General features: G+C 36.2%; 2 protein-coding genes across 2 annotated transcripts; both read right to left on the minus strand.

Annotated features, from left to right (window-relative positions):
- Positions 1 to 13,565: 13,565 nt before the first annotated feature.
- LOC108986498 (sulfate transporter 3.1-like) lies at positions 13,566 to 22,019 on the minus strand. Its single transcript, XM_018959134.2, has 12 exons — positions 21,659 to 22,019; positions 21,352 to 21,559; positions 20,842 to 21,013; positions 20,282 to 20,347; positions 18,505 to 18,618; positions 17,012 to 17,128; positions 16,352 to 16,478; positions 15,822 to 16,108; positions 15,327 to 15,517; positions 14,317 to 14,402; positions 14,138 to 14,214; positions 13,566 to 14,006 (listed from the first exon to the last, which is right to left on the minus strand). Exons 1-12 carry the CDS (start codon positions 21,957 to 21,959, stop codon positions 13,824 to 13,826), a joined length of 1,929 nt encoding a protein of 642 aa, XP_018814679.1. The 5' UTR covers positions 21,960 to 22,019; the 3' UTR covers positions 13,566 to 13,823.
- Positions 22,020 to 33,998: 11,979 nt separating this feature from the next.
- Positions 33,999 to 36,932, minus strand: LOC108986508. Its single transcript, XM_035692783.1, has 4 exons — positions 36,903 to 36,932; positions 36,562 to 36,732; positions 36,365 to 36,452; positions 33,999 to 34,352 (listed from the first exon to the last, which is right to left on the minus strand). Exons 1-4 carry the CDS (start codon positions 36,930 to 36,932, stop codon positions 34,294 to 34,296), a joined length of 348 nt encoding a protein of 115 aa, XP_035548676.1. The 3' UTR covers positions 33,999 to 34,293.
- Positions 36,933 to 63,732: the final 26,800 nt, after the last annotated feature.

Raw genomic sequence — 63,732 nt, forward strand, 5'->3', positions numbered from 1 at the left:
AGCGCCTATCCCCTCACCACTAGCATCGGTGTATACCTCAAAAGGCTTCTCAAAGTTTGGCAATGCAAGCACGTGAGTGGTAGTCATAGTCCTCTTCAATTCATCAAAGGCCTCTCTTGCTTCTTGGGTCCATGCAAAATTGTCCTTCTTCAACAAGGATGTAAGTAGCTTAGCAATAAGCCCATAATTCTTTACAAACTTCCTATAGTAGCCGGTCAACCCCAAGAAACCCCTCAATGTCGAAATATTACTAGGTAGTGGTCAATCAACCATGGCCTCAATCTTTCTTTAATCCACTTTCACTCATTTTCCTGAAATAAAGTATCCCAAATACTCAAATTCTTTTTCCATGAAGGCACATTTAGAAGCCTTAATGAAAAAGTGGTGTTCTTCTAGTATCTTCATTACAACCTTCAAATGTAGTTTGTGTTCTTCCATGAACTTGGAGTAAATCAAAATATCATCAAAGAATACTAATTCAAACTTCCTCAACAATGGCTTGAAGATCGTATTCATGGCGGCTTGGAAAGTTGAATGAGCATTACACAACTCAAATGGCATCACAAGGTACTCAAAGTGGCCATTATGAGTTCTACAAGCCGTTTTATGCACATTCCCTTCTCTCATGCGGATTTGATGAAAACCTGCCCTCAAGTCAAGTTTTGAAAAGACACTAGCCCCATGTAATTCATTCAACATTTCATCAACTGTAGGTATGAGAAACCTATCCTTGATGGTAGCTTCATTCAATGCTCTATAGTCCATGCAAAATTGCCAAGTGCCATCCTTCTTTCTCACCAACAATACCGGTGAAGAAAAAGAACTAGTACTAGGCCTAATCAAACCCCCTTTCAACATCTCTTCTACTTGCCTCTCAATTTTCTCTTTTTGAAAGCCGGTATGGAGGAATATTAACCGGTTTACTCTCATCCACCAAGGCAATGAGATAATCAAAGGGCCTAGTAGGTGGCAAGGTAGTAGGCACCTCTAGGACCTCCCAATGGTCTTTGAAGACCTCTTGGACCTCCACGGGCAGCAAGGACAAGTCTTCCTTCTTGCTCCCCTCTTCACTCTTTTCAACCTAAAAAATAGCCTCTTGCTTAGCAAGAATGATGGCAAAGCAACTAGCTCCACCTTTGCACAATCTTTCAAACATCATAGCTTCACAAGACTTAATTTCTTTGGATGTCAAAGCTGTCTACAATTTCTTCTTGCACCCGATTCTAAATTCCATGGTCATTTTATCATAATCATTCACAACCTTTCCAATGCCTTGAAGCCAAGCATTGCCCAAAACAACATCTAGTCCCACAAGTGATAGTACATGTAAATCCGCAACAATCCTGACCCCTTGGACATTCATATTGACCTCTCTCACAAGCCCTTCACATCTTAACTTGTCTCCATTCACCTCAAATGGTTCAACAGTACTCGGCTTCATTCCAACTTTGGTGACAATATTGGAACTGATAAAATTGTGGGTTGAGCCACTATCAACCAATTAAGTAACCTCAAACTTGCCTATCCATGCCATGACCCTCATAGAAGTGGGCTTTTGAACACCCCAGACGTGGCATGAAATGTTGAAGTAGTAGTTCAAAGTCAAGTATGCCATGTAATAGTCAGATTACGCAAGCCATGTTCATGAAATGCTTAGGTTATATATGCCATGTTTGTGTAATACTTAAACCATGTATGCCATGTTCAAGTAGTACCTGGATCATGTATGCCTTGGAACGTCATAAAACATTCATAGCATGTTATGTAATATCACGATATACTATGCCATGCTAAATCATACAAGAATATGCCATGTACAAAGATATGCCATGTTAAATCATACAAGAATATGTCATGTACAAGAATATGCCCTGCCATGTCATATTACCATGTACAAGATTATGCCATGTTAGAGATGTTCATGAAGCCTAATCAAATCTCATGCATTAAGAAAGATAAGAAATGTAACGGTACCACGGACTCAAGCGTGGTTAACCACAAGTTAAATCAAGAAACAAGCGGGACTCAAGCGTGTTTCATTTTATGATATGCAAGTTTAGTGAAACACGGACTCAAGCGTGTTTCACTCCATGTTATGCAAGTTAAATGGAACACGGATTCAAGCGTGTTTCACTCCATGTTATGCAAGTTAAGTGAAACACGGACTCAAGCGTGTTTCACTCCATGTCATGCCAGATAAGTGGAAACACGGACACAAGCGTGTTTCACTTCATGTTAATACAAGATAACCAAGATGTTATGCATTCACAATGACATGTTTTGTTTATATATGCTTCCGCTTATGTTAATAATGAAAATGTGTGCCATGTAAATCTGTGATGATATATGTATGTAAAGTCTTTCAGAATATCATGTTACGTATTTGATTGTAATTCATGAAGTTGTATGTGCGTTCTGAAGGGTATCCTAGAAATGAATTGTATGTTAGGCAAGGACTATATTTTACGATACGATGTACTACTTACTGAGTATTCAACTCATTATGTTTGTGTGTTTCTTGTTTTCTTCCATGTCTGATTCTCGCAGATCATGTCTATGATGATGAAGAGCTGGATGGCCAGGAATAGATCTAGTACCAAGACTTAGGAATGAATAAGTGATTTTATCACCAGAGTTAGATTTCTTTTATGTCATGCATAGGATTAGTTTATGTTTCTTTATATTTCGTTCAGTTTCCAAAAACAATCATGTTCAATTCAGTTTCGCGTTTTGATGAATTTCAATAAATGAGGTAATTCAGGATATGAATCACTTTACCGGGCATTATGTTTTAAATGTTGGTAATATCTCTATCCTACGGGAAGGGGGTGTTACAATGACAGTTTATCAACCGGGAAAAGAGAACAAGGTAGCGGACGCTTTAAGTAGAAGTGAGGGGAGCTCTCTATTGTGGGAAGTACATGAAGATGATTCTAATTTGTTGGCCTTGAGTGGGGCCGAGTGGATGATATGGGACAAGATCTGGGAAGCTACCAAGCTAGATGCAAGAGCTATTGAGATTGTTGAGCTTTTAGAAGCTCAAGGGGATAGAGTTATTGGCTTCAAGGTTAGAGATGACCTTATTTATTACAAATAATATGTCTATGTTCCCATTGTGCCGAATTTGAGGAAAGAAATTCTTGATCACTTCCATAATAGCAAAGAGGGTGGACACTCGGGGTGGTTGAGAACTTACATTAGAGTAAAGCATTTTTTCTATTAGGAAGGTATTAAGAAGGCCGTGAAGAAGCTTGTTGCCTAGTGTGATGTTTGTCAAAAATCCAAGTATGAGACACGGCCTCCATCCGGGCTTCTACAGCCACTTCCAATTCCGAATTTGATTTGAGAGGATATGAGCATGGACTTTGTGGAAGGACTTCCTATTAGTAGTGGCTATGAGGTGATATTTGTTGTGGTAGATCGCCTTAGCAAGTATGGCCATTTCATTCCACTTACTTATCCTTGCATGACCAAGAGTGTGGCCAAAGTATTTGTGTACGTTATGAAGCTTCATGGATTCCCGAATTGCATTGTGACGGATAGAGATAGGGTGTTCATAAGCACCTTTTGAAAATAATTGTTTGAGCTCCAAGGGAGTAAATTGAAGGCAAGTGCATCGTATCACCCCCAAATTGATGGGGAAACCAAAGTTGTCAATAGAACACTTGAGCAATATTTGAGATGTTTTTGTCATGAAGAACAAAGAAGGTGGGATGACTATTTGACTTGGGCGGAGTATTGGTATAATACTACTTTTCATGCATCAATCCAAAGAATTCCTTTTGAAGTTATTTATGGAAGACCCCCACCAATCTTGGTGAACTATGAGAGAGGCATGGTCAAGAATGATGAGGTAGAGCAAGAGTTGCTTACTAGAGATGAGATCCTAGTGAAGGTGAAGAAAGAGCACAAGAGAGCTCAAAATAGAATGAAAAAATATTATGATGAGGGAAGGCGTATGGTTGCCTTTGAAGTTGGGGATTATGTGTACCTAAAGCTACAACCCTTTGGCCAAATGAAATTGAGAAGGAAGCTTAATTTGAAGCTGTCCAAGAAGTATTATGGGCCTTTTAAAGTGATTGAGAGGTTGGAAGATGTAGTGTATAGGTTGGAACTTCCTCCAATATCCAAACTACACCCGGTGTTTCATGTGACCGTGCTTAAGAAGAGAGTTGGTGACCCGAGGCTCATTGTGGAAGAGTTACCAAAGTTTGATGGAGAAGGGCATATGCTCTTGCAACCAAATGAAGCTCTTGATTATAGGGTTATCACAAGGGGAAGGAAGAGGAACAAGGTGTGGCAAGTTTTGATACAATGGAGTGGAGTGCCGAGAGAAGAGGCCACTTGGGAGGATTATGAGGATATAAGGGTGAAATTTTCCGAATTTATCCTTGAGGGTAAGGATATACTTGAAGAGAGGGGGATTGTCAGAACCCCTAGAAAAGTGCCATCGGGACAAGCCTCGACACTGCCCTTGAGAGGCAAGGACAGCACCATGGCCAGCCTACACGCATGCCTTGACCCGTGCCATGACACGCATTGGGTGCCCTTGTTAGACCCCCACGTCGAGTTGTCTCTAGAGGAGCCGCACATGCCCTAGTCATGGTGGGGACATGCACCTTGGCTAGCCCACAACCATGCCTTGGCTCATGGGGTGACACGCACGGGGCGCCCAGCATGCATGCATGCCTTGGCCCGCGCGATGGCACCCACGGGGCGCCCAGCATGCGGGCTAGCAAGGCTAGCATGCGCACGGCAGCACGCGCAGCACAGCCCCGCGTGCACATGCGTGCAGCACCACGCGCATCAACGGGCCGCACGCCCATGCGCGCAGCACCAGACCGCACGCACAGGCGCGCAGCACCAGGCGCCCCAACGGGCCGCACGCCCAGGCACTTCGCAGTGCGCAGGCCCGTGCGCACATCAGTGGGCGCGTGGCCCTGCGCGCACCATTGTGCCGCAAGGCCATGCTGGCAACCAAGCGCCGCACAGGCAGGCCAGCCCGCGCGCGCACGCCCAAACTGACCATGCCGCACACTCGCAAGGCCTTGGCTCCCCCTGCCGCACATCAGGTTAACCATGGCCCCCTGCCGCATGCCAGCACGCCCACGCCCATTCTGCAGCGCACCAGCGAGGCTAGTGGCACGCCCCATGGCGTGCCATCCAGCGCACGGCTCCAGCCCGTGCCATGCAGCCAATGCCCAAGCCACCAGCTTGGGCCATGCCAAACCAAACACTTAGCCATGTACCAACCAACATGCAACCACTTAGCCCACCATGGGCCCGTGCATGACACACCATGGTTTAGTCCATGGCTCTATCTTATTTACTTAGTCATTTATTTTATTGTTATTTACTTTGAAGGGACCTAGTGGGGGTTTCCAAGTTGTAACCTATAAATAGGACCCTTAGTCATTTCATTCATATCTTTTGGCAAAACTCGTAGAGAGAGCATTATTGTTTGAGAGGTCATTTTCGGTGCCTTAGCACTTGGGCTTGTTGGGTGATATTTGTTGATCCCAAGAAGAGGATTACACTTTGCAATTCTTTGAATAAGTGTGGTTCGATTATCTTGTTCATGCAACTTGATGCAATTCATGAATCCAAGTTGGTTTATCAATATATGAGGTTATTCAATACTTGTGCAACTCGTGAATCAAGGTTGGATTAACTTAGTGTTCTTTCTTTTATTTTATTCAAGACACAAGAGTTCTTACTTGTGTTCTTGAGTGTCTTCGAATTGTTCTTGGTGTTCTTCATTATATTCGGCTATTCAATCCATTTGATCCTAATTTTCGACCAACTAAAGTGTTATTCAACTTTCCATAAGTTGATTTAACTCTTGTGTTGCCCTAGCCGAATATCATTAGTTGGTAAGGCAAGTCCCATTCGGCCATCAATTGCCATATTGGGAATTGCCTAAACCGTTCATATCACTTTCCATTTCCAGCTCAAGCAATTAGGAAACTTTCCTAATTCCATCCCCATCCACTTTCGGCAACCCTAGCCGCCACTCACTACATCCCACTTTGGTAACCCTAGCCGCCACACTCATTTCCATTTAGGACAAACTCTAGCCGCCACACTACCTTACCATTTTGGGCCAAACCTAGCCGCCACACTTATATCCCTATTTGGCAAACCCTAGCCGCCAACTTTACTACCCATTTCGGGAAACCCTAATCCACATCATTGCCGTGCATCATTCCATCTTCCTACCCTACAATTCCATCATCCAATTCCAACTTCCCACATTCTTACTAGCCGAAACACTTAACCTCACATTGGCATATTGGTCATCTTGACCATCTTTGGACGTGGACCAAGCAAGAGAAGGACTTAGACTCGGTCACTTCAAGGCTACTATTGGATTGGCAAACCAAGTGTTTAAGGACTAGACCGGGGTCCCTAACAATCCCCCTCTCTTTAAGTATATCCTTGCCCTCAAGGATAAATTGAGGAAATCTTGTTCTTATGTCATCATAGTCCTCCCAAGTAGCCTCTTCCTTTGGGGCTTTACCCCACTTTATCAAAACACATTTTTTCTCATGGTTCCTCTTGGAACCACCCTATAATTGAGAGCTTCCTTTGGTTGCAAAAGCATTCGCCCTTCATCATCAAACTTAGGTAGCTCATCCACAATGAGACTAGGGTCCCCAATCCTCTTCTTTAGCACGGTTACATGGAACACCGGGTGGAGTTTGGAACTTGGAGGAAGTTCCAATTTATAAGCCACCTCACCCAACCTTTCAAGCACCTTGAAAGGTCCATAGTACTTCTTGGTCAACTTCAAATTAAGCTTTTTCCTCAATGTTCTTTGGCCAAAGGTTTGAAGCTTCAAATACACATAGTCCCCTACTTCAAAGGAAACCATTCTTCTACCCTCATCATAATATTTCTTCATTTTTTGTTGAGCCTTGACAAGCTCCTTCTTCACCTTCACTAGGATCTCATCCCTAGTTATCAACTCATTTTCAACTTCATCATTCTTAGTCATGCCCCTTTCATAATTCACCAAAATAGGTGGCGGTCTCCCATAAACAACCTCAAATGGACTTCTTTGTATGGAGGCATGAAAAGAAGTGTTAGACCAATATTCGGCCCAAGACAAGTACTCACTCCACTTTTTTTGTTCTTCATGGCAAAAACACCTTAAGTATTGCTCAAGTGTTCTATTAACAATTTCCGTTTGCCCATCGGTTTGTGGGTGGTAAGATGAACTCGCCTTCAGTTTGCTACCTTGAAGGTCAAATAATTCCTTCCAAAATGAACTCATGAAGACTCTATCTCTATCCGTGACAATGCTCTTGGGGAACCCATGGAGCTTCACCACATGATCAATAAAAGCCTTGGCCACACTCTTGGCCGAATATGGATGGGTAAGAGAAATAAAATGGCTATACTTGCTTAGCCTATCAACCACCACAAAAATCACCTCAAACCCGCCACTAATAGGTAGCCCTTCAATGAAGTCCATACTCAAATCTTCCCAAATCAAATTAGGAATAGGCAATGGTTGCAACAAACCAGATGGTGATCTTGTCTTATACTTAGACTTTTGGCACACATCACATTCCGCCACAAGTTTCTTCACGGCCTTCTTTATCCCTTCTCAATAGAAGAAATGTTTGACTCTTATATAAGTTCTCAACCACCCGGAGTGGCCTCCTTCTTTACTATTGTGGAAGTGATCAAGGATCTCCCTTCTTAAATTCGGCACGTTAGGGACATACACATAGTTCTTGTAGTAAATTAGGCCCTCTTTCAACTTGAAGCCGATTACCCCATCACCTTGAGCTTCTAATAGCTCAACAATCTCAATGGCTCTCGCATCAAGCTTGGTTGCCTCACGGATCTTGTCCCATATCCTCCACTCGGCCCCACTCAAGGCCATCAAGCTATCTTCATTCTCTTCATGTACTTGCCACAATGTTGAGCTTCCCTCTTTTCTACTAAGTGCATCCGCAACTTTGTTCTCTTTTCCGGGTTGATATACAATGTCATACTCAAATCCCAACAACTTGACAAGAAACTTTTGTTGTTCCGGAGTTACTATTTTTTGTTGCAACAAGTGTCTCAAGGCTTGTTGATCCGTGACTATAGTGAACTTCCTTCCCAACAAATATGGCCTCCACACCTTCACTGCATGAACAACCGCAAGCATCTCCCTTGCATAAGTACTCCATGCCTTCTTCATAGGTCCTAGGGCTTTGGAAATAAAAGCTATTGGCCTTTTCTCTTGGACCAAAACAGCCCATATTCCTTCCCCACTTGCATCGGTGTACACTTCAAAGACCTTTTCAAAATTTGGCAATGCCAACACGGGAGTAGTGGTCATGGCTCTTTTCAATTCTTCAAAAGCCTCTCTTGCTCCTTGGGTCCATGCAAAATTATCCTTCTTCAACAAGGAAGTGAGTGGCTTAGCAATAAGCCCATAGTTCTTCACAAACCGCCTATAGTAGCCGGTTAGTCCCAAGAAGCCTCTCAAGGCCGAAACATCATTGGACAATGGCCAATCAACCATGGCCTCTATCTTCCTTTGATCCACCTTGACTCCTTCACCCAAAATGAAATGCCCCAAGTACTCAAGCTCTTTTTCCATGAAAGCACATTTAGATGCTTTGATGAAAAAGTGATGCTCCTCAAGAATCTTCATCACCACCTTCAAATGTAACTTGTGGTCTTCAATGTTCTTGGAGTACACCAAGATATCATCAAAGAAAACCAAAACAAATTTTCTCAACAAGGGCTTGAAAATGGTATTCATGGCGGCTTGGAATGTGGAAGGTGCATTACACAATCCAAACGGCATCACAAGGTATTCATAGTGCCCATTATGAGTTCTAAAGGCCGTCTTGTGCACATCTCTTTCTTTCATACGGATTTGGTGGTAACCCGCTCTCAAGTCAAGTTTAGAAAAGATGCTAGCCCCATGCAACTCATCCAACATCTCATCAACGGTAGGTATAGGGAACCTATCCTTGATGGTGGCTTCATTCAAAGCCCTATAATCCATGCAAAACCTCCAAGTACCATCCTTCTTTCTCACCAATAAGACCGGTGAAGAAAAAGGACTATTGCTAGGCCTTATCAAGCCTCCTTTCAACATTTCTTCCACTTGCCTCTCTATCTCTTCTTTTTGAAAATAAGCATACCGGTATGGAGGAACATTAACCGGTTTGCCTTCATCTTCCAAGGCAATGGGATGATCAAAAACTCTAGAAGGTGGCAAGGTAGTTGGCACCTCTAGAACTCCCTTGTGGTCCCTCAAGACCTCTTGGACCTCCACGGGCAGCAAGGACAAGTCATCCCTCTTGCTCCCGTCTTCACTTTTCTCAACCTCCAAAAGTGCCTCTTGCTTTGCTAGAATAATGGCAAAGCAACTAGCTCCACCTTTACATAATTTTTCAAACATCATGGCCTCACAAGACCTCACCTCCTTGGAGGTCAAAGCTGTCCATAACTTCTTTTTGGACCCAATCCGAAACTCCATAGTCATCTTCTCATAATCATTAACAACTTTGCCAATGCCCTTGAGCCATGCGTTGCCCAAGACGACATCAAGTCCCACTAGTGACAAAACATGCAAGTCCGCCACAATTCTTACTCCTTGGACATTCATTTTAACTTCTTTCACAAGGCCCTCACACTTTAACTTGTCCCCATTAGCCACTTTAACATCAAAAGGCTCAATGGTGCTCGGTTTCAACCCAACCTTGGTGATAATGTTGGAGTTGATGAAATTATGTGTTGAGCCACTCCGGGTGGTTGAGAACTTATATAAGAGTCAAACATTCCTTCTATTGAGAAGGGATAAAGAAGGCCGTGAAGAAACTTGTGGCGGAATGTGATGTGTGCCAAAAGTCTAAGTATAAGACAAGACCACCATCCGGTTTGTTGCAACCATTGCCTATTCCTAATTTGATTTGGGAAGATTTGAGTATGGACTTCATTGAAGGGCTATCTATTAGTGGCGGGTTTGAGGTGATTTTTGTGGTGGTTGATAGGCTAAGCAAGTATAGTCATTTTATTTCTCTTACTCATCCATATTCGGCCAAGAGTGTGGCCAAGACTTTTATTGATTATGTGGTGAAGCTCCATGGGTTCCCCAAGAGCATTGTCACGGATAGAGATAGAGTCTTCATGAGTTTATTTTGGAATGAATTATTTGACCTTCAAGGTAGCAAGTTGAAGGCGAGTTCATCTTACCACCCACAAACCGATGGGCAAACGGAGATTGTTAATAGAACACTTGAGCAATACTTAAGGTGTTTTTGCCATGAAGAACAAAAAAAGTGGAGTGAGTACTTTTCTTGGGCCGAATATTGGTATAACAATTCTTTTCATGCCTCCATACAAAGAAGTCCATTTGAGGTTGTTTATGGGAGACCGCCACCTATTTTGGTGAATTATGAAAGGGGCACGGCTAAGAATGATGAAGTTGAAAATGAGTTGATAACTAGGGATGAGATCCTAGTGAAGGTGAAGGAGCTTGTCAAGGCTCAACAAAGAATGAAGAAATATTATGATGAGGGTAGAAGAATGGTTTCCTTTGAAGTAGGGGACTATGTGTATTTGAAGCTTCAAACCTTTGGCCAAAGAACATTGAGGAAAAAGCTTAATTTGAAGTTGGCCAAGAAGTACTATGGACCTTTCAAGGTGCTTGAAAGGTTGGGTGAGGTGGCTTATAAATTGGAACTTCCTCCAAGTTCCAAACTCCACCCAATGTTCCATGTAACCGTGCTAAAGAAGAAGATTGGAGACCCTAGTCTCATTGTGAATGAGCTACCTAAGTTTGATGATGAAGGGCGAATGCTTTTGCAACCAAAGGAAGCTCTCAATTATAGGGTGGTTCCGAGAGGAACCATGAGAAAAAGTGTGTTTTGATAAAGTGGGATAAAACCCCAAAGGAAGAGGCTACTTGGGAGGACTATGATGACATAAGAACAAGATTTCCTCAATTTATCCTTGAGGGCAAGGATATACTTAAAGAGAGGGGGGTTGTTAGGGACCCCGGTCTAGTCCCTAAACACTTGGTTTGCCAATCCAATAGTAGCCTTGAAGTGACCGAGTCTAGGTCCTTCTCTTGCTTGGTCCACGTCCAAAGATGGTCAAGATGACCAATATGCCAATGTGAGGTTAAGTGTTTCGGCTAGTAAGAATGTGGGAAGTTGGAATTGGATGATGGAATTGTAGGGTAGGAAGATGGAATGATGCACGACAATGATGTGGATTAGGGTTTCCCGAAATGGGTAGTAAAGTTGGCGGCTTGGGTTTGCCAAATAGGGATATGAGTGTGGCGGCTAGGTTTGGCCCAAAATGGTAAGGTAGTGTGGCGGCTAGAGTTTGTCCTAAATGGAAATGAGTGTGGCGGCTAGGGTTACCAAAGTGGGATGTAGTGAGTGGCGGCTAGGGTTGCCGAAAGTGGATGGGGATGGAATTAGGAAAGTTTCCTAATTGCTTGAGCTGGAAATGGAAAGTGATATGGACGGTTTAGGCAATTCCCAATATGGCAATTGATGGCCGAATGGGACTTGCCTTACCAACTAATGATATTCAGCTAGGGCAACACAAGAGTTAAATCGACTTATGGAAAGTTGAATAACACTTTAGTTGGTCGAAAATTAGGATCAAATGGATTGAATAGCCGAATATAATGAATAACACCAAGAACAATTCGAAGACACTCAAGAACACAAGTAAGAACTCTTATGTCTTGAATAAAATAAAAGAAAGAACACTAAGTTAATCCAACCTTGATTTACGAGTTGCACAAGTATTGAATAACCTCATATATTGATAAACCAACTTGGATTCATGAATTGCACCAAGTTGCATGAACAAGATAATCGAACCACACTTGTTCAAAGAATTGCAAAGTGTAATCCTCTTCTTGGGATCAACGAATATCACCCAACAAGCCCAAGTGCTAAGGCATCGAAAATGACCTCTCAAACAATAATGCTCTCTCTAAGAGTTTTGCCAAAAGATATGAATGAAATGACTAAGGGTCCTATTTATAGGTTACAACTTGGAAACCCCCACTAGGTCCCTTCAAAGTAAATAACAATAAAATAAATGACTAAGTAAATAAGATAGAGCCATGGACTAAACCATGGTGTGTCATGCACGGGCCCATGGTGGGCTAAGTGGTTGCATGTTGGTTGGTCCATGGCTAAGTGTTTGGTTTGGCATGGCCCAAGCTGGTGGCTTGGGCGTTGGCTGCATGGCACTGGCTGGAGCCGTGCGCTAGATGGCATGCCACTGGCCTGCTCCGCATGGCACGGGCTGGAGCCGTGCGCTGGATGGCACACCATGGGGCGTGCCACTAGCCTCGCTGGTGCGCTGCAGGATGGGCGTGCTGGCATGCGGCAGGGGGCCATGGTCAACCTGATGTGCGGCAGGGGGAGCCAAGGCCTTGCAGGTGTGCGGCATGGTCAGTCTGGGTGTGCGCGCGCGGGCTGGCCTGCCTGTGCGGCGCCTGGTTGCTCGCATGGCCTTGCGGCACAATGGTGCGCACAGGGCCACGCGGCCCACTGATGTGCGCACGGGCCTGCGAAGTGCCTGGGCGTGCGGCCCGTTGGGGCGCCTGGTGCTGCGCGCCTGGGCGTGCGGTCTGGTGCTGCGCGCATGGGCGTGCGGCCCGTTGATGCGCGTGGTGCTGCGCGCGGGGCTGTGCTGTGCGCGGGGGGCTGTGCTGCGCGTGCTGCCGTGCACATGCTAGCCCGCATGCTTGGTGCCATCGCGCGGGCCAAGGCATGCATGCATGCTGGGCGCCCCGTGCGTGTCACCCCACGAGCCAAGACATGGTTGTGGGCTAGCCAAGGTGCATGTCCCCACCATGACTAGGGCATGTGCGGCTCCTCTAGAGGCAACTCGACGTGGGGGTCTAACAGCCCTGCATGCCTTGGCCCGCGCATTGACACTCACGAGGTGCCCAACATGCTGGCCAAATGTAGAACCCAAATGTAGCTTGGGCCTTCCTTGAGGTGTTACAAATAGTATCAAGGTCTATACCAGTTAAAAGTGTGAGACATGAGCCATGCCATTTACGATAGAATGGCCAGACGAGAAAGTCAGGAATTTAAGAGAAGGGAAATTGTGATACCCCATATTTAGTTTTAAGTGTAGGTGGTGTATGAGATTCTACATTGTTTGGGACGGAGAAATTCTTGCGGGACTTCAATTGTATCATTAACTAGCCTTTTGAAGTAAATCTCATATGTGATTTGGGCCTCCCTTGAGGCATTACGCATATTTCCTAAAGAATCTAAAATTCTTTGCAAATGAGCTTTTGAGACAATTATTTCCGACAAACCTGTGGCAAAAACTCCTCCCTGCAAAAAGTCATATTTTTTGTAGCGGGTCACTTCTAGAGAATGAAAGCTTTTGTGATTTGATTTGATTTGATTGGTTTGGTTGATTTGTTTAGAGCTATAATTGTGAATTTAGAACTTGCTAATTTCTTGGCTAATCATCCTTATGAATTAGTGCGTCTTATTATTTTATTCCCTACAGTTTAGTTTTAGGTCATGAATTTACCAAAAGAAAGAGACCCTTGAATGCTTATTGCAACCCCAAAATTCTTGCCATTGTAGATTTCTTCTGTGCTTTCTATAATCATGCAACTTACATAATCTTGAAGGTATTAAATACCTACAAGTACAACTCAATTAAACATTAAGGTTAATGAAAATCAATCTTTTGTTGATTCAACGAGTCCAATATGTTGACATCTCTTTTATAATTGCATATGATACAACCATATGGCATGCATACTTCAGTTAATGAAACTCTACTTCATTAGTAGACAATAGGAGAGCTCAGACGAGGTTCGATGTCTCTGATTCTATCACAGGGTTGGATTTGCATGTTTGAAGCATATATTTGCATCCTGCAACTGCCTCTCCAACTGTCAAGTAGATATATTCTTGACCTATGTTTTCAACAAACTTGGACTTGTGCAACTTCTTCATCACCTCAACTCCAGGATTGGCTAATACAAGCTAAACAGACACGATGGAGAAAGGAAAATTTCATAACTTAATAGACATTGTGAATAAGGGAATAGAAAGAGGTATAACATTGATCTATGTCATGAAAAAAGTCGAAGAGTAAATATAAATAAAGAATGTACCTTAATCCCTCTTCTATCAATAGCCTTTTTTATCTCTTCAAGCATGCTAATTCCACTAGTATCAATGTTACCAACAGCTATCAAACAAAATAATATTGCATGTTAGAGTTGGAGTTGGAGTTTTCAATTCGAAAGAGATTGTATTAATTCTTTCAATGATTTCCAAATCCATCACTTACCACTCATATCCATTATTACATACTGTAAGCAGGTCTCCTCTGAAGATTTTATTCTATCTTCCTCTTCATCGATCCACCTTGCAATCCTAAGAGGCAAGTAGTAAATTTTTGCTAGTTCTTTTTGCCCAAAACAGAAATTTGTGCCTATTTACTTTGATAGAGGACAAATTTATCTCATGATTATTAATAAATTAAGTGCTTTATGATAATTAAGCTTTTCACTTGAAAGGATCAGTGAGGCTCAAACTACATTTTCAATTGACCAATGAGGCTATTTTACTCTCTCCATATAAATTTCATCACCTTTAATCTATCATACATAAATTATTTTTTAAATTTTAAATTTTAAATTTTTATTTCCGAAAATAAATTATGTATTGAAATTGTAAAAGATCATAAATATCAATTATTTGCAAGTTTTATAATTAAGAGTTAACAAATGCTGAAATCTGTTGAGACACATTATTGTTGTGGTAAGTGATTTTTTATATAATTGTGTAAAATTCTTTTATTTAATAAAATATGAGTTTAATTTCATATATATAACAATTTTCAATACAATAATTATGAGTTAATTTCTAATTTTAGTATTTTGAGTAATTGGTATGCGAGGACTGACATATATATAGTCAAGGCATTGAATCAAAAAGAAATTATACATTCTATTAAAAACAAAAACAAGTTTCTAAGGAGTATATGTTTATTTATCATATAGAATTGAATTTTAGCTAGCTATATATAGGGTGATTGACTTGAGTTTTGTTGGGTATATATATAGTGTGGAGAAGTTTCTTTTGCACATAGTTGTGTACAAAGGTGTTTTAGGACAAAATAAGGAAAAAAAAATGAAAAGCTAGAAGTTAGCCTTAATAGCAGTGTAGAAAACTTTAGGCACTGATGAGAGTGTGCCTTACATACATGCACTTTTTCCAAAATTAGTACTATGTAAAAGTAGACCTTATCAATTATTTTCCTAATTATCATGTAACATTGATCTAGATTTGATTTACCTCTCTCTCAAGTAGCTTGCATTGACAAAGTAAATGGGAGCATCAATTTGGAGTATAAGAACTCCAGGAACATTGCTAGCATTTGGGTATTGTTCAACATTTCTGAAAATGGTGGAATTTGGAAGGTTTCCAAGCACATTGGTCCTTGGTCTGGCAATGAATACAAGTACCCTAAGCAAAGATATTGCCATCTGCATAATTTGCACATTAAGAAATTGTAATGATTAAATTCTCCATTTTTGTGAGTCAATAAGTAAACAAAGTGCATATTTGGTGATCATATGGGTGTGTGAGAGATTAAAATCATCCCAGACTCAATTGGTACATAAATAAACATATGAAGTAAACCCTACGAGTCTACGACATTTATTCAATATTTGATGCTCCATGTCAAAAAAGTTTTAGATGGATAATACTAAATGTTGTAGGGTTCACTTCATGTATTTATCTCGGCCAAAGATCTTAATTCGAATGTGAGAGGCAAGTGTTTCATACCGCTATAACTAGCCCAATCTCGACGCTGCCGAAAACCACTCCAATGTATGCACTAATGCACACTACAAAGTCGAATTTGTCAACCTGCCATAGATGGATGGCCGCTTCGTAATCTATTAGACAGAGCATTGCTGATATGATTATGGCCGCCAACACAACAAGGGGAGTGTAGTGGAATAAGGGAGTTAGGAATAACAATGTAAACATGACAGCAATTGCCATCACAATGTTTGAAAATGCTGTCTTGCATCCTGCGCTGTAATTTACTGCTGCTCTTGAAAATGGACCTAATTAAATTGTACGAGAATGCTAAATCATTAGCAAATACATAGAATTACTTAATTACTAGTTCGAGGAAAAATAGGCTTTGAGCATTTGATAGATTATAATTAGGCCATGAAAACATATATGCTTACTTTAGGCACTATTTTATAATAAATGCAGCAAGTTTGAAGTGAGATCATCAGATATATAGAGAGAGTACTGCATGCGAGAGGTTGGGCAAATGAATTAATCATGCATGCATGCACCTGTGGTGAGGTAGCAAGAGGTGCAAGAACCAGCAATATTCATCACTCCAAAAGCAATCATCTCTTTGTTCCCATCAATATGGTAATTCTTGAACATTGCAAAGCTTCTTCCTACTGCTATTCCTTCCTGCACATAACCATAAGCAGTCCCTTCATCACAAGCATTAACCACGACCAAAAAAAACCAGAGATACGTTGTGTTTGCAGGTCTAAAGTTGAACCGAGTAAAAGATATGTTGTGTTGAAAACCCAAGTGATGAAGGTTTTAGTCTTGGGATATTACTCCATTCATGGTCCAAGATTCAACATTTCATAGGTGCAAACAATTCTTTGGAACCACACCTCCTGGTAAAAAGCCAGCGATTTAATCAATTTTGTGTAAGGAAATTTTCGAAGATGTGGTGCATGCATGGGACTGAAATTTACTTTACAGGGGTGGGTCCAAAGGATCTTGTCTTGGAGGGGTTCCCGACATAAAAAAAATAAAAGAATTAAAAAAAAATGAAAGAAATATATGTTGTGTTTGCAGAGTCTCTGAAATCTTAATTTGTTATGAAGAGGAGAGAAAATAAAACTTTATTAATCTATACCATGATCATGCACCCTATATGGCTAGCTCGGTGTCTCAATTCAATCAGAGTAGCAAAAGTGCTTGCTTACAGCGAAACCAATGACACCAGTGATGATGCCAGTTTTAATAGTTGCTTTGAGATAAGGAGAAACAAATTCTAGATCCCCCAACGACACTGGATTCAGCCCCTTCTTCAACTCTCCTACCTGAAAACCAAACCGAAAAAAAAAAAAAAAAGCTTTCAGGAGCAGCAGCAGTACTAGCAGCATGCATCATTTCAGACCTCTTCACCATTCAAATAAGACACCAATAAAAACAAATTACTACCAGTGGGCAACGGCTGCAGTGCAGTGGGTACTACTGGATCTAGAAAATGTTTTTTTTTAATCCATTTTACTTTATATCTTTTAAAACATTTATTGGAAAATTTATTTTTGTTCTTGAAATTTTTAAAAAAATCCTCACCTATTCAAAAATTATATATGTATAATAATCTTATTATGTTTTAAGAAAAACTTAAAAATATATATAATTTTATTTTTATTAGAATTTATATTATAGCCCCAAATCTTATACAAATTTTATTTTTGCTTAAAAAATTCTATTTTTGACTCTAAACATTTTAAAAGCCAAAATTTATATATTAAAGAAATTCATATAAGCTTCTAATTTTTTTTTATTCTTCTTAAATTTGGTTCGTCTCCTTTAACTTTTTTTTTTTACAATATATATGTTTTATGCATGACTTATTTTTTTACGTTGCTCTAACATTTTTCCTCGTGGTTAACGTTTATTTGTTAAAGAAGGGAAAACTCTTACTTTTTTAATTACTTTAAAAGTATATTTGGGTAATGATAAGATGAGACGAGAATTATGTAAAAAGTATTGAAATAATTTATAAATAGTAGTGAAATTGTTTGAGTTAATATGCTTTATTGGATTTTGAAAAAGGAGAGAGAAAAATTTAAATAAAAATACTATAAAGTTAAAAAAAATTGTTTGAATATAATTTTTAAAAATTATTTTTGTTTTGAAATTTGAAAAAATTGTATTGTCTTTTATATTTTATTTGTGTTTTGTACTTTAATGATGTTTGAGAAAAAAAAAATATGAAATCAAACTAATTTGAGATGAGATAAGAATATCTCACCCCATCTAAGTTCCCATAAAACCCTTAAATGTACGTCATATATCTCCAATTGATAGATATATTGATAATATTTTTATGAGTTCTTCTACACCACATATTTGCTAAGCGAAAAAGAATAAAAATATAAAAAAATAAAATAAAAGCAGGTGTGTGGTACTGTAGAGACTGCTAAGTAGAATTTTTCTATTTTTATACTTTATATTGTTTTATACAATTATTATGGTATTATAAATTATAATTTATATTATGAACATATATAAAAAATAATTTTAATAGTTAATTAATAATAATCCACGTCTCTGAAAATAAATTTCTAGTTCCGACGTTAATTAATAGCAAATGCCGATCGAGTGCCCATTTATTACTGAGAGTGGGAGATAGAAAGAGAGGGAAATTTGAAAGCGTGAAGAGTGGGGGGCCGGAGATTCTCACCACTTGAACACCATGTTTCTCAGCATGGATTAGATAAACGACAAGGCTTCCCAAAACGACAGACGTCAACGGTGCCATCGCTGATATCCAAAAGAAGTTGGGCTTTCTCTTACTCTGCATTTTGTGAAGAATAATTCTTCTTATCAGTCATTATTCATTATTTCATACGTATGAAAAAAAAATTATAAGTATAGAGTGTGAAAATAAATAATAACTTATGCATAAAATTCTTCGTTTGTGAAACATCATGTACACAATTAATATTATTATAAGATCATATTATTTTTCTACCTCAAAATAACCCTTCAAATTTCTCTGTAAAAACTAGATCGAACACATGAAAAAGGAATTAAAATGAAAAAGAATATATAAGATTTGTGTATGAATTTATTATGTTTACCCTCATCATGTCAAATGCATGCATGCATGCATGTATGTGAAGGCCTAGCTAGCTAGCTAGAGGGCAGCATTTCTAGCTTCTAAATTGATATCATGTTTGGTTGGTGCAATGAGATAATGAGGATCGAGGGAGTGCTTGAAAAAGAAGAAAAGTTCATCTCAGTTGGGTTAGTTTATATGAAAGAATTGCCTGCCCTGAGTCACCTTATCATGTTCTGCTTTCTTGGTACAGACGTACAAGAGACGCATGCGCATTCTGTCTAAAATGGGGCAGGCTGCAAGGACATCAAATAATGCAATTTATTTTTTAATTTTTTAAGTTATTTTCATGCTTTATATATACAATAAATCTTCACAATATTTTTACACTCAACATTTCATATTTTTTTTTAATTTTTTAATTTTTTTTCTTTTATCAAATATTTAATATATAAATAATGAATAGAAAAATTAAATTATTTTAAAAAGAATAAACTCAAAAAAATTTTAAAAAAAAATAGTAAAAAATTTAAAATTTTTTTAAAAATATGATGTGTGAAGGTTAAAAAGTTGTGTAGCATTGCTCATATAACTGGGGCGAGGCTGAAAGCAAGTGCATGCATAGTACTAGGAGTACTACTCAAACTTTAGTTGAAACTTTGCTTAACTTGGGGTGGGATCAAGTTAATCATTTAGGGTTGAAGTAAGTCACACGACAGCTAGGTAAAGATATTAAAATAAATTTGAAGTGGGTTTGAGCCTAATGGAATTAATAACAAAAAAAAAAAAAAAAGATAGAGAGAAATATTGGTAGATGCTGATGAAGAGTTTGAGAGAAATGCCCATATTCTAGTACTATTTATAAGTTGGTAGATAAAACAAAAATACTTTTTTATAAATTGCGTTAACTCATGCAACAAATTTCCCCAACAATATTAACGCATTTAACGTTTGTGAATAAACAGACTTGCAAATATATTTTTTTTAAAATAAGTATATATGAGTACTATCTCTTCTTGAATATATATACCCCATGATTTTCCTTCATTTTAGTGATTTATTTAGTTGTAGTGATATATGTGACTTTTATATGACATGATTGGGTATGAATTAAGAATTAATTTGCTTGATTTGGTTATCGAGATGAGACTCATCTTATCTCATTTTGTCTCATATAATAATTATAATATTTTTAGCTCTCATATAAAATATAATAAATAGTTTAATTTTTTAAAATTTTAAAATAAAAGGTATATTAGAAAATTATATTTTAATAATATTTTATTCATATTTCAACTTTTATCTTATCTCATTTCGTCTGTGTAACCCAACTAGGCCTAAGAATATGAAGAATAAAAAAGTTTGCATCATGGAAAAATAGGTTAGATTCGGTACTTACAAAGTATCTCGTGCTAATGAGAAAGAAAAGGGAACAGCATCCCAAAACACCGCTTTCCCATCTCCACTGTAATATCCACCAAAGATTATTAATCGGTCAGGTTTGGAGTATTAGATGAGATATAAAATTTTTATATGATTTTATTTCATCTCATCTATCTTAATTTTAAACATAATTCAAATACAAAATTTTCAAACTAATCATTATAATTTTTTTATTGAATTTTTTCACTCTAATTTTTCAAAATCTAAAAAATACTCAACTTGAACTATTTTACTACTATTTACAAACTATCTTACTATTATTTATAAAATTTTCATATCATCTCACTCTCTAAATAATATTTAGACAAAATGAAATGAAAGAAAGACAATATACAAAGGAAATAATGATAGAATTATATTATATAATGTGAAAAGAGCTGAAGAATTTGAAAGTGCAGTACTACATCTGCTTCTAATTTCTTCACAAGAAATGAGAAGTCAGCTTCCTACTTAATGAACATCTCGTAAGTCCAATTAAGTATTAAAATGGTTGAAATGGTGAAATTAGCTACCTACCTCATGTGTTTGGGTAAAGACAGAACGCAACACTGACACAAGATCTGTTGCATGTGTGAATTGGTCGAGGCCAAGGATTTCTTTTAGCTGTTGCAGGCACACCACAGTGGCTGCTCCTGCCATGAACCCTACTATGGTTGCATGCGATAGAAAATCCACGATAAACCCTAGCCTTCATCACCAACCAATATGTATATATATAGGTCATGAATCACAGTATGAATGTAAGAAACCAGCAGAGATGAGAGAGAGAGAGCTAGAGAGCATAATACGTACGTTTCCTTAACATGACTTTTCTTGCCAAATTAAGTGCTAATTAATTATTACTTAATTTTTCTACGAATTTAGGGTCTATTATTTAGCACACTACGTCATGTCCTTTTAGAGAGCATTATTAATGCTAAAGTACCTTTTGACGTTACTTATTATCGTTCATCTTACCAAACCTGAAGATCATGGGTTAAGAAAAAGGAGAAACTTTCTGATGGATTAATGGGCTGTTGATCTAACCTTAATAAGCCTAAAGAGGCTTGGAAAACACCGGCGAAGAATGTCGCCGTGAAAGCAAGGTGAAGATAGAGCTTAGGATTCTCATTAGCATTAACTTCCTTCCCCAACATTGAAGCCAAAAGAAGCGATGGAACAGCTACAGTCCCCACAGCCAAGTCTCTGGAGCTGCCCATCATCGCATAAACCAATGGTGGAACAAAGCTCGAATCTGCATTTTTTTACAAATAAAAAAAAAATTGAAATTAAACTACAGCTTGATGATCAGTTATATATGCATTTGTGTCGAATTTGTAAAGCACGCACTCACACAGGCCAAGAATAGGAGGCAAATTGGCTAGTTTTGCATAACTGATCCCCTGAGGGATTGCCAAACTAGCAACGGTGATCCCAGAAACAAGATCAGATTTCAGGAACTCAAAAGTATAGCGAGGTGCCCATTGGAGGATTGGGAAGAAGTAGTGCAGTGCTAGCATGAATTTCCTTGATGGTGGCTGCTTCTTGAACTGCCTTAATGGGTCATCAGGAAAGAAAGTCTCTTTGAGAGAGCACTTGAGTGACTTCACAAACGGTTGTGGGGGTGGAATGGCTACCCGGTGCGGGCACTCCATGTTCAAACTGTGTTTGTATTTTTTGCTACCGGTACTTCTGATCAGTATTGTAAGGAAAGGAAAGGAAAGGATGCCAGGAGCCAGTGGAGCTTTATATAAAATGGACCGAATGGTACGGTGTGCGCATGGGATTGGTCTCTAGAATTTGAATGCGTACGTAAGTGAAGGGTCCCAGCTCCTAGGAGAAATAATAAGTGTCTGTGTGTCTGGACACGTTTACATGATCGCTTTTTATTTCAAAAGTTTTTAGAGGAGCCCACCTCGATCGTGATGATTTATTTCCCTGTTCAGAATCTCCACCCTAATGTGAAAGCTCATGACTCATGCATGAGGTGGCAAATATCCCTGAAGTTCCGTGTAATATTGTATGTTGTTTAATTCAAGAGATGGATCAAGATGAATGCAACCTTCCCTAAAGCCAATATTGTTGCATGCCCTAGCAGCTTGCAATTACGTGCATATATGGTATAATTATAGAAAAATTATTCTTATCAATCACTTATACGTCATATCTTATAAAAACATTTTCACATTTTATGAAAAATAAAAATAAAAAATTCTCATCATGTGTGGAGTGTGATATGAACAATTGCTGATTTGTAACAAAACTCGTAATTATATTAGATGGCTTTGGAGAGACTCAACATAATTTGACATGTGTTTTCTTAAGTACTAGCTACTATACTTTTATTAGATTAATTCAGAAAAAAGATTGGAGTTGCAAACTTAGTGTTCACATCATTAATGGACAAATCGTTCGATCAAAATTCTAAGCATCTTATGCCATATAATGAAGTGTGTTTGCTTGAAACTCTCTTCCTCTATTTAACTCTCAAAAGTTGCTTTAATTTATAGTAGAAAAAGATTGCGGGCTTTAATTCGAATGTCCACAAATATTATGAGAGGAGGAGAAACCCATTTGTTTTTTGACCCAAAAGAAGAACTAACCTTTTCCTCAATCATATCTTTGAGTCAAAACTTGAAACGTTCAGAAACTGCCGTTAGACCACCATGACCAGAAAGGGGAAAATCACACAGAGATATAGATACACACATCGGGATCACGAATTAGTGAAAAAAAGCAACACAATCAAAGTCGCAGAAAACAAGAAGTGAACATAAGATAAAAATAATGATCCAATTTACTTATGTCAGAAATGGGAAGGTTATAGGAAATGCAAATGCCTCTTACATATAACATTTATCTCACATCCTCAATCCTGTCGTAGAAGCTAACCTATCTCACATCTTCGGGGTCACTACTCAATCATGTCATTCATTCCTTGCTTCTTCTGAAGATTTCGACTTCATGAGGTCTTGGTGCCTAAAATTGTAAAAGTGAGTTTTTGTCCTATGTCCAAATTCTTTTTATAGGGTGGGACTATCAGACATCCTTTTAACACATCTTTGACTCCAAGTATGCTTGAATAGAAGTCATTTCAAATCGACTTTTGCACTGCAGGATGATAGAGACAAACGCCTAGGGCATTCCAAATGGCGTCAGGCCATACCTTTTGGATTCAGATGATATGATTTCCAGAGTCGTAATACCTCTAGCAGACCCACTCCGGATGTGACCCATCACATAGAGTGTAGATTTATGTGCATGACATTGTCACTCTTCTGAGCATCTTTCATGTTATTCTAAAAAACTCTCATATTTGACACAGTCTGTCCTTGACCTTTACTCGCCCCTGGCATGTAACCCTTCCTAGCCTTGGGTGAGTAGTTGTTGTCTCATCAGAGCCACTAGCCTTTTTAGCTCCTCGTTCTGGTTTGCATGGTGGGCAACTTTTCTAGCTCGCATACTATGCACACATCTCCACCTCGCTCTAGGACATCTTCCAAGACATCTATAAGGTGCTTGCTCGCCCACATATTGGACTAGCTGCACTTTGCAGAACCCACACCAATCTTCTGCACCAACCAATGGAGTATTCCTCATCTTTTTTTCCGCTCAACCGTATTGTTGGCTTGTACCGGCCCTTGTGTTGGCAGGGCTCTCACATGTATCCTAATTTTTAGTTTTTCTTCCTTTCAACTGTGCAAAGAGAATGGAAACTATATTAGTACTGGTAAAATCATTTTGCTAGCCAATTACTGTGTTTACTTCTGTTCTCTTTATTAGAACTTGAAATTGGATGAATTTAACCAATACCAACTAGAGGGACTCCAATATTGTGTGTTCAAATCTGACTTTTGAGTTCTAAGATAATTTCAAACCACACATGGGTGGCTTCATTCAATCTCCGGATTAAGTTTTTAATTGGGCTAGGTTTATAATATTGTATTAATTCTCTTCTTATTTTGATGAATTAATATTAACTTGAAATTGTCGTTGTAAAGAATCATGATCACAAGGAAATATATACTTTGTAGAGTGGACACTGAGAGTATATTAAAGTTTAGGGGATATCAATTTCTGAAAGCTTTTTCTATTCTCAAATATAGCACCTTCTTTACATCCTTTCTTTCTCTTTGGTATATTTATTAATTAGAAAAGTCATCAAACATATAATGACTAGATGGAACATAATAATAAAAAAAGTCACTTTATTTTTGCATATATATATGCAAAACTTTCATAAAAGCTTTATTTATTGTATAAACCTTACTTTGTATGACCACTTTATTTATTTTATATATCTCTAATCTTTTAATTGAGATGACCTTGCAATATAAAAAAATGTTACAAGCATGAAATTTGCATAATTTAAAGATTTTCGTGTACCTTTGCTTTGACTCTTTTTTGGACAATTTTGATTGCTTGTGCCTAGTATATATGGAAAAGATGAGTTAAATGACATGTCTATGTGACCTTATTAATGAGTTATGTCTATTGTTGTGAAACAATTGCGACTATTTTTTATGATTATGTGATATTTACTTTTTTTTTTTCATTTTTCTAGACTATTCATAGTGCTTAATTATACAAATAATTGAAACATAATTAGCTAATGAAGGAAGTTTTATTAATGTAAAGCAATTTTCTTGAGTCGTAATTATTGCATAACCAAGTAAACATTCAAGTTAACCATTTTTTTTTAATGTCACATATAGTTAAATATAAATTTTTATTTTAATATAAATGTTTATTATCTTATTAATGTAGCAAATGGACTAGGGTGTGTCACATGTATATAATGAAGATAATATTTGTGGAAAGTGATAGTAGAAAGCTATGTATGAAGTTGTGGAAGAACCGAAAGTTGAAATACATTTTGATTTGGAAGAAGAATTAAGATCGTAGTATATGAAATATGCAAAACAAACAAGAATTGGGATAGCGAACAGAAATTCTACAACCGAAAAGAATGGGAATTTAAGATACTTTACGCTTGTATGAATGCAGGAATGAATATCAAGAAGCACATATTCGAATATTATTAAATCTAAACCAATGGAGAAATTTGGGTGCAAGACTATAATTAATGTGACTCTAGGTGCTAATGGAATGTTTACTTTGTCGTGTGTTGTGCTTGATCAGCTTTTAATTTCAACTTTCAAGCGTAGAAGTTGTCAAAGTAATATAAGGATAAATCCCAAGATCGAATTCACAGGAACAATGGGAATTAAGCAAACATTTCATATTTACAAGACAACATAATACTATTTATTGTGACAAAAAATTTCGAAAAGATAAGAAAACATTAAACTAAAAGATCTAGCAATTAACAAAAAAAGTAAGAAATGAGAAATAAATTTCAAAGGTTGACCACTAAATATATCGACACCAAAATGTGGGCTATTTACTAAGGGAGTGTGGACTGAATTAGAGCGAAATTGTTGGATGTTCTGGAAGTTCAAGCACGAATAAAACTGAAAATTAATATGAATCTATGTTTCTAAAATTACTAAGAATCAAGAGGTTTAGAGGAAATGTATAGAAATTGACTTAAACTTGTAAGAAACAATAAAAAACACTTGGGATGCAATTTCCGCCCATTGATTTAGTGATGGATTTACTTCTCTTTTCATCTTCTCTCAACCATTCTCTCATTCCTAGAAATCATGGTCGGATGATATAACAACGAACCACAACTTTTTTTAGCATAATAAAACTACTTGACAGATTATCTCACAACTATAAAACAATGAAAGAAAACCATCAAAGTCTTGTTACTTGTTCAAGTATCAATTGTGCCTTTACGTCTACAACTGAGCTAAACCAAGAACAAAGAACTTCAATCCTTTCTAGATGCAAATTGAAAAATAATCCAACAAGTTAATCATCAAAATCACAAAACATCAAAGAAAATCCAACCTCAAACAGTCATGGGTTACTCCTTGAATCTCAAGCTAAAAATCTAGCCTATCATCTATAGATTAGCAAAATGCCCAAAAGGATTAAATCCCAACATCTCTAGTTACTACTCTAAATGGAAATGCGGAATATGAAAAAAATGTTGCAGACGAGAGGAAAAAAAAATACCCAAAAGAAAAACTACCGAAGACCAAAATCCGCTCCAGACTAAGGTATCCGAAGACGCAAAAATACTGAAGAAAACTAAACTTCTCTGAACAAAAAATTGCCGAAAGAAAAATATGTTGACCGAAAAGGAAAATAAAAACTGCTCTTCTTCGTCCCCCTGTGCTACCCGCACTAGAAGAATTAATTTCCCCCCAAAACAAATTGTCGACAACAATCCACTACCACGTCATATGCCAATGGACCTAGAGAAAAAAGAGGCCTCTTTCGCGTAATTCTGCTGCTGATCTCGTTCTCCACGTCCTGTGCTGCGTGAGTCTCTGCCATTTGCTTATTCCCCTGCATTTTGCGTGTTCTGCCATTTGTTCATTTCTTTCTTCTTGTTTTCGTGTCTTTCCCAACCTTAGCCACATTCCAGAGTCTTCTTAGTGGTGCTGTACGTTCTAGTTGAGTACCCCTATGTTTCACTTTTCCAATAATGCTTTCTGCTTTCATTCTCTCCAAAAATGCCCTGCACATATAAGTATGACATGAGTGTGAGTATTTAATTATTTTAGAGGTAAATGTGAAACTTTTGTGTGCAAAATATTGGCATCAATTGATTTGGAGTCTGTTACTAAAATTTGATGTATAATTAAGTTGCTTAACTCTTATTTGATGAAACATATTATTCACTTAAACAACTTAATTATGCATTTCCAACACTTTATCAGTGATTTCATTCATGCTTTAAGTCTTGGTAAAGCAAGGCTTTTTTTATGCCACAAGAAGTTAAATTCTCACACCAAGAGGATACTTGAAGTAAATGACATGGCCAGAATATGAGTGTGCAAAAATTTAAAATCTCTTGTTGCCGACGCAAGGGTTATGATAATTTATTTTTCGGAGAAAAAAAATGTCGCAATTACCTTCGTGAGACAAGGCTGTTTCGGTTTGGGGAGGGATTTTATTATGTGTTGGATGTTAATAATGAAAATAGATTGAGAAATGCATTTTGAATGAATTTTAGAAGTAAGGTTGCATATGAATATTTTGGAGACGTAATAACAATCGACACCACATATTTGACAAATGCAAACAAATATAAGATTTTCTCCTTTTGTGAGGGTAAATTATTATGACCAGTCTATTTTATTGGGATGTAGGCTAATATAAAACATAGATAAGAAGACTTTTGTATGGCTGTTTGAGGCATGGTTAGATTTTATGAGCGATCGATCTCCAAATGCAATAATCACTGAGCAAGATAAAGTAATACAAAATGCAACTACAAAGGTCTTTCTGACATCCAAACACATGTTCTGTTTGTGGCATATTATGAAAAATTATTGGAAAAAATCAAGGCATGCTTTGAGTAAGAAGCTATTTAAAATTATTTACAAAAGTGTGTATACGATTCTTTAACTTGTGATGATTTTGAGGAGTATTGGCAGTTACTACTCATGCCTTATGACCTTTTCATGGTTGGATTAATTATATTTTAAGAGGTGTCTTTGGGTACCAGCCTATGTTAAAAATGATTTTTGAGCTGATATGAATACAATGCAGTGGGTTGAACGTCTAAATGTCTTTTTCTATGGTTATGTAAACTCCAAAACAACTATGAAACAATTTGTTAAGTAATATGATAATGCCTTGAGACAAAAGGTTGAGAATGAGGCTGTTGCTTATTTTAGTTCCTTCAACACTCAATTTTCATATATTAGCCATTATTCCATTGAGAGACAATTGTAAGAAGTATACACCAATACCAAATTTAAAGAAGTCCAGGATGTGTTTCGAAGAATTCTATACTGTTGTGCTGATTTGATTAGCTTAGAAGATGTAATATATACCTATCATGTGGCCAATGAGGTTAAAATGAGGATGAGTTTGAATTAAAATTTAGTTGTCTACTGTCTGAATCCATAAGGATGGTATGTAGACATGCCCTGATGCTCTTCATGCCTTAATTAAATAGGACAAATTGCCCTCAAAATATATCCTTGATAATTGGAATAAAGATTTGCAGCTGAAATATACACTTGTGAAGAGAAGTTACGATGAGTTTGGTGAATGTCTAAAGGTACAATAATATGATAGGTTGGTATACGTCTTATGAAGCAGTATCAGTCGCATCATGTAGCGATGAGGGTTGTATGTAATAAGTTAATCTGCCATTTAGATCATATAAGTGGAGAATATATATATATATATATACATGGCCACAATGTGCGATGGCAAAACAACCTCTAATTATCCTCCTAGTGCTTTCATAGAGGGCAATAGTGTTAAGGTAGCTCTATCAAGGTGAAAAGTAAAGGGAGACCACAATTAAAGAGAAAACGGTCTACATTAGAAAAAGTAGTGAAAACATTAAAAATACAAAACAATCAACAAAATAAGGTTAATTATGTGCTTTGGTTTGTGTTTGTTAAATCATATGTATATCATTATTTTTACATTTATCTCTAACATTTTTTCATCATCATGGGTTATGATCACAAATATGCCCAATTATCTTACCTAAGACTAGAACTCATATCCCGCCTAATTTTAGTGCTCCATCGACTGCACTATCAAGGATGAAGATATTGTTTATTTTGTCCACAATATATTTTAGTATTTTTTTATAGATGCAACCTCACATTTTGGCTTGTGGATGAAAGTATTTTTTGTTCTTCTATTAGCGAAGAGGTAAATATAGACACTCGTGCGTATTTTTAAATATATTTTTTGTATTTATTTTTAACCAAGTGAAAATGAAGTTAACGTGATATTCATATTTGATAACATTTAATGCAAGTTTGAAACTTTGATATTATTACCTTCATTACTGATTAAAGTAGAAAAACTTGTATTTTGTAGTCATTTTAAGACTATGTTGTGGGTTGAAAATGTTGGGACTTTATTTATGTCAATTGAATTGTACATGGTTGTGATGGAGGAGAGGAGGTTGTATTTTGTGCAATTATTAATATTGTGACGTTGGTGTACTTTGTTGGGAAATGTGTCTTTTATACAAGTTGTAAATACTAAGTTAATAGATCAGACATTCTTTTGTACATGTAATTTTTGGCTTTCACTTGTAATGCTAATTGAATGCTTGTAAACATATTTAATAATATTGTTGTTAATGATTATTCAAGCTCTTGTTGACATGTAGTTTTGAATGGTTGTAAATATTGTGTATTAGGTTTAATGGTTTTAAGTATATTTCTAGTATGTGTAATTGGTGTACTCTGAGAAATGTGTAAATACTAAGTTAATAGATCAGACATTCTTTTGTACATGTATTTTTTGGCTTTCACTTGTAATGCTATTGAATGCTTGTAAACATATTTAATAATATTTTTGTTAATGATTATTCAAGCTCTTGTTGACATGTAGTTTTGAATAGTTGTAAATATTGTGTATTAGGTTTAATGGTTCTAAGGCATATTTCTAGTATGTGTAATTGGTGTACCCTGAGAAATGGTTATTGTGGCAACCAAACCCAATTTCTAATAAAAGAAGATGAATAGATGTTTCTTGTGTAGAGGGATGTTTGTTGTATGGTTGATCATGGTCCACACACTAAAGTGGGTTTCCAAAAACTTGAATGCAACAATATAGAGGAAAAAAAAATACAATTTTAATGCAATTTAGCACAATTCAAAACTTACAATTAAAATACTTTACAAGCAAAGGTAATTGGGACCTAATTTCAACACAATTCAAATAGCTCTAAAAATTTGATGTATGTTTTCATTTGATATTTTTAGGGGTAACTAGTTCTATCATTTTCCTTGTTGAATTTTGATAACTAAAATTTTGAAAGTGACATTGCTCTATGAATATTCCCCATACCTTCTCCTTTTATTTTCCCCCCAAGAGGCATTATACTGACCAAAAAACCACCATATATACTATAAAATTGCATCATGTTAGCCGATTTATATGTACACTAAAATGATTACCTTTGTTATGCTAGCACTACAACCATACTAAAGAATCATTTTCGTTTGTTTCATTTTCTCTACACCACTATGATCCAGCCATAGAGGAAGTGAAATTTACTAATAATTCAAAATACTCCAAAGCAAGCATATTCTCCTAACCATTATATATGATTTACACAAAATCAATGTTTTTGAGAAATCCGTAAAGGTTAGACACTAGAAGAAATCAAACTAATATACATTAGGGGAAATAAAAAGTTTGAGATCGATCAATCAACACAATACATTTGTACAATAACTAATTTGTATTTATTCTTGGGGTTGATAGATAAGGGTTTAAGGGTGAGAGAGAAAGTAATTACCAAGAAATGACGCTATTCAATGTGGGATGGTAGAGTTGCCAGATGACAATCCTATTATCATAAAAGGAGAGAGTTTGTCGCCGATAACTCAAAATGAAGATATGGTGTAGAGGGAGAAGGTTTGTTATGGAGGGGTAAGTTTGGTGTCAAACGAGTGTGGAGTGGAAAGGTTTGGGTCGAAGGTGTTTCATGAAATCTTTTGGAATTTTTTTGAACTGAAGCAAGACTCATTTAATTTATCTTGGAGGGTAATGAAACTTAAATATAATGCCACATAAGACCAATGGTGTAAGTATTGTTAAATATAATGCCACATAAGACCAATGGTGTAAGTATTGTGTAACGCCCTCGGCCCCGCTTGGGATTTACCACAGGGGCAAACACCCCTCATTTTTTACGGATCATTATATGCTCGTATGCCCAGCTTGCGTGCATAAGAAAATGACGACAAAGGTTTAGAATATAAATCGAAACTAATCAAAACATATGTACCAAATAAATGTACTTAATTCACCAAAATAATAATATCTATAAGTCACTCCATTACCACCATTGTTATAATATTATAGACCATATGTGTATTCATCACCCAACTCAATAAAAGTCGAAATATTGCAAAACAATAGTAACTCAAATTGGGGATAGACCCTCATACTAGTCGAGTTGTATTGGTTCCTCTTCCTCATAACCCACCTTGTTTCCTACATCTGCATCAAAACCTATAATTTCGAGGAGTGAAACCTATGAAGTTCGTTTCCGTTTATTCACATGTGCAACACGATCTCCCTTTAAAATGACCATGCATACACCTTGGCTTTCTTCATCGCAAGTAACGATCACACATATGACTTCATAACGAGCAACATCTGGCTTTGTGCCCCATCGTTGACCATAACATCTTCTAGTCTCTGCCCACCAAGAGCTTCAACTTGAGAATATTAGCATCTCATCCGAGCCTGTTGTTATTCGGTGACAACCCAAGATATGTCACTCAATTCTTAAACGCTCTCAAGTAACCAGAGAAGTCCATTACGATAATGTCTAGTCTCAACTTGGAGTTATGATCCACTCACACATCCATCTACTCCTCTTAAAACAGGAAAATAGGTACTTTTTATAAAATAACGTCAACCATTTTTCAATGACATCCAGTAAATCATAGTGGGTATTATGCATGCGAAAAAATTTCAAAAGAATGGAAACGAAGATGTAGTAGATCGTATCACGGCATACTCATAGCCATTAAACAACATTACTAGTGTTGTCATAGAGGAGCAAACCTTAGCAGCGATCTCATAGAGTCTATCGTTGGTAGTTTTAACCTCCCTTAATTTGATGAGAACACACGCGCGCACACACAGACACACACACACACACACACACACTCTCTCTCTCTCCCTCTCGCACTTTCACATTGCTCATCTACCCTTTAATCGCTCATTATTAATTCACATACCCTTTGGCCACTTTACTTTTGCTCGCCCAATAGTGGCACTTAAGTTTACTCGCTTGTTACTCTTCTTGATCTATTGCTCATCCAAGGTTGTGCTTACCTAAATCTGGTTCACCTGAAGTGTTGCTCTCATCGTTTGTTCGATAGGGTCTTCTCTTAGTGCTTGATATTACGAATATGTGATTAGCCATACGAAATCGTTCATGGGGTGTTCTTACCTTTGAAAGTCACAGTCCTCACATGTTGTGCAATATGTTATGGAGTTATCATTTTTCATATATATATGGTGCATAGGAAGGAAAACCTCCATTTTTTATTTATTTATTTTTTAAGTGAAATGAATAATGACATCGCACACACACTAGATTAAATCAAGCTTGTAAATTAATTCTTCCTGAATTTAAATAAAAAGTATCATAATCAAATCATTCAAATTTTAAGAAACTGTGAAGAAAAGGCTCGGGATGGATTTAGGAGTCTTTGTGCGAGCCGTATCCAGTGAGAGTCGCACGTACGGTAATGATGGGGATTCACATGTATACATGTAGTGTGATGGCTGGGCCTACCAACCCTATTTGTTCCATGATCTATGGGTCTACTGGAGCTACCAACTTCGATCAATTAGCCAAGATTTTTACTGGATTCGTGCTCTAATATCAGTGTTTAAACTGATTTTGAAGAAGAAATTTAATTGAAATACTCAATTCTTTAAAACTTGTTAACTAATGGTGGCTATAAAGTTTGGTCAAAATTTCAAACGTGGAAGGAGAAAATGTTGTCACAATGGGGAATGGAGATACTTATTAAAGCAGTGGGCCTCTTAATCCCTACCTATTCAATGAGTTGCTTCAAACTACTGGGTAACCTATACAATAAACTTAAAGGCGTGATGTCAAAATTCTGATAAGGACAAAAGCAACATGAAAGAAAGATACATTGGCTCTGATGAGATAAAATGTGTGAGTCAAAACTTGTAGGTGGATGGGTTTTAAAGATCTAAAGTCTTTTAATCTAGCCCTAATTGCAAAATAAGGATGGAGGATCATGAAAGAAGATAACACACTTCTGCACATAAGTTTTAAGACCAAATACTTCACAAAGGTACATTTCGTACCTCCTTTTTAGGATATAATTTGTCCTTTGTTTGGAGAAGTATTTGGGAGACAAATAAGGGGTTGACTCAAGGATGTAGATGGATGGTAAGGAGTGGAAACTCAATTGACATATGGAAGGATAGTTGGGCTCTTGGCTACAAGAATTTGAAAAATGAAAGATCTAAAGTTAGGGAAGGAGAAGCATTGACAACTATGAATAGACTAATTGATGAAAACACAAAGTTGTGGAATTTAGATAAGGTAGGAGTGTTTATCTTCCACCTATTGTAGTAGAAATTCTCAAGATTGTTCTTAGTCCAAGAGAGCAATTTGACAAGCCAATTTGGGCTATGGAGAAGAATGGTAAATATAGTATTAAGAGTACTCACAGATTGTTCAGATAAATAAGGAAGGATAAATGTAAAGGGGAGTGTTCGAATATAGTAACGAAGAAGCACTTCTGGAGGGATTTTTGGGACTTAAAAATCCTAAATAAAGTGAATGTGTTTGCTTGGAGAACCTATACAAATTGTCTACGAACAAAATAAAATTTGATGAAGAAGAAAGTCATCTTAGATTAGTGTCACAACCCCTCCCTAACCTAGGACAAGGCCGTGACTCTTTACCTGTTCTTTCCTTATTATTATTGGTACTATATATGTATATATATATATATATATATTTCTACGAAGGTGATAAGGGATATACGTGAATATGTCATGCATGTACTCTGCATTTCTAGTTTAAAAGAAAACACCTGATAGACGATCTATTCAGTATCTTACATAAAGGACTCACAGAGTCCAACATTCATTCATCAAACATAACTAGTTCTAAATAAGAGAGAACTCAGTTCCTGCAACACATACAAAAATGTGTTAAACCATCATATGTGGGGTTACCATCACCCCACCATAGAAGTTATACCATTACAATCACCCCACCATAATATTTACATCATACCCAAAAGATATATTGTCTTAGAGTTAATCCAGCAAACGTCCCAAGGTGGGACCCATCGTAAAAACATAAAAACATCAACCACTATCATCAAAAGTTGAACTGACAGGGGAACTCTAAGCATCGGCCCCTCCCTCCTCGGTAGTGCCTAGCTCCATAGCCTCTTCATCCATACCTGAACATTTAAAACATAAACACAAAGTAAGTCTAATACTCAGTAAGTAGTACACCATGCTGTTAACTTATTAAATACATAATATTTCTTTCGAAAACATGCATACATAAATATTTGCTAATTCATGACAATGCTTTCATGCATAAACAGTTTAAGGAATAACTATACTTTTATGCATAAACATTTCCAAGAAATAACTTTACTTTCATGTTTCACTTTCTTTGGCCAGTACACACTATTACGTGTTGGAGTTAGCAGTCTTTTGGACCTGGATTCTGCCCGTGACCACAGGTTGAGAATCTATTTCATGGGAGGCAGCACTAAGTGCACTACCAGTACTACTTATCCAGCATTGCAATCTACCCATTCATTTGGTACCCTTTTATTCATATGGCCGTTACGTACTTTCATGCCTTCATTCCATTTCTTTCCTTTCTTTGCAGTCAACATTTTCATTATCTTTCCTTAGTCCATATGCTTATGTGTTTCTTGAAAAAGAGCATTTTATGTCATGCTATATATATGTAAGACGTAGTTATTTGAGAGAGAGCATGTATGAAAGTCTCATGATATATTACCTTATACACATACACACAATTATAAACAATATGATGCTTAACAGGGGCTACCAAGAAAGGCTTGTACATAATATATACGTTTACTCTTTGTTTAAAAGAACATTTGAAGAGAGAGAGAGAGAGACATTCTTTCATAAGAGAGCTTTGTGTAAGGAGCATGGTCATAACTACTTACCTCGATGCTTTACTAGTAGGTTCCTTGAATCTTGAAAATAAACTCATATTCAATGAAATGGAATAAACACATTAATGTTCATTTCACTTTAAGCTTTACTATTTGATACCCCTACACGCTCACTTAAATTCTAGATTGGAATTAAAGTGTTTTTCCTTAATCCATTTAGCTACCTGCCATACATAGCACTATGCCAAAACATTGATATCCTCATTCCGACATTTAAAGAACTCATGAAAGTACATAACTTGTTTGTTGTCCCCTTTAAGGGCCATCGTTTTCTATACGAAGGATAGGTAGAAATCATAGGTTAGGAATGTATAGATAGTAGGATTTATTAAGAATGAGAGGGAACAAAGAAGTGCTACAAGTCTGAAACTTTCATTCAAAGAGGGCATTTGATAGCTTTGTAACATCATATGGAAGGTAAATCCAACAAAAGGGACAATGCCCACAAGAGGGTTGATTTTTGTCACTTGTTCTTCAATGGTTTTTCATACTAAAATTTAACTTTGGTTGAACAAAAGGATGAAACTGAGCAAGGGATGAGATGGACTAGTTTAAGCCCCAAAAGATAACATAGTGCAGAAATTTTAACAGTGCATGAACAGCTAGCAAATCTTAGTACATTCATGGTCTTAAACATCCCGTACTTAACCAAAATCTCAACTACATAATTAAACACTACTAGAGTTGTAGAAAACTTAAGAAAATCATCACATGTTTTTTGAAAACATAGCATAAATAAAGGGGTACAACACTTAGCAAACTCAGAATTCCTGAAGCAAACTTACTAGTTAAATTAAAATTCTTAGTGGCTTACTTAGGCCATAAACTTGAGGAAAGTAAGTTCAAAATTATAGACCTCAACTCCATTAATTTAACACATAGAAGCAAGACTTAACATAATTAAGACATGGCTTAAACCCAAGAAAATATACAAGAAATGACTACGACAAGATGCCTTGCAAAAACACACGACTAAAACATAAAACAGGGCGTAACACACATGGCATCATCATACATATATATATATATATATATATATATATCAAAAGATTCATTAACATCACTTATGACTAACCAAGTTAAATAGACAAATATCATTTTCGAAGGATAGGAGAATACACGGCAAAATAGCTTCAACATACTCAGTTTGGCCAAAAAAACAGAGCATTAATGTTTATTAACACATAGAAAACAACTAAATGGGTCTCCAAAATCAACTAAAATCGAGTGGGTTAAGTTAGGGTTTTCACCTTTGGTCAATCCTTCCCAAAAATGCGAAAATGGGGAAGAGGAAGGTAGGTTCGGCTTAGGGAAACAGAGGGCACACGAATCCCTTGGCTAGAAGTCCAAAACCGAAGCATTAATAGTCAACAAAAGAAAAATCGACTTGATTAAACCATGACAAAGTTTCGAAATACACAAGGGAGGGGGTTGAGGGTGCTCTTACCTTGCTATTTTCCTCTTGAGAAGAAGGAAAAATGGATGTTTGGCTTGAGATCGGAGGAGAAATGGAATGGGAGAGAAGGGGGTTGTAGTCACACGATGAGGGCTGGAAGAGTTTTCTTCTTTTCCTTGCTCTAGAAGCCGATGGGTGCAAAAGAGAAAGAGAAATTTGTTCCTTTTCTTGGAAGCCAACATGTAAGAGAAGAAAAATGAAATTTAATAGCTTGTTTAGGAAGCTATGGGTTCAAGGGAGAAAGAGGTTAATGAGTTTAGTCAAAACTTATCCCATAAGGTATGGAGATGAATGGCGGAGATTAAATGTGGGAAGATATTTCCTTTACCTACCCATCCAATGTTAGAGAGAGCTTGGGTCATGTCTTGAATAAATAGAAATTTGAAGGGCTTGAAAGAAAATATTGTAAGGTCTTAAAAATCATGCTCTTGAATTATTTAATAACCCACATGAAAATAAAAGCACACCCATCTTACAATAAAATAAAATAATTAAATAATAAAAGTCTTTATCTTAAAATATTTAGCTTAAAGAATTAATAAATGACGTAAGGACCTACGTAGTAGGATTCGGGTATTACAATTAGGTATGTCGATTGTGTAATGAAGGAGACGAGGACATAAACCATGCATTATACTGTTGTTCTTGAAACTAAAGGCAGTCATGAGGAGCTAGAAAAGTTTCTTCTTATCACTTGGAGCATCTAGTTTAGAAGAAACAAGATGATACACAAGCGTATCAAGATTGAATTAAGGCAAACAATTGACAATGCATTAGCTTTACAAAGGGCTAAAGATTTTCGTAAAGCTAAGCAATATAAATATTTGCGGTCTATTTGTAGCTGGGAACCACCTCCTATGGGTTCTTTGAAACTAGGCCCGGTTTGGATACAAAAGTCCCCCCAACTCATCTCATTTAATCATTACAACTTTCTCAAATTTTCACACAAAATATAATAAACAACTCAACTTTTTCAAAACCTAAAACAATAATAATATTAAAAAAATAAAATTTTATTCAACTTTCATCTCAACTCACTCATTTCAACTCACTATCCAAACCTCCTCTTAATGTGAATGGAGTGTAATATCCGAATCCTATTACGTAGGTCTTTACGTCATTTTATTAATTCTTTAAGTTAACTTTTTTTTAAATAAAGATTTTTATTATTTTTAATTATTTTATTTTAAGATGAATATGCTTTATTTTAAAATATGATTTATTAAAATAAATCAAGGGTAGGATTTTTAAGACTTTGAAATATTTTTCCTTAAGCCCTTTAATTTTATTCATTTAAGAAATGACCCAATTATTCCTCACCACTGGATTAATAGGTGAAAAGTAACCTTGAGGTGGATGGATCTTCGCCATCCAAATTGTTTCCTTGTGTTGGAAGGAGGGAACAAAGACTAAAATGCCCATTTTTCCTCCTCCAAGCTTACGGTCAAAGCAACACAAAAGGAAAAAAATTAAAATCAATTTTTCTTTAATTCCCCTTAACCCATCGGCTACACTTAGGAAAAGAAATAAAAAAAATTTCATCTTCTTCTCCAAGCTGCCTAGCCGACGCCAACACCTCTCTTCTTCTCCTCTCTTTTCATCTTTAAGAATACAAGCTCCTTTATCTCCCTCAAGCTTGTGACTCCATAGCAAGGGAAGAAGAAAAATATGTCCTCTCATCCTCTCCAAGCCATACGAGTATACTCCCTTCATACCAATTTTCGGCTTTGACTCAAAGCTTGGAACCAAAGTTTGATTTCATCTTCCAAATGGTGAAATCTTGAAAATAATAGACTTTTGGTTTATTTTCTATTATAATTTTCATATGAGTTTCGATTTTCATCACTTACCTTACTTGTGGTGTTTCAGTTTTTGGGGCTTAGCACAGTGCAATCATCCTTGCTCTTCATCTACACGACTACATCACTAATTAGTCCTCCACTTCGTGTTCTGGAAGGGACTAAGAGTTTAAGGTAAAAATCCTAATTTGACTTAGTTGTTTTTAATATGATTTTGGAAGCCAATTAAGTTGTTTTAGCTTGTGTTTTGGTGTAGTTAAATTCCTATGTTGCAAATAAATATGTATGCTATATTTTTAATCCAAATCGAAAGTGTTGAAGTAGTTTCGCTATGTATTTTCCTATATTTTGAAAATGCTATGTAGCTACTAAACTTGGTTTAATCGTAGGTGGTGATTTTAGTTTATATATGTTGGTACCATGTATCTTGTGTTGAGGTTGGTTGGTAATCTATTTTTAGGATTCTAGAGGTTCAGTTTAGAGGTTTTGCTTAGGTTTTGTAATTTTATATATTGCTTTTAATGGGTAGTAAGTGAGTAAAGCATAAGCTTAAGTGTTTAAAGGTTTTAAAGTTTATTAAATGGGTAACCTTGTTATATTTTATGTTATGTCTAATTTTAATGGGACATGTTATCTAAACTATTTAAATATTGCTTGTTTAGCCTACTTGAGATACCTAAATCTATTTTAAAGCTCATTGTTGAGAATTTCTAGATTTTATCTCCTAATGTCCATAATCCAAAATGAGCTTGAACCAAAAAGTCATTGCTTGAAGCCTATGAATTCTTAATTACTTTTCATGTAAGCTTTTAAAATAGCATTTCTATGGACGGCTAGCATGTCTTAATATTTAAGTTATTTCTCTTGTAAGTTGAGGTGAGGAGTAGTCATTTGGGTTAATGCTCAGCATAGAAGGGATGCTTGTCACACCCTGCTCCTTTCTGACATAAGTAAATTCGACTACGAGCCTCGTTATGCGTGTCGAATATCTATGACGTGTTTCTAAAGATATTATGTGATTTCTAAAGTAAATCTAGTGTTTTAACGCCCTTGAATATTTAAAATATTCTTAAAATATTTATATGGGGTATTTCCAGTGTTATTGAACCGAGCTTGATTTTAAATAAGACAATTATAATATTCTTGAAGAGCTCCAAAAATATTATAAATGTAGGAAATCATTTTAATATCATTTATTAAAATGATTTTAGTTATTTAAAATATTATGATATTTAGATTATGTTGAAAAACTCTAATCAGTTAAATGGTTTTATTCTTTTAAAGATATTAAATAAGATTTCATCATTTTATTAATGATGAATGAATATAATTTTATAAACTAAAGTTTAGTTTAAATCATATTCTATCATAATTCCACTCAGTGCTTTTAATTAACTTAAGGCTTATGCATTTTCAAATCAGTATTTAAAGTCCACCGCAAGATCGCTTTGAAGATTTCAAGATGAAGGACCTGGATTAAATACCCAAATCCCTTATTTTCTCCCTCACTTTTCCCTTCCCTCTCTCTCTTTCTTCCCTATCCTTTACGCGTACGCCCCCCTCCCCCTAGCTGAGAATCCCTTCTCCTCCAGCCTAGCTCCACCGCCAGCCACCACGGGGCGCCACCTCACGTCGCACCACCACCACAGATCCACCACCTCACTGGCGATCTCCAACCACCACCAGAACCACCCACGACAGCCCTCTCCCTCTTCTTCACACAGGACAACGCACGGGTTTATCACCCTTGCGCCGCCGTACGCAACCACCTAGGCCACTGCACCGCCACCAATGGCCTGCCCTCTCACCAGTGAACCCCCCTCCATGGAACCCAAGCCACGACAACCTCCCTTTCTCTCCCTCTTGCCCCTTTCCCGAAATGGGTGTTACATGGCTTCACCACCACCGATGGCCCTAGCACCGCCGTGCATCGGTTTTAGACCTACCAAGCACCACCATCGGCCTCCCTCCTCCCTTCCCCTAACTCCCCACGAAGCCCCTTGGCCTCCCTTAACCGCACACCCCCTCACTTTCTAGGGCATGGGTTCCACCCTTTGGCTTAGATTCGCCGCCCTCCAACCACCATGCCGCCTCCACCTCGCCACCACAGCTCCACCGTACCCCTCTCAAGCCCTCCATGGCTAGCCAACAACCAGCCAAGCTCCCCTTCCATTTTCATGCTTTAAGACACATGGGTTTCCCTTAGAAACCCACGGCTCCGCAGTGTTCCTCCACCCCAGCCACCATGAGACCACCCTCAGCCTCCCTTAGCCTCCCCTAGCCTAGCCCTAAGCCCAAACCGCCACTTTGCATAGTGAATAGCCACATACGTGGCTAACAGCTACTGTACACGACCTTAGCCGCCACCCACGGACTCCCACCATGTCGGCCACCCTCGCATAGCCTAAATCCACCCACTAGAATCCTAGATTCGATCCTGGAGATAGTCTCGTTATAAGGTCACGATAGTGACCGCTACCACCCAAGCTAGTGGCTTCCAACGCCACTGGCCATGCCGGACAGTGAGCAATGCACGAGTCAATCCCGACAATTGTATAACCCTCTATCATTCGTTATTTATGTTAAGTGTTGGTTGGTTAGGTTGTGGACTGTGCTGTTAGTATTGTGGAGTTCGTTGTATTGTGATGTATCTATGTAGTGAAGTGTTGGGCGTATCTGTGTTATGTGCTATGAAGTGTGGATTGGGAAGAGTACACGTGGAGCATACTCTATGTGGCGTAGCGTGTGTGAAGGGAGTACACGTGGAGTGTACTCCATGTGGTGGAGTGATGCACCATATGGCGTGTATGCCGTAGTGGTGATGTGTCGTAGTGTGTGTGAAGGGAGTACACGTGGAGTGTACTCCATGAGGTGCAACGATGCACCATGTTGATGGGCGTAGTTGATGGGCATAGAGTGTGGTGAGTAATGTCGAGAACTATGGAACAGTGTCCCGAAGTAATTGTGATGTGGCCTGTAGTCTAAAGTGACAAGTGTCGCCGTGTAGTTTACTTATGGCCGGGTGTATGTGTGAAGTGGCAGCATAGTATCAGAGTAGTGTAGCGGAAGCATGACTGGGCAACTTCATGAAGTGACGTAGTTAAACCAGAAGTCGTGCTTGTGATGGGTGAGGAGTTAGTCTAAGAATGGCATAGCAGGAACGTGACGAGATGTCACGATGTGTCAGGAGTACGTGAGGGACCGTACTCACGATGAGTTAGGAGTTGGCATAGAAATGACGTAGCAGGATGTCTGGTGACGCAACAAGGTCACGGTGTAGCTTGGGAGTAGTCTCAACCTATATGACATGACATAAGACGTAGTGATGAATGGAGTCTTATCATGTTAAGTGTTGGGATGAACTGTTAAAAGGGACGGATAGCATGAAGAGTTATGCTAGCCGGGTTAAGAGAAGATTGATATCAGAGTATGACATAACTTGTCCCTAAGAGCATCTGATCAATATGTTATATGTTGACCTTAGGTGATAAAGGAATAAGGTACATGTGTAATCCAGCAAGACACATGTACCAGACGGATTCACCATATGTAATGTGTAATCTGTCCTAAGCATGGTTACACGGTGCTTAAGCCTCAGAGTTGACTTAGAGTCGTATGGCGTGTATGGATGGGAATGAGGATCTAGTGTAAGCTAAGATGCATAAAGGCAGTGACGGGTGTATTTTCTAGGATTGTGATTCGTGACTCCGTCGGTCAGAATCATGCGTCGGAATGTGGCCAATAGGAAGAATAAGAGGAAGGTCTTAGTGTTTTATTCCTAAGGTGAATCATGGATTCACTTTAGTAGATGAACACTCGAGATAAGACCTTGAGTTTAGAAGAGGTAGTGACCATAAGTGGATCCCAAAGGTTCTAACATAGTAAAAAGCACGTAAGAGCACGAGATAGAATGAGAGTGTTCCAAGTGAAGTGTAGTTCTACTTCTAGTTTTGTTGCTTATGCATTAGATAAAGAATGACGTTAAGATTATGTGTATGCATGTAGGTTACCATCTGACACGCACATGAATGGACTACATGATATGAAAGTAGCATGGAGTCCAGGTAAGTATTACTTTCATACTATTCTACAGTTTTACAAAACGATACAAAATGAAAATGAAATGTTTTTCCCTTACGATGCCCTACGAAATTGCATGAAAAATGTTTTATGAAAACATGCTAAGTATAAGTGTTCAAAGGTTTATGTATGTACGGCCCTCATTGGCAGTCCCTTTTTACGCACCCAAAGTATTATTTGTACTCATGTGAATGGATGACTATATGCAGTATCTATTGTATATATTTTCCATGAAAATAAATGTTAAGGCTTATGCCTGATGCTTTAACTAATATTTTAAACGACGCGAAGAAAGTATGTTGTTTTGAAACGTCCATATGAACTGATGCTTTATAGATGCCATGAAAAAAATGATGTTTAATCCCATGCTTTCAAATGATGTTTTTCCATGAACGAACTGCTAAATGAAAAGGACTGAAAGGACTGAACTGAAAGAAAGGACTGAAATGAATTGCATGAAAATACGTAATGACCATATGAATAAATGAAAAGGGTACCAATGGACTAGGCAGATTGCAATGTCGAGTAAGTAATACTTGTAGTGCACCTAGTGCTGCCCCCTGACGGAAAAGAGATTCTCAACCCGTGGCCATGGGCAGAGTCCGGGTCCAAAAGATTGCTAACCCCAACACACAGGACGTAACAATATGTACCGGCCAATAAAAGTTATAAGAAAGAATGTATGAATGCATCGAACTCTTGAAAAAAATGAAGGCACTAATGGGAGAAATGTTTTACGAAAAGAAAACTTTTTTAAAAAAAAACTCCATCCAGTGATGTTTCCAAATGAATGGACGCATGCATGTAAATATAGTATGTACGGAATGATGAATGCATGACTGAAAATCTATGTTATTATATTTTAACCGTATGAAGTAATGCTTACGAGTCATGGACTCATTTTAGTTTTTATGTATGCCCCTCCCCCACAGGAACTGAATGAGCAGTACGCATCAGGATGAACACGGCCCATGGGGAAGAGCACATAAGTCTAGGCATGAGAGTTTAATTGTATAAGAGGCCTTTTTATCTTAAGATTAATGTTTTCCGCTGTAAACTTCTTTTATTCTCAAAACACATTTTATACTATAACGTAAAGTTTTGCACCTTGAGTATGGAAGTAAAAAGTTTTAAATCAAACGGTTATTCCAGTTATCCTTTCTAAAATCATTTTATAAAAAATCTCACCATAAAGACGGGTATTACAACTCTAGATTGTAATATCGTGACTTTCTTTTTTAAAGGGAGTGCTAAATAATATTGTGTGAGTATTAACACATTTATGCTATTTATTGGAATAGGACCTATATTGACGTTGGAAGTATCGAAGAGCTTAAAGGTAAGTAGCTATGACCATACTTCTTACGCCAAGTTCTCTTTATGAAAGAATGTCTCTCTCTTATTGCAAATATTCTTCTAAAGAAAAGAGTAAATGAATATAGTATGCACAAGCCCTTTCTTGATAGCTCATGTTAAGCACCCTATCAATTATAATTGTGTGTGTGTATAAGGTAATGCATGCACGTAGGTTCTAAATCATGAGATTTTCATACATGCTCTGTGAAGAAACTTATTGATTATTTCTATATGTAGTATAGCATGAAAATGTATATTGTTCATAAAAAATGCATGTGCATCGGACTAAGAATGATGATGAAAATGTTTTGATTGCAAAGAAAATGAAAGGAATGTCTCACACCTTATGCTTTAAGCGATGCTTTAAATGATGCGGAGAAAGTGTTTTTAAATATCCCTATGAATTGATGCTTTAAATTACGCGAATAAAGTGTTTTAAAATGTCCCTGAGAACTGGTGTTTTAAAATGTCCTTAAGAACTGACGTTTTAAAGGATGCCATGAACTACTGTTTTAAAGGATGCCTTGAAAGGTGATGTTTAAGCTCATACTTTAAATGAAATTTTTCCATGAATGAACCGTTAAATGAACAGGACTGAATGAAAGAAAGAAATAATTGAAAGGAAATGACTGTTTTAATGTATGAAAATACATAACGACCATGACTAATAAATGAATGATGGTACCATAAGGATTGAGCATATTGCAATGATGGGTAAGTACTGGTAGTGCACCCAGTGTTGCCCCTAACTGAAAGGGATTTCTAATCTGTGGCCACGGGCGGAATCCAGGTCCAAAGGAAGATCACTAATCCTAACACATGGGGCGTAATAGTGTGTACCGGCCAAAAGGAAAGTGAAACATAAAAACATAATTATTTCTTCAATATTTATGTATGAAAGTATTGCTTATTCCTTAAAAATGTTTATGCATGAAAATATTGCTTATTCCTTAAAATGTTTATGCATGAAAGTATTGTTTATTCCTTAAATGTTTATGCATGAAAGCATTGTCAAATTCTCAAAATATTTATGTATGCATGTTTTCAAAAGAAAAAGAATAGATGTCTAGTATGTTCACTGCATGGTGTACTACTTACTAAGTATTCGACTCACCTTTGTGTTTATGTTTTAAACGTCCAGGTAATGACAAAGAGGTTAGGGATCAAGGCATTACTGCAGAGGGAGAGGTAGACGCTTAGCGTCTTCCCTATTGGTTTGACCATACATGGATGATGGGTTATGTTTATGTATAGACGTCTTATGTTGGAATAGACTTTGAGAGTCTCTTATGGATAAATGTTTGAATAGAATGTCTATCAGGTGTTCCCCTTTATTAAATTAGAAATTTGGAGTACACATGTGTTATGTCCATTCTTATCCCATATTATTTTAATTGAAAAAAATAAAATAAATAAAATAAAGAACAGGTATGTACGTAGCAATTCCACCATTCCTGGGGCGGGGTTGTTATATGGAGTTATGTTCTTTGATCAACAACGAGTAGGGGTTGGAGCTATACTTTGGGATGCATAAGGGGGATTTGTGATGGCGGGTAGTAAAAAGGAATATAAGGTTCAAGAGCCAGAGAACATTGAATTACTAACTATGCTTTTGAATGCATGCACATGGGCATTGCAGATTTGATAATTGAGAGTGACTCTATGCTGGTGGTGAAGGAAATACAATCTGAAGAGGACTCTATGTCTTCACTTGGAATTGTTGTCCAAAAGATTAAAGCTATGATGAAGAACTTTAGCAGCTGCAAGGTCCAACATGTCAATTGATGGGGAAATGAAGTGGCACACAGATTAGCAAAATATGGTTGAAATTTAGAATATATTACATTGTGGTGGGATGTGATTCGACAGTTTATTGCACAAGTTGTCTAGGTGGACAACCAATTGTAATCTTCTTTGATATTTAATAAAAGAATCTTTTATTGATTTTAAAAAAAGATTAACTATTGGTGGCTACAGCATAAACTCGTAATCATACATTTACAACAAGCTTATAACTGCAAATGAATAGAGATCATGAATAATGGATGCAAGTACAAAGTGTACAAGAAGGAAACAACTTTGAATTTTTCTGTTATTTGGTATAAACAAGTTGATTAGCTTTCCATCATCCATTTCTTTCTCACCTGTTTTTTGCCGAAGTGGTTCCTACTTCTCAAATCAGCTGTATCAAGCAAAACCTACGTTTTTTTTATCTTCCCTAGCCGCCAGTTGATTATTTTCTATCATGGTTTGATGTTTCAATCATCTCCATTGTAGCTAAAACCCTAAAGGCTCTTCAATTTATCCGACATTAATTCTATGTTTAGGGGTGTGTTTCTTAGCTTCTCTTTATTTTTTTATCATTTATCTTTTTCCAGGTCCCAACATCCTCCATCAATTTCATTCCCCCTCCTTTTTAGTTTCAGCAACTTTCACCATTGAGTTACACAAAAAAAAAAAAAAAAAACAGTTGTATCGGCGTCATCCCTATCAAATAGAAAACTAACTTAAACAGATTTTGATATTAAATCTTCTATCCGTGTATAATATTGAATAATATTGTGGATAACATGTTATATTCGGGTTATACAATGGACATTAACCCAAAACCCTCATTCTTGAATTAATGTCATTAATTTGTCAAGGATGTCTTCAGCAGTGCCCATTAACTACAACGACAACATTGAGATCTGCACATGCATGCTACTGAGCAGAGCTGTGGACATTGTTGTAGTGCATATTTGAATCAAGATCATGTCTACTAAAATCAAATCAATGTGAAACTTGATGTTGACATATAAGTTGATCAAATATATAGTATGTTGATCTAATCATTTTGCAAACTGGAAATATGTTCTAATCATGTTGCAAACCATCTCATCGATGGAGTATGTTCTAATTAAACTAAGTTGCCTTAGAGCTATGCAAACTATGTCATCTAGTATGGCTTTGAGACAACAATAAAAAAAGTTAAGAGTATGGTATTCAAATCGTGTTGCAATCTAGCTAGAAGTATGTTCTAATTTATTGGCAAACTTGCAAACTTGATGATGACATATCGTGTTGCCTCAAAGCCATATATAGTATGCTACTAATATGTCATCATCAATTGAAATATATATAATAAATAATTTATTTATTATGATTTTCTTAGAAGTCTTGAGGCAAGCATATATAGACAAACCTCCTATTAAATGGAAGAAATGCACGTATTTATGAACTATCCGGCATATCACATTTAGTTCTTAGCAAATAACATTCATTATAAAAAGTTATGTAAGAGTAGGACTGCTCATCCGGGTTGGGTTTTTTCCCAACCCGATCCAGAACCCGAGAAACCGGATTCCAGTTGTTTCGAGCTAAAACCCGGGTTGTATGGGTTTTACAACCCGAAACCCCTTTTTTTTCATTTCAGTTTGAATATATTTTTGATGTTTGAATGTTTTTTGGTTTGATGCTGTCCTTTTTTTGTTTTGATCTGGAAACCAAGGTGGTGTTGTATGTAATGAAAAGGCACTTGAGTTGATTCTATTAATAGATGATTGCACTGGCGATCACTTCACATGACACGTGGTTATTAATTGCAATTTCTGTAGTCAAAGTAAAATAATTAAAATACCGAAAAATATATACTAAATGGATACTATCAATTTCACAAAAAAATGAATAATTACTTCTAATTAATCATGGTACATAGTGCCTGTTCGTCTTGACTGCCATCAAACATGGTGATTTTAACCATTTTTTAAAAATATATATGGATGAAATCGTGACGAATAGGATTCTACAAACATACATCCAACAAAAGGACTCTACAAACATATGTGTATGCATTTTTGGTTTTCAGATCAAGACATTCAAACTAAAAAAAGAAAAATAGGGTTTCCGGTTTAAAACCCGGATTCATCCGGGTTCCGGCCCAAGTTTGAAACCCGAGTTCTAGTCTAGGTATACCTGAGTTCCCGGACCAGAACCCTAATGAACAGTCCTATGTAAGAAAGGAGTTACAACTCGAAATTTAGAATCAATTGTTAACTATTGCCTTGTTTGGATAATGAGATGATAAATTCTCAAAACTTCTCACAATTTCCTTCCTAAATATTACTCAAACACAACAATTTCAATTGAGTTATTTACAATAATTAATTATTTACCATTCACATAATTCTACAATACTGCAAGTGTCCAAATGAGCCCTGAGACTCCCATTGCACATTACTACAAGTTCACTTTGTAGAATATGGGTTTAGATCTGTTAGAGTTCATGACTTTTAGGGTTTAAAATGTAAGAGAGATAGACATAGAGTAGGCTCTATAACATTTATTAAGCATTTAATATTTTGCCCGAGTGAAACAAAATTCAAGAAATATGCATAAAGGTGATAATCTAAACCACTGAATATGATAATTCTAAAATAAAAGAGATTGATTCTAGACCTAGTGAACAAATATATACATGACTACAGGTGGAGGTTATGCTTATAAACAAATAGACTAGTACCAACTTGGATCATTATGAGTTCATCGCTATATTATGAGTTCAGGTTTATGGATTGTGTGTGATTTTTCTGCATTGACGTTATAGAATTTGAATAGCATAATTGACCTTTGATACTCATGGTTTATAAGCAACCTAAGTTGATACACTAAAAAGTGTTGGATTGGGCAATTTTCCCTAGGTAAGTTATATATACTCGTAATCTTCTTAGATTAAATATTAAAATGTATTTCTTTCCATATTTTAGAAGCATTAATTCTTGGGTAAGTGGAGAGTCTAATGCAACACTTCAATTTAGGCTCAAAAAGTTTGTACTTTGTACTTTTTAGTTTTGTGATGTATTTGGTATGATTGAGATTCGATATTTAGAAAACCTAGTAATTGGCGTTGTGATGTAAAAGCATTTCTCCTTTGATATACACTCATCTATGTCAAAAATTAAAAAGAAAAACTATAAAACAAGGTATGGTGAGCACACAGTAAGCAAATGGGATTTTGTTTAAAAATTAACAAGTAGTAATAGATCACATTTTCTAAAATATGTGATGTAGGAATGACTTGATGGAAAGCAACAAGAAGAGTTCTTTTGAGAGGTGTGGATCTAAGACTTATTTGCCAATTGAGAAACAGTCAAATTCTTTTGACAATGTTAGCTTCTTCCATTCAATTCAGGTGCATGCCAACTCTATCTGTATTTAATGGCTTCATGCTAATGTTGAAGTCACAACTGCCCCTTATGAATTAATGCATTACCTAGGAACACCTTAGTCACATGAAGTTCTCGCAATTAGGTGCAATTTTTAACTTATCCACAATAGTTATGCAATCTTGGTTCTTTAATCTTAAATTGGAGGCATATATGCTTAAATAGTTTTGGGTTTTCGTAATTATAGTAAATTTACTTTTGCTTTTTTTTTAAGATCGTAGTACTAGTACTGATTGTGCAATAAAGAAGTTAATCCACATTGATGATACTATAAAAAGAAATCATAAGGATAATGATACTTCGCTCGATGGATTGGAATACTAGTGACACATTTCACTAGTATTTTTTTTTTAATTTTTGTAATAGATTTTCAGTAGCTGCAAAAGAACCCTTTTTCATCAAAAATAGATTTTTGCGACGATTAACGTATGTCGCAAATATGCTTTCAGCGCTAGAATCCAAATTCGTCAGAAAAACTTTATTTGCAACGACGATTTTTTATGGAAAAGGCTATAGATATTTGCGCCGATTTCATGGTCAATGGAAATGTATGATTGCGGCGAATAATGTTGGTTGCAAAAAAGTCCTTATAGTTTCTATAACTTTTAGGGTCGAAACAAAATATCGTTGGGAATTGCTTATTTGCGGCAATTTATACAGTATTTGCAATGAACAATTATTGCCGCAAAAACTTTTCTCAACAATTTCTATTGGTAAAAGAATGCACATTTGCAGTGACTTTTCAACTATTTGCGACCAACTTAATTGCTGGAAATAATAAGCTATTTGCAACTATTTTTGGCTTTCGTTGATTAAGAGCAAAAGTGACCCTATAATTCCGATGAATGTGTAGCGAATAAAAAATCGACTAGAAAAATCAATTGTGGCGATTTTAACTACTTTTTGCAACAAATTTCGGCGCTGCAAAAAGTTTTTTTTCTTGTAGTGATCCCAGAAAATGCATCAAATATGCTTTTACTTGGGTAGCCTTCAACACTACTTGTGCTTGAAGGTGGATTCTTTTAGTCACGAAGCCTATGTGCAACTAATGCTTGTGTACTTATACTATTATTTAACATTGTCCTATAAGCGCGCATGTAGGTATAAATATGTTTTGTGAGGTAAAAATGTTAAAATTTATGTAATAATTAGCTATTTGGTGACACTCCTCTTTTTTTTATTTTATATGGTTGTCCTTAAAACAACTTTCAAGTTAATAAAAACTTCTCAAAACTTCTATAGATAATTATATTATGAAAAACACTATACTCAGTCGCCTGGGGGAAGCGCCACGCAAGCGGCTGCTGATGTGGCAATTAAATGAAACGCTGCGTTTTGAAGTCCTCGATTTATCGTTTCCCTCATTTCTCTTCTTTCAGCCTCGTTTCCCTCATCCAGCCGAAACATGAAACCCGTCTCTGCCATTCTTCTTCCTCCCTCCTTCTCTGCTCCCTCTCTGCTCCTCATGAGGCCTCTTTCTTTGACCCCTCGAAGCCACGTCCCTCCACTCAAAGCCGCCTGTTACGGCCTCCCTTCGATACCTCCTTCCCTCAGCCCCTTCCCCTTCATCCAGAAAAACCCTAAGTGATTTGTTTCGTATCCCTTTATCCCGAAAAACCCTAACTTTCGTTTAGTTCGGGAACACAGCTCCACTTCTGGCACATAGCTCCACTTCCGGCACGCAGCTTCAAACCCTAACGTCTTCTACCACAAATCTAAGGTCCTATTTAAATGGGTATATTTCCTTTTAACATTCCATAATTTTCCATTAGGAATTTTTTATCTACGAAATGTGTGATTTTTTTATCTACAAATTGTTAGGGTTTTTAGGTTCTTTGTCTTTGTATTACTGATTGCTATTTTCTTTTTTTTTTTTTGCTTATTTCTTGTCGAAGTTTGTACACCCTTTAAGAGGATTTATTGTTGGGAAACTTCGAATTGATCTTTGAGAATTTTGGCGGTTCACCTTTCGGCCTAATTTTGTGGGTTTGGGTTCTGTCAAGTAGTGTAATGTACCAGATTTCAGATTTTTAATTTGGTATAATACAAGTATCGGTTACTTGAGATTTGAAGAATCTTTTCAGGTTCTAATAAGGTTATTGAATCTGTATTTCATTGGTTGCAAATATCTGGTAGAGAAGGCTATGTTTTTCTGCTTTTGACTTTCAACTTTGCTATTTGTTGCTCTTTGTGGGGTTGATCTGTGCTCTATGCTTATTCACTCGGAATAAGTCACGGACTCACGGTTGTTTTAACCTTGAATGTTGAGGTTCTGGGTTTTCTTTTGAAGATGTGAATGGTTTGTGGGTTCAGAAAAATCAAATCCTATAGTTTGCTGAAATGGTTGGAGATTGAAGCTGGATTTTATGAAAGGTTGACAACATTTCAGCTCCAGTTTAAAGTTTTTAGTACACTATATAGATTGTGAAATTAAAAATCAAGATAGGTTGTTGATTGGTGGTGGTTGGTGCCTGTTGCCTCTTTACCTTCTAAATGAAGCCTTTTTCCTTATTGTAAACTATCAATTGGTAAGCTATAAAAGTAGCTGCCAATTTTGTCTTCTATTTGACTCACTAGCTGCTTAGGCTTGTGCTCGTTGTGGAAGTGCTTGTTTAGGTGCTTGAAAACTTTGAATTTCCCTGTTTTGTTTATCCTTGGAAAGAAAAAGAATACTTGATATGTTTTCAAATGCTTCAAAACTTGTAGCTGTCAACCTCCTTAACTTCTTGTGAGTAGTCAAAGAGAGTTTCTTAGCAGCAGACTATTTCACATTCTTGATACAAGAGACTAAAAACTGCTGCATGAGAATGTCCTCATCATCACTATCTTCTTCACCGTCAGCGAAACCATCATGCTTCTGTAATATTGAAACTACATTGAGATATTTAAATACTAAAAGAAATCCAGGACGACCCTTCTTAGGGTGTCCAAAGTACAACACAAAGGTAAATAGTACTCTTCTAATGTAAGGTTGAAATAATATATTGATTAATATTACGTACCTAACAATTTTTTATATATGTGTTAAATATTAGAGATTACCATATTGCAAATATTTCAAGTGGGTTGATAGTAATCAACACACAGACTCAGAGCTACAAGAAAAAGAAATTCAACTCTTAAGGAAGGAGGAAGAGCTTGAGAAGAGACTCATCAATGTCGAAAAGAGGGAGATTCAGCTCTGTAAAATAGTAGATGAGATTGAGAAGAGAGAGATGGTGCTATCTAGTAAAAATGAGGAGGTTCGAAAAAATGAGTTGGTCCTTCTTGAGAGAGAAGCTCTCCTAAGGCGTTCACGCATGCTATCCCGACTATATTGGAGTTTTATGATAATTGTTTGTTGTTACTTGTTGAATTGGTAGTGGTTTATGTTATAAATCATAGTTTGAATTTGTAGTGTAAGTGTTGTAAAAAGCTTAGAGAACTGAATTTGTAGTTGAAGTGTAAAATAGCTTTCGGAACCTGATTTCCAGTTTCTATGTACAAAATGTATAAATTCCCGTTTGCTGTGAATTTAGATACTTGTAAACTGAATTTGTAGTTGAAGTGTAAAATAGCTTTTGGAAATTTGGAGTCCAGTTTCTATGTACAAAATGATTAAATTCCTGAATTTGTAATTGAAGTGTAAAATAGCTTTTGGAAATTTGGAATCCAGTTTCTATGTACAGAATGATTAAATTCCAGTTTGCTGTGAATTTAGATACTTGTAAACTGAGTTTGTAGTTGAAGTGTAAAATAGCTTTTGGAACCTGATTTCCAGTACTATGTACAGAATGTATAAATTCCAGTTTGATGTGAATTTAGATACTTGTAGAATGTCTAGTTTTTGGTCATTATGATGGATTTACTCGTCTGTTCAGGTTCAGTTTAAAAACAAATAAAATGTAAAAGCCAAAACATGCCAAACGAACTCACAAACCCGCTGCCTATAATTAGAGGACTAACTCACGTACACCAACCACCCAAAACTGATAGAGTAACTCACATCCATCACCCACATTTAGAATTCATTTCCTTCAAAACAAATTGAAATGAAGAGCCAAAACATGTAGACTTAACTCACGTACACCAAAAGCCAAAACTGGAAGACTAACTCACGTCCATATCCCACAAAATAATTACAACTATCCTGAAAACCAAACTTACAAACTTACAAAACTTAATTATCACAACAACTCAAAATGAACCTATAACTAGCATATGTTTCTTCCCACACAAATAAATTACAATTTTATTTGTGTGTCATGCTTTCTTCCCACAAAAGTAATTACAACAATTTAAATAGTCTTCTTGCAAGCTTCCTTCACAAGAAAAACAAAAAATTATAATTTTCAACTTGGAATGCTTTCTTCCCAAAAAAAAATGTACTTACAAAAAATATAACTTGCCAAGCTATCCTTGCCACCAAAATAATTACAACTTCCACGACCTCCATTCTTTCTTCCCACCAATATATTTACAAAAACTACAACTTGCAAGAATTCTTCCAAAAATATACATAGAAAATATACAAGGGCAGCTATGGAATCCCAGAAATCATTGTGATATGAACCCGCGGGAAAGGAATTCCTTGAACCCACATTCAATTTGAAAACTCCCCAAGAAAGTCAAAATCAAGTCAATGGATGGAGAACCTAGACCCGATGAGAACTCGTTTCAAGAACCTAGATTATATTAAAATCTAGACCCGTTGAAGAACACGTCTCAAGAACCCAGATTACAAAGAAGGAACGTCACAAAGGTTGTGATTTACCTTTGATAAGTTCAAAAGTTCAATTAAGAACAAGAAGAGATAAACTCAACTCACAATGAATAAATTTATCAAATTTCATAAATTTCATAAACTCATTAGAATGAGGCTACATAGAGTATTTAAAGCAAAACCTAATGAAACCCTAGCTAAAATAACCCCCATCTTCCAAAAGTGCCCCTGGATGAACAGTGCCGCGTCTACAGTATGACGCTACAGTAATTCGACTACAATAACCTCTTGAAACCCTAGTTCCTAAAAAGTAACTTTCCAAATAAGCTATTGGCCAAAATACAAGGCCTTCCCAAAAACCCTAGTTCAAAAGAAATAATAACTTTCCCAACTTGCCCCCTTAAGTCTTTCTCATAATAAATATAATTATTCTAAACAAATAAAATATGTCCTTTAAATGAAGTAAACAAGTTGGGTTCTTGCTTGAGTCGTCCCAAGTGGATTGTATCGCCTCATTGATCCTCTTGGCTCTTGATCTTGTGATTGACCTATATTGAACTTGTAAAAGATCTTTAAGACTAGACCCACTTTGGTTCCCATCATTACCAGAAATCATTGTGTTTGGTTATCTTGGCTGTGAACTTGCAACTGTAGGGAAACCAAAAAAAAAAAATTAGACAATAAAACAATTGTAAATAGAAAATTGTATAAATAGAAAATAACAATAGCTATAACCATTCTACAAACAAGTTGCTAATCTTTTTCCAAATGCCAATCCTATGCCTAGATTTCAATTGATTTAGTCCATATTAGACATGCTAAATGACAAGAGCTTAATGGAGTGTTGTAGTTCAAACTTCTACCAGTCATTACATTCCCTACCACCAGCCATCGTATTCAAAGCTGGCTTTATTAATAGCCATAATAAGTATTTTTTCTACCAATTTTTTTAAAAATTATCGACATTCAAGGCAAGCATATTCAACAAGAGATCACATTTTGAAGTGAAAAATGCTATCATTATGGCATTAGAAGAAGTTGAAGTTAGAGGTACGCTCAATGTTGCAACAAGTCCGAACCATATCATTTGGGCAAAGGTTGTGATCCGTCCAAACCAAGTTGCATCTGTAAAGAATAAATAGCAAATATTAATGTGACATCAATTTATTAATATTAAAAATACCTCGGGTTTAGAAATATTACACTTTCTTGACTCCCAACCATATTTTGGAATCCACTAATGTCAAAAGCTGAGTTGACTGGAATAGTCTAAAGATATATAGATAAAAACAAAAATTATGAACCAATATAAGTCTATCACACGTATGTGGCAAATACTTGTCCAAATATAATGCAGAAATTTTCTAATAAAAATATGTATACCTACACATTTCCTACAGAATCAAGATCTATCTCAGATGGGCCAAATAAATTCCTACACGTGTTTTGAGATGGTATATCCCCTCCATCTCGCTAATAGTAAAGTAACAAGTAAAAAATCTATATCAGCACTCCATTAGCATAAATAAATCAATCCAAATAAACATTTGTGGCAAATATTCTCGCTATTATAGATATCGAACCTCTTTACGTTTTCCCTTTACAGTTGCTTTCTTCGCCCTCGCTTTAACCTTCCGCATTTCTTGCTCCATCTTGGATGCTCTTCTCAGAGATGAGGGTCTACCTTTTTGGCGCACAACTTGTGGATTGAGTACTTGCTGCGAACTACCAACTGTAGGTGTGTCATTTGTAGTTAAACCAACATTGGAATCTGTTTAGGTCATCGAAGGGGGTTCTTGGTTGCCGTGATATAAATCAATCATTGCATATAACTTCTTAGTTGCATCTTCAGTATGCTCTTTTGAACCCGTTGCATGAGTAATCATCCGATAATAAATATTCAACAGACTTGAATATCTGTTAGTATCTTCCCGTTGATTTCATGTGTCATAGGTACTCTGGACTAACGTATATTTCCGTTTAATGTCCTTCCTCCATCGATCTAAAATGTACCTATCCGGCAAGTACTTTATCTCGTTACATTTGAATATGGCCAAGACATGCCTACACAATATCCCCTTCATTTGAAATAACCCACATGAACACTTTACATCGCAATCTTCCTCATTAAAGTCTACGTAATATGTAACATGTTTCGTGAACTCCTCAACAAAAATTTCATCTTCTACCAAGTAGGTCTTCTTCACACCATCCCTTCTAAGTAGAGATGGATCCATATCGAGTGCACCCATAACTTGCTGCTGAACTTCCTTGAATTTTGCATTCGTGTACAATTCTTGGAATCTCTTTTCGATTGGAGATCTAGAGATGCATGGTATCGTAATGCTAAATGAGTGGAAGTCCGAACTGATTTCATTCTCGATTTTCTTTCTCAACGCATTGTCATATTGGTCGACAAACTCCTTCAAGTTTGTTTTCGCATGAACATATCCGTCGAAAAATGCATTCATGCTTTCGCTCCGTTGTGTTGTACTCATGCCAGCCCAAAAATACTGGTACCCAATGTGTGTGCTCAGCGTACAAACTTTGCAACCAAACATTTTCTTCCAAGTTGTACGTGCTAATTACCTCGTCCCACGATATCTCAAATTCTTCAATAGTTTGAGTGTCATACACACATTTCATCAGTTGAGTTTTCAGGCCACTTTTGTAGGCACGATGGGAACCAAGCTTCTCGGGAACTTTTTTTAATATATGCCAAAGGCAAAATCTATGTCGGGTTTTCGGAAAGACAATGGCAATAGCATTTTTCATTGCTCTGTCTTGGTCAGTAATAATAGCTGGCGGGGCTATACCATCCATACACTGCAGCCAAGTCTGAAATAACCAAGTAAAAGTCTATGTGTCCTCACTGGAAATTAACCCTGCTCCCAAGAGAATGGACTACCCATGATGGTTTACACCAACAAAGGGAGCAAAGGGCATCTCGTATCTGTTTGTTAAGTACGTGGTGTCAAATGTTATCACATCACCAAAATCTTGATAAGCTGCCCTACTGCGTGGATCTGGCCAAAAGACATTCTTTAATCTCCTATCATCATCTAAATCCATCAAGGCAAAGAATCTGGGGTTCTTGTACTGCATTCTACAAAAATAGTCTAGAAGTGCTCCAGCACCACCTACTCCAAGTCGTAGATGTCTTGCCTTATTAATGTAATTGCGACAATCTTTTTCCAAAAATGGGAGATTCTCAAATCCTCCCGCACCCACAACAAGAGATCCGAAACTCTTGTTCATTCGAATGCCAGCTAGGTCGTTAGTATCTAGTACCCATTTTACAGTCTCACTAACTTCGCGATTACATCGGAAGAAACGAGATTTCTGTGAACTCAGTCCTTGATTGTGGGTATTATGAACAGTGGTCAACCGCATCTTTCCCTTAACTTTTAAGGCATTAATCCTTGTCTTACAATTAGTCTTTCCTGTCGGGCGTGGTTTGGCAACATTCATTGTCCTATTCCGAGCTTTCCCCCTATGGGCACAATCAAGAGTGGCATATCTGACAATTCCTTCGTCATCCCTTTCACTCCTTTGTGTCATGAATCCAAACCCACATTTCTTAGCATATATCTTATAATTGCTCATTAATTCCTCAAAAGAATCAAACTCCATCCCCGCTTTTGGCTCCTCAATCATATCACCACCATCCATCGGTCTAACGGAGGTGTCTCAGCAGTGCCATCGCCAGTTTCCCCTAAATCTGGCCTATCCTCTTCACCTTGTTCATCAACCCTAGAGGAGAAACAAGGCGCTTCAGTTTCCCTACACCCGGGTGTATCCTCTTTGAATCTTTCGATTGTTCCGGAGCTTGTAGCCATGGGAGGAGTCGGAGGTCTCATCCCATATTGAAATGGATAACTAGTATTATACTAAAAAAGAAATCAATTAAACTTCCAAAAATTAGGGAAAAAAAAAACAAACAATGAAGTTGCATCACTATCTGCATGTTGCTTGGACATTGGTATGCATTTGGATATGTGATAAAAGTCGGAGACCATGCAGGCCCTACTCCGTAACCGTGCATGTAATTTGGAAAGTTTGGAACAGTTGTTGGGATGTCCTAACATAACAATAATAATGATAATTAGCAACTACAAGGTTGAAACTCCTATCAAATATTAAGAATCATATAACATACCGCAGGTGAGGGATTTGAGCTAGATGGTATTGAGAGAGATGGGTTTTCTTTCCCTTTTTCCATGTTGACATGCTGCATAAAAAAAAAAAAAAATTGTACAACCATTTTTATAGGAACAAAAATGATGGACAAGAATGATTAATTTTCCCACAAAAATGATGAAATTGTTAATATTTCATTATATGTTAATCGTTGCTTCATATCTGCAATGCTATATTAACATTTTAAGTTCCTTTGTTCCCTATAGATGTCAAGTATCAACTTACTAGAGTACTGGAAATTTGGAGAACAGGGAAATAAATTCTTTCGACATGAAACTGGGCAGATATATGCAATTTCAAAGGATCTAGCCACATACATTTCCATCAACCAATATGTTTTTCATATGGAAGTTGCCTAATTTGCTATCAGTTAGCTACCCTATTAAGAGCCATGGACTTCATCTTCATAGATGTTCTATTCAGTGTTGGCATTATCTTTGTTCTTCATCTAGGTCAGACAAATATTCTGAAAAATTCATTAGGATTTCAAAGTTATGTGCATTAGGTGAAATTGACCGAAAACTGTGTTAAGAAAACCTTGAGTTGGATCAAATCAAACATAAGGCACTTACTTATCAAAAAAAAAAAAAATCAAACATAAGGCACTATTTTTTTTTCCTTGTTTTCAAGAAAAAAAAAAAAAAACAAGATGCTGATCTTTGGACGTCATAGGCTTTAGACTTAAACATACATGCACTTCTCCTTTTGAAACATAGATGCTGATCTTTGGAAACTAGTTTTTATTGCAGGCCTATATTGCATAAGTATGCCAATGAAGACGTGTCACTTGGTTCATGGTTTATTGGTCTTCAAGTTGAGCAAATTGATGACCACAATATGTGCTGTGGGACACCACTGGGTACTGCATGTATCTATTGGACTTGGTTCAGTTTATCGGTCTTGAACTAGAGAACACTGGATGAGCATGTAAAGAAAAATGCAAGCAGCAAATCTGATAAAAACATGTAAATATTCTTTAATAAGATGTCATGCAATATTGCATTTCCTATGTGAGGAGTAAGAAAATAGCTCATGTTTAGACTTTTCAGACTTGTAAAATCTAAAACAAAATGAGAAAAATAAACATCTGAAGTTGTTGCTTGCAACTGCTGGTTGCTTGTCAATTGTGAACTAGCTTATTAACAACTTCATTAGAGAAGGCAAGTAAGGTTGATTAATGTTTCTTGTAATGATAAAATTATAATTGTTTTGCACAAGGGCCTAAGAGTAAAAGCTTGTTGACTTTTAATCTATATCTGCTGGTTAGTTTATATGCAAAGCAACACAAGTTGAAAAAAACCCAATAAGTCTTTGTAGTTGTTCTGCATTTCCCAACAAAAAAAAAAATAACATATAAGTCAAAGAGATGCATATGCCAAATGTGGCAAACCAGAGGAGGCGTACTCGCTTTACAAACAAGTAACAAAAGTTTTCCATTCTTCAATTTACAGTGGTAATCAAAGAGTAATAGCGTCAACCAATGTGCAAAGCGATTTCCAGTTTTTATCATTCTTTGTGGTTTGAAATTACTGTGCATGTTATTTGAGTTCAAAGTCATGGTTTCAAGCATTTTTAGACATGGTTTCAAGCTTGAAAAAATAGCTTCAAAACAGAGGATATTCATCCAATACATTCAAAGCACAATCCAAACTATGATTTCTTACCACACGGTCAAGAAGAAGATGAAAACCCACACAGTAGAGTGAAGAAGAAGATGAAGACCGTGAGACGAAGATGCTGAAGACCCACACCGTCAGACGACTATGCCGAAGACCCACACTGTCAATTTCGGAAGAAAATATTCAAACTGACGATGATTCCATTTTTTTTCCACTTTCTTTCAACAAGCAAAGAAACTTTTTTCCACTTTCTCCGTACGGCAATCTCAGAACATTCGAAGTCTGAAAATTGGCTTGTTGAAGAAGAAGCTCACTTTCCCGCATTTCTCTTCTTTGTCTTTTCGTTCGTTCTTTTTTTTTTTTTTTTTTTTTAAAAATAAATTAATCCACGTGAGAATTAAAAAGTATTATTTTAGACGTCGATTGTGTGCCGTTTGCAGTTCACGATTGCCCCTAGAAGAAGTGTTATATTATTATTTGTCAAAATGGACAACTAGACCATCAAATCGACAACGGGCTCCTTCCTGCAAAATAAGGAACTTATCACTAGAGTCCTTCAAGCCTTAAAAGGATTGAGAAGGCTATTGATAAAGTTAGTGATTTATTTCAAGATGAAACTTCTTGTTTAGGGAGAGAAAGGTTTCCTTATAATAGAATTATGGTCAACATGGTCAGAGCATACTAGCCACATGAGAAGACTAAAATGGTTAGATCAAAAGAGTAGTTATTTCCCAGGAGATGAGTTTAAAGTACCTAAGAATGGCGAAGGAAATAGGGTTAGGAAAGAAGGGAGAGAAGGCATAAGTAATGAGTTAACCAACGTGCTGGAAAAGACTTCCAAGAGCATGCATGCCTAGATGATGTCCCAGGATGAGAACCCGATATGGAAGATTGGCGAGCTGAGGATAAGGGTGAGCACCCCACCCTGGAAGATGGGGCAAGACACAGCCCAACAATGAGGGTCCCACTGAGTTGCGAGGTGAACCCCGGCCAAAGCTAGGGAACCAGGAAGGGTAGCATCAAGGAGTAAGGATTCACAAGATGGGTGTTTAGACTGCATAATAAAAGTGAAAAAATGTAATAATGAAAATATGGCCTACGGCGGGTCACGATTGATTTGACAAAAGTGGTGCAACTTAACGCATGATCATCTTTAAATACATATGGCAAAATGACATCATTAAATACAAGTTATTAGATGATCAATTGTAGTAAGGGAAATGCTATATCTCCCGCTGGGAGCTCCCGCTTGGAGCTCCCGCTGGAGATTAGTGTATTTTTTATGTGTATTTTTTTTAAATTATTTTTTATATAAATTTTTTTAATAATTTTAAATATCTTTAAAAAATAAAAAAATTCAAAATATTATTAAAAAATACTTTCTTAATCACGAAGTAAAATAAAAAATCATAAATAAATATTTTTTTATTTTACTTCGTGATTAAGAAAGTATATTTTAATGAATTTTTTTTCTACTTTTTAATTAAGGAAGTATTTTTAATAATGTTCTAAATTTATTTTATTTTTTTAAAAATATTTTTTATAATTTTTTATTTTACTTCATGATTAAGAAAGTATTTTTTAATATATATTTTTTTACTTTCTGATTAAGAAAATATTTTCTGAATGATGTTTTAAATTTATTTTATTTTTTAAAAACATTTTAAAATAATAAAAGATCTATATAAAAAATTACTTAAACAAAACACATGTAAAATAACACTACACCCCCAGCGGGAGCTCCCAGCGGGAGCCCCCAGCGGGGGCTGTAGCGTCACCCTTGTAGTAAAACTTACCACACAAGAAACACTCCAATTGCTATAAGCCTATAAATACTCCCTTGAAAGACATATAAGTCTTTGGACTCCATCCATGCATTCAGAAACCCTAATATCACTTCTAAGGGCAGGTTTGGAGGGTGAGATGAAAATTTTATATTTTGTTTTGAAATTTAAAATATTATATTTTAATATTATTATTGTTTTTGAATTTGAAAAATGTGTATTGGGATTTGAAAAAGTTGAATTGTTTATTATATTTTGTATGAGAATTTGAAAAAGGTGTAATGATGAGATGAGATGAGATAAGAATTTTATATTGTCTTGTGCCCCAAACCTGCCCTAACTTAAGTAAGGGAGACACCCTTCACTAAGAGCATTCTTATTAGTTTGATCAAATTTATTTTTAAAATTTAGCTAATATTACACTTTTTTATATTTATTTTTTTCATTTAAATTCAACTTCCACATTAGATTATCCATTCATTCTCTATATAATAATAAAATATTATTAATTTAATAATTTTTTTTATTTAATTTATTTTTATCACAGTTTGTATCTCTACCAATTAAATGTTAATAATAATTATATTCTAATTAAATTAATATTAAAAAAATCATATTTTCAAAATTCATTTAATGCTAATAAAAAAAATATTTGATTAAACTCATTTAAAATTCTACCTAAATTTTTTAATTACAAACCAAATAATATTTTTGCTTAGAGTGAGAAACTAATATTTTAATATTTGTTTGGAGTGAGAAATTAGTATTTTAATGTTTGGTGAATCAATTGTGGTTCTCCATATTTAGCCAACCACTATAGTAAAAGTCTAAATTATTTTAGATTTGTCCAATTCAATGTAGGATGTTTTTTACATCAATTATGCAAATTTTAACCAATCTCCTCATTTGGCCAAGCCAATGAGAATGCTACATCCTCGTTAGCTTGACCAAAATTGAAAGATGACTAAAATTTAGATAATTTGTATAAAAAAAACTCCACATTGGGCATCTCTAAAACAATTTGGATTTCTACTACACTGATTGGCCAAATATAGAGAACCATAATTGATTCACCAAATATAGAGAGTGAATGGCTAATCCAATGTGGAGATTAAATTTAAATGGAATAGGCAAATGTAAAAAAGTGTAATATTGACTAAATTTTGAAGATGTATTTAGCCAAGCTAATGTGAATGCTCATCACACATTACCTGTATTCTGTTCCTACATTTAGCTTTTGGAAATCTCAGTGGTGTAGTACTAACAAAAAATTGTCTCAATGTTCTATAGCACATTTTTTAGTTGACCTATATATGGTAATTTTGATAATTTTAACATCTATAATATGCCAATCAGTGACATCACATGAAAAATATGCATTTAAGAGGTTACATATTAAAATGATAGTTTGTAACGTATATAAAAGATGAAAGAATTAGGCTTTATTTGGCAACACAACATATCTAACTTGGATTCAAAACTAATCGCATATGAAGAGGTTTTTTTTTTTTTTTTTGTCGAATTACTGAAAATGCTATTATAAAAAACTTGTTATCAAGAGTTTTTCCGAGAATTAATATTGGATTATGTAAATGTAAATGTAAATGTAAGATTTGTATAATATGACATGATTTTACATCTGGTTATTTCACCCAAAACTTATTTTCACATTAAATTATTCATCTATTAGTTATAATAATAATAAAATATTATTAATTTAGTAATATTTTTTCTAAATTATTTTTGCTATTATTTTTTAAAAAAATTAAGAGCTACAGGAAAATATTATTGTTCTACAATAGGAGACTTGGAGTATACAACCATTCATGATACAACCATTAATTGGAAAATTAATACAATTGTCCAGTATACAACAATTAATGCTCTTAATGCTTCAGAGAAATAATTAGATTTAACGATTACTGTTATTAATGCAACAGAGAAGGATAACTAAACATAATTACACAAGTGATGCTAAAGAGGAAGAACACGTGGAAAGAAATGGAAAAAAAAAAACGGAGGGAAGAGAGAGAGTTTGCAAGGAAGAAAATATTTTTTATTCTTTTGATCATATTACAGTGACTATCAAATACAACTTAAAAAACTAATTTACGGTAACAAAAAATTATCCATTTTTTCATTTACATAATCTAATGCAACACATTTTTGGATCCTAAGCCAAACCGTCCATTGAATTTGTATTTGTATAATTTAATGTGTTCTTAAACCGAACCCCCTTTACAAATTAAAAAAAAAAAAAAAAAAAACATAGCTGCACACGTGGGAAGCAAAAACAGAATGGTCCGTACGGTACAAACCGGTGTAGAGAACCGGATCCCCTTTCCCTACGGCCTACACCCGTGCACACCTTTCACTTTCAGGAATCTCTACAATATCAAGCATAATGTTTAAAATGAC

The sequence above is a fragment of the Juglans regia genome, chromosome 8, assembly GCF_001411555.2.
Source record: "Juglans regia cultivar Chandler chromosome 8, Walnut 2.0, whole genome shotgun sequence".
NCBI lineage: Eukaryota > Viridiplantae > Streptophyta > Magnoliopsida > Fagales > Juglandaceae > Juglans > Juglans regia.

Bases quoted from the DNA above. Each gene is read 5' to 3' on its own strand.
- LOC108986508 (XM_035692783.1), bottom strand. From the start codon at position 36,932: ATGACCCAAGCTCTCTCTAACATTGGATGG. The intron at 36,733-36,902 runs GTAGGTAAAGGA...TTCCAAGAAAAG, and splicing joins CTCTCTCTAACATTGGATGG to GAACAAATTTCTCTTTCTCT. The intron at 34,353-36,364 runs GTGAAAACCCTA...TTAAATGTTCAG, and splicing joins TTGGGAAGGATTGACCAAAG to GTATGGATGAAGAGGCTATG.
- LOC108986498 (XM_018959134.2), bottom strand. From the start codon at position 21,959: ATGGAGTGCCCGCACCGGGTAGCCATTCCACCCCCACAACCGTTTGTG. The intron at 16,109-16,351 runs GTGCATGCATGC...CAATTTAATTAG, and splicing joins CTCTTGCTACCTCACCACAG to GTCCATTTTCAAGAGCAGCA. The intron at 14,007-14,137 runs GTACATTCTTTA...GTGTCTGTTTAG, and splicing joins TTGATAGAAGAGGGATTAAG to CTTGTATTAGCCAATCCTGG.